Source organism: Glycine soja, chromosome 6 (assembly GCF_004193775.1).
Source record: "Glycine soja cultivar W05 chromosome 6, ASM419377v2, whole genome shotgun sequence".
NCBI classification, from domain to species: domain Eukaryota; kingdom Viridiplantae; phylum Streptophyta; class Magnoliopsida; order Fabales; family Fabaceae; genus Glycine; species Glycine soja.
Window position 1 is genome coordinate 37,094,454 of NC_041007.1, and position 72,089 is coordinate 37,166,542.

The following is a 72,089-nucleotide window of genomic DNA, read 5'->3' on the forward strand; positions in this document are numbered from 1 at the left end:
AAAAAATGCACACACATGACCTCTATTTATAGCCTAAGTGTCACAAAATTGGAGGGAAATTCAAATTTCACTTGAATTTGAAATTGAATTTGTGGAGCCAAACTTTGGAGCCAAAATTTCACTAATTATGATTAGTGAATTTTAGTTATGTTTCAGCCCACTAATCCAAGATCAATTCCAAGATTCTCCACTAAGTGTGCTTAGGTGTCATGAGGCATGAAAAGCATGAAGGACATGCACAAAGTGTGACTATATGATGTGGCAATGGGGTGTAGTAAGCAAATGCTCACCTCCCCATCTAAAATTTAATTGGATTGGGCTTCTACCAATTCAATTAAATTTATTCCCAACCACACACATCAAATATTCACTTAGTGCATGTGAAATTACAAAACTACCCCTAATACAAAAACTAGTCTAGGTGCCCTAAAATACAAGGGTTGAAAAATCCTATATTTCTAGGGTACCCTACCTACATTATGGAGCCCTAAATACAAGACCCAAAATTAATGAAACCTTAATATAATATGTACAAAGATAAGTGGACTCATACTTAGCCCAGGGGCCCAAAATCTACCCTAAGGCTCATGAGAACCCTAGGGCCTTCTCTTGCATCTTTGGCCCAATGTTCTTGGAGTCTTCTATCCAATGCCCTTGGGGGGGGGGGGGGTAGGATTGCATCACATCGCCAATACATGTTCCATCTCCAAATTCCATGTAAAATAACTTCTTGTTTCCTCATTATTTTTTCCTAAAACTTTTCTTTTGCCCATCATTTTTTCATTAGATGACTCCATTGAAGTTAATGTCACTTATTTAACCTGCACATAACAAATATTAGATACAACATACTTTATTCATTTGACTAGTCCACTGCGCAATCATAAAAAATATTTCAAGCAAAGTTTTTATGCAATAGCAAAGTACATAAAAGTCTATCTTCAATGGCAAAGTACAATAGTAACAAAGCACACAAATTTTGTCTGCAATAGCAAATTACATTTAAAAAAGAACTATCCCCAAGCAAAGTTTATTCTAACTTGATAGTTAGCAAACATAGTCATAGCAAATGTATCTCGAAATCTTGTCCATTCCTCAGATGCTTGAATAGTTGTGATATCATCTATGACATTATTTTGAACTTCTTCCCTTGATTGATGGACTAACTCTTCATCAACAACAGATAAGAATTCTAAGTCTTGAACTTCTAAAAGTTGATCAGTTTGTTGTTCGTCTCTTATGAAATTGTGCAACACAAAACGAGCATTAATAATTCTTATTTGTGTCTTTATATCAAAAAATGAAGCAGTTCTTAATATACTCCACCACGTCGACCTCTCCTTCTTCTGCTGCTTCGTCGTCGCCTCTAATGGCTACGACAGCAAAATGCTCGCAACAACAACAACAATGATGTTCCACCTTCCTTTGGTTCTCTCTTTTTGTTCTTTCATAAAGCCTAACATTTTTTTTTCATTCCTTTTTCCGACCAACTCCAATCGTGAACCAAGAAACCACCACCATAAATCACTTCATCTCCATGTCCGCAACAAAACCCCTTTGATTTTAGTCTCTGCCACCGTGAGGCAATTTTCGGCCACCAAGCGCCGCTGTTATCCATCACGAAAATTGATTTGCAGGTTCACAAAGGCTTGGGTAATGGCCTCGAGGAGTGTCTCGACTTGGGTGGGTGACAATTCCATGTGCATGGAATGCTATCGTTTAATCAAGTTCTTAATCGCGTCTAAATCTTCGCGCATGACGACGTCATTGAGGAGGATGGGGCTCACGAAGGCCACTTTTAGTTTGATGTTCAGAGTCTTGAACCCATAGGGGCACGAGGCAAACCACGAGTGCCTTTGTGAAGGAGCTTAAGTTTACTTAACACCCACCCAACATTATTTTTTGTTAATTTCTTTTTAAACTGCAGGAGTTCTGCAAAATCTTGGGAAGGAGCTTTACTTGGATTTGAGTGCCCTTGTGAAACACTTGGAAGAATATTTTAACCGTAAGTTGCCAAGTATTTCATCCCTAAAATATATAATTGATTTTAAATGTAGTTTTATTTTTATAGTGCTTTTGTTTAATTATTTTCACAATTATTGTGTTCAGGTATGTGATTCAGATGTTGCCATTACTTTTGGTTTCGTTCTATGATCAAGTTAATGCAGTCAATGAAGCAGTTGAATGTGTTGCCTGTGCAATGATGTCTCGACTTAGTGCTCAAGGAGTGAAGCTTATCCTTCCGTCTCTCTTAAAGGTTATAAACATGGATTATCATTATGATTGAGGAAACATTTTGTCTGCTTCTGATCAAAGTGGGCTTTGGTATACACTTTTAAATCTGCAATAGTATACGTGGTTTGAGTTGCCAAAATGCATTTGGTTATTGTTTTGTAAAAGTGTAAATTGTCATTGTGATGCTTGGGTGCTTTACTCCTGTCATCAATCTTTTTTTAGATTCAAAATCTTGACTTGATGTAATTGATTGATATTATCGGCGTGAAATGTTTAAATCCCTCCTTTCTCCTTTTTGATTTTAAACTATATAATAATAAGATGCTTGATCATAGCAATACCTTTGGTTTTGCATGTGAATTAAAATACATTCAGTAGGAATCATATATTTGTAGACATTAGGAGACTACACTATCGATATACTTATTGGAAATTCTTGTGCTACTTCAATGACCTCTTGTAAAATCATTGTACGTAGTATGGGTTTTTTCTTATTCTCTTATCAAATTCCTTGCACTCAGGGTTTTGAATATAGAGGTTTCTCTTTAGTTTTTGGTTTCTAAATAAACTTTAATGCATGATGCTACTTGTAATCTGAAGGAGAGTATGGTAGTGATATGTTTCTCAAATCTCAATAGTCCAACCGTGCTTAATGCTGCTTGAGTTATCAATCTGAAGTAGAATTTATGTTTGCTTCCTACTTATAGATATGATAGTTACTATGCTTCTATTACTCATAGAACTATTGCTGCTTGTTCTATGATTTAATATATACTTCTGCATATTGGGAAGTGATGATTGGGCAATCACTAGTAATCCTTTAGATTTGCACAATGCTCGACTTTTGGCTATTGCGGCTGTGGACTACCAAGTTCCAGATACTGATGAGCATGAAGATTGTGCCAATGTTGGCACTGGTGGAACTACATTATGTCAATGCTTTTATGTATGTTGTTAGTTCTTTGGAAATAAGTCCCAATATTTGTAAATCTTATGTATTAAATCTTTTTTCATGGTCAGTTTCCTTAGTATTCATGTTGGGTCTGTCCCAAAATTTGAAGTTAATGGCTCTTTTACTTTTGAGGCACGTTGCTCCCTCTTCAATGCTGATGTGGAGAAAGCTTTAGCATATTTTTATGTAAGTTGTAATCAATGTGATTAGTCATGATGCATTTTATATAGCTGATAGATGGATTGCAAACTACTTAATGTTTTCTAGTTTTTCTTTCTTTGTGTGGCTACTATTATCCTTCCTTGCTATCTTATGGCTTGGATAATTCGCATAATACAACATCAAAGGAAAATTAAAGACAAGTTACCACCCTGTGCTTATTCTAATATTGAAGTATTCGTATTATTTTCATTCCCATTTTTCCTTTTTCATATTTTGATTGATCATATGATGTTGTTTGGTAGGGCATTTAAGATGATAAGATTTAATTGAGGGTACTAATAAGAATGCCAACAACATATGGTACACATGGTGGTGCGCATGGCATGGTTCTCTTATCACTGGTGAAAAACAATGAATGCTGAACTACTTGTCAAAGAATTTTTCAAGCTTAGACATATTCCTTACTTTTTGCAGCCACCATCTGCTCTACGGATTAGGAGTAAGATGGATACCATGATTTTCACATCAGATTCAGTAAAAGCACTACTAGGAAAAGGATATTCTACGACGCACATTCTAAGACGGTTCTATTATAACCGTCTTAGAATTTGACGCGGTGGCATTTCTGTAATTAAGACAATGAAAATTGTTTTAGCAATACACGTTTTAAAACGGTTATCAGGAACCGTCTTAAAATATCACTAGGTGGCAACTTTGTAATTAGGGAAATGAAAAATGATGATAGGTATTAATACAAATCCATCTTGGTTTTTATTCCCAAATATAGTCTCTCTGAAAACCCTAATTTCTCCCCTCAAACTTTCGCACAGTCCCTCCATTATCCCTCGCTCACCCACTTCTCTGCATATTTAGAATGCAGTCCACACTCTTCAACCCCACCCATTCCCTTATCCCCACTTCACCACACTCTATTAGATCCAATTCTCGTCATATAACCTTGTTTCATTCCAAAGTATAGAAACATATAACCTCTAGTGGCTATACTGGTGACATATAACCTTATGGAACCATATGACGGCAAAGATACCTGAGGATGAATCCAATATGTCTCGCCTTTTACATTCTTTCTCTCGCATTTCTTTTAGATCAAACTTGCCTTCATCCTCTTCTTCAATGAATTCACCCAAAACCAATAATTTACTCAATGAATAAGATAACCATACCCATGAGGTCACCCCAAAACACAATCTCTTGGATGAGGAAGTTCGATTCGAAGATATAAACCAAAACATGGATTACTGGAACATTCCAGAAATCCCTCAGGATACCTGTATGTTTCTGAGACAATTAAAGACAAACATAATTTTGATTACATAATCAAAATAGTTGAAAATAATATTCCTCTAGGATAAGATATAGGGGAAGAATTTCATTTACTTTCCAAAAATTCAATTAATGAACACAGTCATAAATACAAATATCTTCACATAGGTTGTGTTCAAGTAGCCATCAAGCCCTTAATAGATATGGGCATAGATGTTGTAGTTTTAATGTGCCTAAGAGATATTAGGCATAATAAATTTGAAGATTCCTTAATAGGGATAGAAGAAACAAGCCTAGGACAAGGTCCAGTCTACTTCAATTGTTATCCAAACAAAACAGTGAGTCTGATGGACAAGAACATTCTTGATTGTTCTCAAACATCCACTTTCATGGCCTTGACATGAAAGAAGGATCAATTCCAGCAGCTTTAATCTATAGGATCCAGTACAAAGTCATGAACACTTGTGCGTCTAGAGTCTTGTTAAAACCTCAAAAAGGAGAGACAACTTTGTTTATCACTGATATGACAAAGGCCAATGTTTCTCTTCCGAGAACAATAAAATGGGATGAGGTAACTCTTCCTGAAAAATAGGTCATGGATAAGCCCACACCGTCTGTCCCCCGACCCGCTCCAACAATAGAACAAATCAAACAAGATAACTCCGGTAAGGTATAAATAACCTTCAATAGGAGAAATTCCTTTTCATCAAGGATAGAAGCCTCTAGGTCTGAATATGAGTCAGCCATAAGGTCTTTTTCAGTTAGAACCCATTCAATCTCAGTAAGATTAACTAGATCTAAGTCACACAATCAGTTCCCTAATGTAAATCTCCAAGGTTTAGATACCACATCTAGTATACCTAGAACAACATACAACCAAGAACAAGAGGACGACCAAAAGTCGATCCAATCCCCAACTTATTCTTCTATGGAACCTTATGATGTTATCTGACAACTTTAGCATTGATAAGGAAACCCTTAGAAAAGAATTTTATTCTCCGTAGAATGAACCTCGAAGGAGATGATTTTTTCAACATTTTAAGGGTTCAAACAGAAAACAAATCCAAGACAAATTCTATGCATTTGTCAAAAAAGTCAAAATTAATGTCTTTTTCTTTGACTGGTTCCATGCTTATACCATCAAAAAGGATATAGATTACCCGTGGAAGCAAGACATCATAGGTGATCCAACAACAAATGTGATAACAAATTGGCAAATTAAGGATGGTGAGTTAATCCAATTGGGATTACCTCCCACAACCCTATACCAACTACACACACACACACACACACACACACACACACACACACACACACACACACACACACACACACACACACACACACACACACACACACACACACACACACACACACACACACACACACATATATATATATAAAAACTGAATGCAACTTTTATATATAAGAAACATCGAATTCGTTACAACAGACATAATGATACCTGTTTAATTTTCAGCCCCAGGACACAATCAATCAACCTCTCCTTCAAATTCCATTGATCTCTTGTTGTAGTGTTGTACACATATGTGTAAGGATGCATGTTTCATTGGGAGATTAATTGCTTCTAGTTATATACTATTAATCCCTCCAATATTTCTGTATATATTGCTTCTATATATATATATATATATATAGTACATTATACTATTTTGTTGAAAATTCAAAGCAGAATAGGTCCAATAAAATTTTAATTAGAAATTTGAACTCTGACAGTCATTCTTATATAGGTAGGTATCTTAGAGTCCAAATTTCTTGTATAAGGAAGACAACACATCCATGCACTGGCTGCACCCAAAGATTTGGATCTTTCAACTCCAAAAAGATCGAATGGCCAAAAATCGTGAGAACGCAGCTACAGGAGCGAATCCCATTCATGCAAAGAGGAAATACACCTGTTGGACTGAAGAGGAACACAAGTATGTTTGTGAAAGAAACACATTTCTTTTTAAGGTTTTATTATATGTTTGTTTCTCTTTTAAATTTCTTAAATGGGGTCTTCTTGGATTTTTACTTCACTCATTACTTCTTTTTTGTTTTAATCATTATTTCTTTCTGTATTTCAAACATTTAATTATCTGGGGGTCAAAGAAAAGTGACCAATGACAAAAATAAACGTAGCAAGTGAATTTATCTTCTTTGTAGAAAAGATTTCAATTGTCTTACATATTTTTGTTCTTCTTCCTGGTTTCAATAAATCCAATTGTTTTCTTGACAAATGAACAAGAAACGCTAGCTTTTGGTGAAGTTGTTTACTGTAATTTAATGCAAAAAAAAGAATGATTTCTTTTTAATCATTAATTAGGCCACAGGCCAGGCCATCCATGCATAACTCTTCCATCCAAAGTGGTAATCATCAGAATGTCTCCATGCCTCCAGCAGCTTCAGACAACAATTTGCATTCAGCTGAAGATGTGCCTGGTTATAGTCTTAATTCTTAATTTCTTCCTTTCAGCTGAAGATGATGTTTCATCAGTGGCTGCAAACATAGAGCATTTTCAATTTGTAAGTGTGTAAATTTTATTTTATAGTCTTAAAACATTTTTGTTTTCAGTATGCATTTTCAAAAAATAATTGTATCTAAAATAAAATAAAAAACTAATTTAACTAAAAATATATGGAAAAAAATCTTTTTCCTAGAGTTTTTTTACCAAAAAAGGAAAGAAATACAATGCCAATATTTTGACTAGTTACTACTGCCACTATTTTTAAAAAATATATATAATGATTCCCTTAATTATTAAATAAAAAATTGAGAGATTCACTTATTTGCCACCTAGCTTAAGAATAAACTCACAATTATACTTGTGAAGATACGATGTTTGTCTCTTTTAATGTGTATTATGCACTTTAAATTAAATGTATCTTTCTTAGAATTTTAGCAGTGAAAATGATGAATTCAATTAAGGCAATACTATCAATCATTTATATTGTCGAAAAAAAAGTCCATGAAAACAACATCTCTTGTTCATATCTTGGAAATGGATATATCTTTAAAAATGGCTAAAAATAAAAATATGACTACCTGTCAACCCATGGAATTGCAAAAGGATGCATGGTAAACTTTTATTTCCCCATCATTAATTTGCAAAATACATACAAAATTAAACAAGTATTAGGAGAGAAAAATATACTAGCTAGTATTGTATATCATATAATGCAAGGCAAAAGAACTAGTCAGAATGTGATGAATTTTAATATAAGAATTTTGGATTTGCTTCATCAAAGGTTTCTTGTTGCATGTAGGACCCCATAAAGTCTATTCACTTCAGTAACTCGAATCCTGTGTGCCAGGCATTTGATCAGGATGCTAAGGATGCGTGTGATTTGCTCATTGGTTTGAACTCTGGTGATGGTAAAAAAGTCTTTGCTAAATTTTAACTTTTCATTTTGTGAGGAAAATTTAAGCATTATGAATTTATTGTTCCTGTTTGTATTATTGTAGTCTACTCAGTGTCATTGAGACAACAATTACAAAATGTTGGTAAAGCCTATCGGTGCTTCATAGTCTATTATAGATTATTTATTGTTCATGTTGTGGTGACTGCCAATAATGCAGTCCTTTATGTGTGATATATTATAAAATATGGGAATTTCATTATCTAATTCTATTCATCTCTGTTCTGTTGATTTCAATAAGAAAGAATTGTAAGTTATTAATATTAACATTGATTATGAATTAGCATTTTTTATGAAAATGATTATGCTTGTTGAGGAATTATCCTTTTTAGATTATGCGATCTCTTATGGATAGGATTATGTTGGGTTGGCTTTTTGGCTAAATAGCTAAACAAAACAAGCATGGCCTTGATCATATCCACCTTAAGTAACTAATCTAACAGTATAAGAATGATGCAAAACTAGGAGCTTAAGAACAGGCATTTTCTCTCACAATTAAGTTCACACTCTCACTGGGACTAAGTAAGTATTCGGTGTACCAAGTATGACCTCGTTCCATCAAGCTAACCTTTTCCTCTGTGTGGTTCATGTTCCATTTCTTGACCTGACTTTTGCTTCCAGAACCAATGTTTCTCCAGTGATCAGTAGCATCTCAAGTGTTGGACTTTTCAGAACAAGCTAAAGAATTATGACTTCTCAAGTTATCATGCAATTATTATTCAGAAAACACATACTGAATTTTAATATTATTACTACTACTTTTTAAGTTCAAGAAAGAATTTAAAATAAGGACATAAACTACATTTGAAAATAAAGACATAAAAACATCAAAAACATGGGAAAAAAAACATAAAGACATAGAAAACTAAGATCATGTGCTGCCTCTGCCCAGATTTGCCCATGGGCCCCAATCTACTGCTGCCAAGTCAACAATAAGGTCTTCATCAACTGTAGCATCCTCTCCGGCTCTAGCTCCAGAAGGCTATCCCCCCTATCAGTAGAGGGTTGGACTCCTGACCATGCAACCTATTGAAGATAGGCCTATGGAGTCATGAGAGGCGGATCCATCTTCAGGTGCAGGGACAACCGATGCAGGTCCTTAATAATGATCTGCTAGCCTTGATACTCAGACCTCAGCATCTGTCCATGCATATCCAGCGGTGCTAAAGTGGATGACGGTGGAAGAATAAGTGTCTGAGAGGAAGGCTGAGAAGGAGGCTATGGAGGAAGATGAGCCTCTGATGTTGATGTTGGGGCTCTGGTGCGTGTGCGACGGACCCCTGGAAATGTGATAGATGGGTCAACGGGGTTCCAGCAATTCTTCCAATATAAGTAAGGTTAATACAGGACTGAGTGACTCAAAAATCAGGGTATCAAAGATGACCCCCTGAATGTCACACAACATTGTGATCAACGTTGGAAACCCAAGCCTGGAATTGCTGGATTGGGTGATCTAACTGATCTGCAGAGAAATGAAGCTGCCTAAGTTCAGGTCCCTCTTCATCACCAAGCCATATATGAGTCGGGCCCTGTCAATATTAATATTAGAAGTGAGAGATGTAGGAGCAAGATTAAAATAAGAAAGGACACTCCATGTCTAAGCAAGTGACGCCAGGTCCTTCCGCAGCAGCTTCCAGGGGTTACCATCAATGTTTAGAACAAAACATCCCCCTGGTGTACACAAGGTAGCAATGATGGCCTCGTGGTCTGGAGGAGTGCGGAGGTACTGGGAGTAAGCTGGGTACTCCTCCCCATCTGCCAGGATGACCGAGGTGTTGACGAAATCATTAATCGTCTCTGCATCGAATCTGACCACTTGTCCTCGAACCCTGCAAAACTTTGGACTTCGGTTCTCTGGATCATATAAGTTGAGTAGAACTCCTTCACCAGAGCGACATCAATCCTCTTCTCTGGAGCCTGGCCAGAACCTAATCCCATCGTCGCCTCTGGAGCTCCTGAAGGAACTCATCGAACATCCCAGGTGCAAGCTCCACATTCCTCTCTGTGAGAATGTTCTGGAGCTGAATGTTGTCCTACTATCTGTTCCATGTTGTCTCTAATGTAAAACGGGAAGAGTGCCAGTTTGACGCTTCCCCGAGTGTGGGCACAGCTCGGCGTTTATGGGGGGTGCAAAAAGAAAAATAGAGGCTGATGGGCTTGGAGGCCCATCCCTACATAGACGCGCTTAGCGCCATCTCCCTGGCTGCTGCTGGCACGTGCTTAGCGCCCTAGCTATGCGCTTAGCATGTTCATTGAAGGTCATGAGCGCGCTTAGCGCGATGGTGTCGACTAAGCATGTTGGATCGAGTGGCATCAGAATAATTAAGAAGGGGGGTTGAATTAATTATTCCTAAACCTTTACTAATTAAAAATTACTCTTCTAAGGCATTTACTAAATTGTTAAGAGAATGAGGAGTAGAAGATAAACTTAACAGAAAGTAAAAGCGGAAATTAACCTGCGGTCCAGTCCCCAAGCAACCTACAGTCCTTGAGATTTCTTTCAACCTTGTAAAAATACTTTTACAAGCAAAGATCCACAAGGGATGTACCCTCCCTTGTTCTCTTTGAACCTAGTGGATGTACCCTCCACTAGAACTGATCCACAAGATATGTACCCTCTCTTGTTCTCAGTCAAACCCAAGTAGATGTACCCTCTACTTGTACCACAAAGGATGTACCCTCCAATGTTTTAAGACAAAGATCTCAGCTTGTTAAACCTTTGATACTTTGTGAATGGGGATACAAAAGAATTCTTAGGCGGTTAGTCCTTTGAACACTTTTGTATAAGGGAATGGGAAGAATCAAAAGAATTCTCAGACTGTGTCGTTTTGAATTCTTTGACAAGGGAGAAGCGAGACACAAAAGAATTCAGGCAATTAGTCCTTTATTCTTTTGGAAAAGGGAGAAGAGAGACACAAAAAGAATTCAGGCGGTTAGTCCTTGGCGAATTCTTTTTGGGAAAGGGAGAAGAGAATGAAAGGATGAAGAGCACAAGTTTTCAAGGTTTGGAAAACCAGAAAACTTCAGAAAGATTTTGGTACAAAGAAGAAGAAGAAGTTCAAAGAGATTCAGGGCTTGTAAAAGATTGATTGAATAAGTGTAAAAGTGTATTGAAAAGCAAATCAAAGTGTTGCTTTTATAAACTCTTCATGTCTAGCCAGGAAGACCATTTAGAAGAGTTATAACTTTTAGAAAAACTTACAACCAATTTGAAAAAGTCAAAAACCTTTTGAAGAGTTACATCTTTTGATTTATTCAAAAACAAACACTGGTAATCGATTACCAAATTAGTGTAATCGATTACACAAAGCTTTTGTGTGGAAGGATGTGACTCTTCACATTTGAATTTGAATTTCAACGTCAAAGGCACTGGTAATCGATTACCAAAACATTGTAATCGATTACAACATTTTGAAATTAATTGGAACATTGTAAATTCAATTTGAAAACTTTTTCAAAACAATTTTGCTACTGGTAATCGATTACCAGAGAGTAAAAACTCTTTGGTAAACATGTTTTTGAGAAAAACCATGTGCTATTCAATTTTTGAGAAAAACCTTTTCATACTTATCTTGATTAAGCCTCCTCTTGATTCTTGAATCTTGATCTTGATTTTGGAGATCTTGAACCTTGAATCTTGATTCTTGACTCTTAACTTTCTTCTTGAATCTTGAATTCTTCTTGATCCTTATCTTGAACTCTTGAATTGTTCTTGATTCACTTGAGTTATTCTTTGATTGATCTTTGATTCACTTGAGTTGTTTTTTGATTGATCTTTGAACTTTTTGTCATCACTTTTCTCATCATCTTTTGTTATCATCATTCTTATCATCAAAACACCTTTGAATCACCTTTGATTCACCATGAAGCTTTGCTTCTACAATCTCCCCCTTTTTGATGATGACAACTTCTGAAATCAAGAAACACAGACACACTTTTTCCTAGTCGATCACTCTCATAAATTCTCCCCCTTTGTTTTTGAATTTGTGCTTATCTTAAAATTAAATTGATTACTCTTGTGAGTTCTTGAATTAATCCCATTGCTCTCCCCCTTTGGCATCAACAAAAAGCCAAAGTGCGTATCAAAATTTAAGTATGCAAATATAACTAAACATTCATACAGCATTCATGAAAAACCATCAATCAAATCATGAAGTAAGAACCATGAAGCAACAATCATAAATAGATTAACTATGAAATCCACATAGTCAAATAACATACTTGTTCAACCATACCATGCAAATAAGGAAATAGTAAATTGTTCAAATACCATAATAATACAGCCAAAATACAAGACTGAAAATCAAAGTACTAATAATATTAAAATATAATTCTAAGATGATGGTGGCGGCGGTGGTGGAAGATCAAAGCTTGACCAGATGTAAGATACATCTTCTTCAACCTTTGTCATTCTTGACTCCATTTCATTGAAGCGCATATCCACTTGCAATTCCAAAGTATCAAACCTCTCACCAACAAAGGTTTGAAGACCATCAAACCTTTCCATAATCTTCGAAAGAAGAGATGAATCTTCTCCTTCATGTCCTTCTTCACCAACATTTCTAGCACCCTTCTTCACCCAAGAGCCATCATGCTCCTTTATATAACCAAAGGATGCTATGACTGAAGCGCCTATAAGGAATGATCTCTTGATTGGAACATAAGGTTCAGAATCAAGAGGGATGTTGAAGTGTTGAAGGAAAAGGGTAACAAGATGAAGATAAGGCAATGGGGCATTCAATTGCAATGCCTTATGCATGCGATATCTAACAAGGTGTGCCCAATCAATTTGTTAACCTTTATGAAAGGCCCACATGACAATGAGATCTTCTTCAGAAACCTGAGCAAGGTTTGAAGATCTAGGGAGTAAGATGCGAACAATAAGGTAATGGAGGATACGGCTCTCAAAAGCCAATGAACCGGCAAGAATCCTTCCGATCATATCCGCTTGGTTGGTGCAAACCAACCGGCGGGCATCATGCACAGAAAAATTGAATTTCCAATCATCAATCAGTGCACCCTCAAAAGGCACACCTTCACTAGGCAATTTTGTTAAATCATAAAATAGGGATTGGTCAATGACCATCTTAATCCCATAGATTTCAGACATTAGGATACCTACATGGATTTCTAAATTAGAATAGAAAGCTTTGACTAATTCAGAATAGACAGGTAATTTCAGAGACATGAATGGAATAAGATTGGAGTTTTCAAATGCTTGGAAGCATTCAAAATTCTCATTTGAGAATAACTCCATATCTATGAATTTTGGGTCTACAATGGAACGAGATGAAAAGAGGTTTGTGTACCGTATACGCTGTTCCTCTGATGAGAACAATGATCCAGAGGGAATGGAGAGAGGAATTGGTGTTTCCTGTGACCCGGAATGTCGTTGACTCCGACTCGTGGATCCTTTCCGCTTCTTCGATGGTTCCGCCATTTGAGGGGTTTTTTCAAGATTTCAATCAGTTCAAATGAAAATGAGTGAAAAAAGATGAAGTTTGGGCTTTGCGAGGAGTGATTTGGACAAGAATTGAGTGAGATATGGCTGGATGAAAAATTGGGGGCGAGGGTTTTCGAGAGAGAGAGAGGAGTTGCAGGTTTCAGAATTTGAAATTTGAATATATAGGTGCAGGGACACATTGTAATCGATTACACAAATATGGTAATCAATTACCAGAGAGCAACTTTGCCAGAAATAACTGCTTGTAATCGATTACACTATTATGGTAATCGATTACCAGTGGTTATTTTAGCCAGAAAACAAAAACAGAAGGCTTTCTAGGAGAGAAGAAGTTTTGAGTTACTATCAAAGTACTTTTTTATGAAAACTATATTTGAAAATACTTTATGAATAATTTTCAATCATGTAATTTACATATCATGTCATGCAAAAATATTTAAAACATGAAGATAATCAATTTTATAAAAAACAAACAAAACACAAGTAAGAAGAATATTGATTTTACTTAAATATATGATTGAATATTTCATGCAAATAAGATGAAATCAATCAAGCAAATATACTCATGAAAACAATAAAAAAAACACACAAATAAAGAATTGTTAGTCATCATAATCAAATTGTTTGAATAAAAATTTCAACTTTAAGAGAAATTTTAATAAGATAATGGTTTTGATATTACCTTTTTCAAGATTGAAGTGTCTAGATCTTCAAAGATGAGGATCATTCTTTTTCTCCTTGTTTTTCATCCTTGAGAGATGTTCTCGTCACTTTCATAATCTTTGGTTAGAAGATTAATCTCCTTTTCTGAACAATCGGATGAATCATTGTCATCCCATGCAATGTATGCTTTCTTAGTTCTTCTTTTGTCAAATCTTTTCTTTTCACTTTTCTCTGACCATTCTTCATTTGACGGACAGTTGGCCTTGATGTGACCAATTTGGTTGCATTTGTAGCACCTAAGGACTTGAGAATCATCTTGTGATTTTCTTCCATTATTGAAATTCTGACGCCTGTCAATTCTTCTTTTCTTGATGAATTTCTGAAATTTCTTAACAAAGAAAGAAAAATCTTCTTCATCATCTGAATCTTCTTCTTCGTTTTCTTCTTGTATTGAAGATGAGGATTTAAGGGCTATGCTTCTCTTCTTTTTGTCATTTTCTTCATTCTGATTGAGGCGTTGAAGTTCCATCTCGTGTTCTTGCAATTTACCAAATAAAGTGGCAAGAGACATGGAAGAGAGATCTTTGCTTTCAGAAATAGCAGTTACCTTGGGCTGTCATTCCCTACTTAAACATCTTAAGACTTTATTAATTAAATCTTCATTAGGAAAGATTTTTCCTAAAGATGCAAGATGGTTTACTATATGTGTAAATCTTTTTTGCAAACTATGGATATTTTCATTTGGGTTCATCCTAAATAATTCATATTCATGGGTAAGGGTATTTATTCTAGACCTTTTTACATATGTGGTTCCTTCATGGGTTAACCGGAGAGTATTCCACATATCCTTGGCATTAGTACAATTTGACACTCTAAAGTACTTATCTATCCCTAGGGCTGAAGTGATGATGTTTTTTGATGGAAGCTTGCTTGTGGAGCTTCTATGGAGACTGGGTCTTTAAGCTTCAATGAGGTCCTTCAATGGTGATTTTACACCATGGAGATGCAGCGGAAGGCAAAGGAGAAGAGGAGAGGGGAGGCACCATCCACTAGGGAATAAGCCAAGGAAGAAGGAGCTTCACCACCAAGAATTGCCTTGGATAAGAAGCTTGAAGAGGATGCTTTAATGGAGGAATAGAAAGAGAGAAGGGGGGAGCACGAAATTGAAGGAATAAAAGAGGGAGAGAAGTTAAACTTTGAGTTGTGTCTCACAAGACTCTCATTCATCAAAGTTACAACAAGTGTTACACATGCTTCTATTTATAGACTATGTAGCTTCCTTGAGAAGCTTTCTTAAGAAAACTTCCTTGAGAAGCTTCTTTGAGAAAACTTCCTTGAGAAGCTAGAGCTTAGCTACACACACCCCTCTAATAACTATGCTCACCTCCTTGAGAAACTTCCTTGAAAAGATTCCTAAAGAAGCTAGAGCTTAGCTACACACACCTCTCTAATAGCTAAGCTCACCTCCTTGAGATGAGAAGCTAGAACTTAGCTACACGCCCCCTATAATAGCTAAGCTCATCCCCATCACAAAATACATGAAAATACAAAAAAAAAGTCCCTACTACAAAGACTACTCAAAATGCCTCGAAATACAAGACTAAAACCCTATACTACTAGATAGCCAAAATACAATGCCTAAACGAAGGAAAAAACCTATTCTAATATTTACAAAGATAAGCAGGCTCATACTTAGCCCATGGGCTCAAAATCTACCCTAAGGCTCATGAGAACCCTAGGGCCTTCTCTTGGATCTCTGGCCTAATCTACTTGGAGTCTTCTATCAAATGCCCTTGTGGGGTAGGATTGCATCATTTTTGGCTTTGAGATCGTACTGGATTTTTCTCCTATCTTCTTCTGTCCACTGATCTCTAGGTTTTTTGGGTTGTAGTGCTTGTGCTTACATCTACTATACTGGGTATATGTGGTCCTAATTCTATTGCATCCCAAATATTTAGATCTATGGCTTCAATGAATAACTGCATGCGGGTTTTCCAATAATAGTAACCCTCACCATTGAAAATGGCTGGTCTGTGAATGGAATTTCCTTCAGGAAACAAGGGATTTGAGGAGGCCATTTATCTTGAAGTGGTTAGACTTTCTACAAGAAACCTGGCTCTGATACCACTTGTTGGATCGAGTGGCCACGTAATAATTAAGAAGGGGGGGTTGAATTAATTATTCCTAAACCTTTACTAATTAAAAATTACTCTTCTAAGGCTTTTACTAAATTGTTAAGAGAATGAGGAGTAGAAGAGAAACTTAACAGAAAGTAAAAGCGGAAATTAAATGCACAACGGAAAGTAAAAGACTAGGGAAGAAGGAAACAAACACACAAGAGTTTTTATACTGGTTCGTCAATAACCCGTGCCTACATCCAATCCCCAAGCGACCTGCGGTCCTTGAGATTTCTTTCAACCTTGTAAAAATTCTTTTACAAGAAAAGATCCACAAGGGATGTACCCTCCCTTGTTCTCTTTGAACCTAGTGGATGTACCCTCCACTAGAACTGATCCACAAGATATGTACCCTCTCTTGTTCTCAGTCAAATCCAAGTAGATGTACCCTCTACTTGTACCACAAAGGATGTACCCTCCAATGTGCTAAGACAAAGATCTCAGGCTATTAAACCTTTGATACTTTGTGAATGGGGATACAAAAGAATTCTTAGGCGGTTAGTCCTTTGAACACTTTTGTATAAGGGAATGGGAAGAATCAAAAGAATTCTCATACTATGTCGTTTTGAATTCTTTGACAAGGGAGAAGCGAGACACAAAAGAATTCAGGCGGTTAGTCCTTTGTTCTTTTGGAAAAGGGAGAAGATAGACACAAAAAGAATTCAGGCGGTTAGTCCTTGGCGAATTCTTTTTGGCAAAGGGAGAAGAGAATGAAAAGATGAATAGCACAAGTTTTCAAGGTTTGGAAAACCAGAAAACTTCAAAAAGCTTTTGGTACAAAGAAGAAGAAGAAGTTCAAAGAGATTCAGGGCTTGTAAAAGATTGATTGAATAAGTGTAAAAGTGTATTGAAAAGCAAATCAAAACCTTGCTTTTATAGACTCTTCATGTCTGGCCAAGAAGACCATTTAGAAGAGTTATAACTTTTAGAAAAACTTAAAACCAATTTGAAAAAGTCAAAAACCTTTTGAAGAGTTACATCTTTTGATTTATTCAGAAACAAACATTGGTAATCGATTACCAAATTAGTGTAATCGATTACACAAAGATTTTGTGTGAAAGGATGTGACTCTTCACATTTGAATTTGAATTTCAACGTTCAAAGGCACTGGTAATCGATTACCAAAACATTGTAATTGATTTCAACATTTTGAAATTAATTGGAATGTTGTAAATTCAATTTGAAAACTTTTTCAAAACAATTTTGCTACTGGTAATCGATTACAACAATCTGGTAATCGATTACCAGAGAGTAAAAACTCTTTGGTAAACATGTTTTTCAGAAAAACCATGTGCTATTCAATTTTTGAGAAAAACCTTTTCATACTTATCTTGATTAAGCCTTCTCTTGATTCTTGAATCTTGAGTCTTGAATCTTGATCTTGATTTTTGAGATCTTGAATTCTTCTTGATTCTTATCTTGAACTCTTGAATTGTTCTTGATTCACTTGAGTTGTTCTTTGATTGGTCTTTGATTCACTTGAGTTGTTCTTTGATTGATCTTTGAGCTTTTTGTCATCACCTTTGTCATCATCTTTTGTTATCATCATTGTTATCATCAAAACGCCTTTGAATCACCTCTGATTCACCATGAAGCTTTGCTTCTACAAAGCACGTGTATCGTTCTTCCCATCTGTGGCCTGGGGCAGGCTTAGTGCGCTGCCCTGTCATCTCCCACCTGTTTTTTCCCGCTAAGCCTCTTGTAGAGCTTAGCATGATAGTACCTACAAATGAGTTTAGCAACAATCCAGACCCAAAGCTTTACCTCTGTTCGTGCAAAACTTCGTGAAAGGACACATGAAAGTGAGTAAGCTTTAGGAAAAATGCAGAGGAAGAGAGTATAGGGAGTGGGAGTGTGCAAAAGAGAAGAAGGGAAAAATGATGCGGCTGAAAATTTAAAATGCATAGGAGGCAGCTGAGGAGTTGGGTAATTTCGAAAACTGCCTAGCAGTTATGGTATGCGCGCTTAGCGCATAGGTGCCGCTAAGTGCACCAAGGGCAGCGCCCTTGGAATTTCCCTCAAGATTTAAATTTTAAAATTTGAAAAATACTTGGGCGCTTAGCGGGTGTACGCGATGAGCGTGGATGACATCATGTGCGCGCTTAGCGCCTAGTTGTGCACTAAGCGTGTGGCTTCGTGTAGCCCACTTTTTCTGTTGTTGCTGACTTCACCTGTTGGGCTTTTACTTTCTACACCTCCTATTTTGCTATTTGCACCTGTTGGGCCCTTTTTTTTCAGAAAAATGACTACATTTGTACAATATATGTTGGGTTGCCTCCCAACCAGCGCTTAGTTTATTGTCTTTAGCTAGACACTAGGCTTTCTTCAAGGGTCATTCAAGTAGATGATGGTCGTCAATCTCTCCAATTGTCCACCATTATAAATCTTTAAGCGCTATCCATTGACGATCCATTTCTTCTCAAAATTCTCTTCTCTAGGGTCTACCAACTCAACTACTCCATGAGGTCTTACTTCTTTGATTATGAACGGCCCTGACCACTTGGATTTCAACTTACCTGGGAATAGCCTTAGCCTTGAGTTAAAGAGTAATACCTGCTGTCCTGGCTGGAATTCTTTCCTCTATAGCTTCTTGTCATGATACGCCTTCATCTTTTGCTTATAGATTCTAGATGACTCGTAGGTGTTTAGTCTCATCTCTTCTAGTTCCAACAACTGTAATTTCCTCTTTTCTCTGCATGCATTATCATCAAAGTTGAGCAATTTGAGAGCCAAATATGCTTTGTGCTCCAACTCCATTGGTAAATGACATGCCTTCCCATATACTATAATCTGATAGGGGTCTTAAATGTTGTCCTGTAGGCCCAGAGAGTATTGTCGAGCTTTAAGGCCCAATCCTTTCTTGATGATGCAACTGTCTTCTCAAGGATTTGCTTGAGCTCTCTATTAGAAATTTTTGCTTGGTCGTTTATCTGAGGGTCATAAGGCATGGCCACCTTATGTCTAACATTATAGTGCTCTAGGACTTTCTTCAACTGATTGTTGCAGAAATGTGTTCCCCCATCACTAATCAAAGATCGTGGGACTCCAAAATAGGAAAAGATGTTCTTCTTTAGAAACTCTATCACTACCCTGGCATCATCTTTTGGAGTGGCTATGGCTTCCACCCATTTGGAGACGTAATCCACAGCTACCAGGATATAGACATTCCCGTATGAAGAAGGAAGAGGCCCCATGAAGTCAATGCCCCAACAATAAAAAATATCTACCTCCATGTTGTTCTATAGAGGCATCTCATTCCTTCGAGAAATCCCCCCTGCTCTCTAGCATTTATCACAACGCACAAACTCGTAAGCATCTTTGAAAATAGAGGGCCAGAAAAAACCTGATTGTAGCATTTTTGTTGTTATGTCCCCACTGTGGTGACCGCCATAGGGTGCATTGTGGTAGTGCCAAAGAATGCTTCGTTTTTCCTCTTTTGTGACGCATCTCCTTAATAGATTATCAACCCCTGCTCTGAAAAAATGAGGATCATCCCACACATAGAAGCGGGCATCATGCAAGAATTTCTTCCTCTGACTCCAATTAAATTCTTCTGGAATGATTCCCGTGGCTTTGTAGTTAGCCATGTACGCAAACCAAAGTCTGGTGGCTACCTGCAAAAGAAACTCATCAGGAAATTCTCCTTTTACCTCTGGTTCTTCCTTGGTGATTTCTTCATTCTTTAACTAGTACAGGTGATCGGCGACCACATTCTCGGATCCTTTCTTGTCCTTGATGATGATGTCAAATTCTTGTATCAGTAGGACCCATCTAATCATCCTCGGCTTAGAGTCTGTCTTGGCAAGCAGGTGCTTAACGGCAACATGATCTATGAAAATGGTGACCCTTGACCCTATCAAATAAGACCTAAATTTCTCCAAGGCAAAGACAATGGCTAGCATCTCCTTTTCTGTGGTGGCATAATTCAGTTGTGCTTCAGTAAGGACCTTGCTAGCATAATAGATGGCGTAAAATACCTTGTCATGCCTCTGTCCCAGAACTGTCCCCACTGCATAATCGCTGGCATCACACATTAATTCAAAATCTTTACTCCAGTCTGGTGCAATCATCACTAGTGCAGTAGTGAGCTTATTCTTCAGTGTCTAAAATGCTGCTGAACATTCTTCATCAAACTTAAAAACCAAGTCCTTATTCAGCAGATTGCTTAAAGGCTTAGCAATCATCGAGAAGTCCTTAATGAACCTCTTGTAAAAACCTGCATGCCCTAGGAAACTTCTGATACCTTTAACATTCAATGGTGGTGGCAACTTCTCAATGACATCTATCTTTGCCTGGTCAACCTCAATCCATCTAGTTGAGATCTTGTGGCCCAGGACTATGCCCTCCCGAACCATGAAATGACACTTTTCCTAGTTTAGCACCAAGTTAGTCTCTACGCACCTTTGTAGTACCATCTCTATGTTCTTCAAAAAACTATGAAATAAGGGTCCAAAAACCGAGAAGTCATCCATGAATACCTCATTGCTTTTCTCCACCATGTCTGAAAAAATGGCAAGCATGCACCTCTGAAATGTGGCTGGTGCATTACATAACCCAAATGGCATCCTTCTGTAAGCAAAGCTGCCAAAAGGGCATGTAAAGGCCGTCTTCTCCTGATCTCTGAGATCCACCATGATCTGGTTGTAACCTGAGTATCCATCCAAGAAGCAGTAATATGTCTGTCCTGCAAGCCTCTCCAGCATCTGATCCATGAAAGGTAAGGGAAAGTGATCCTTCCTTGTGGCTTCATTCAGCTTGCGGTAATCGATGCATATTTGCCAGCCAGTGACCGTTCGTGTAGGTATCAAGTCATTCCTTTCATTTTGTACGAATGTCATTCCGCCTTTCTTAGGAACCACCTGTATTGGGCTTACCCAAGCACTGTCAGAGATGGGGTATATGAGCCCAGCCTCTAGAAGCTTGAGCACCTCTTTTCTTACCTCTTCCTTCATTGTTAGGTCCAATCGTCTCTGGGGTTGTTGGACTGGCCTGTAATCGTCTTCCATCATTATCTTGTGCATGCAGTAAGCAGGGCTAATTCCTTTGAGATCCGATATGTGCCACCTAATTGCTTCCTTGTGTTTCTTCAGAATGTCTACCAACTTGTTTTCTTCTTCTTTTGTGAAGGCATTACTGATCACTACAAGTTTAGCATCATCTTCCTCCAGGAACACATACTTCGGATGATTGGGCAATATCTTTAACTCTACCTTCTTCTTCTCGGATGGAGCCTCCATTTTTAGTGTCTCAAAAGCAGCTTCTCCCTCAAGAATACTTTATTGCCGAACCAAGTCTTCCAAGCAAGCCTTCAGATCTTCTTCCTTTTCACTGGTTAGGCAGTCCAACGCATTTACCATGGCTTTTCCAGCGAAGTCTGTGGTGTCTCGAGAATACTGACGTCTTCTTTATGAATCTCCTCCACTCTGAAGCACTTCCAACCCTCCTGTGGGTAATTCATTGCCTTGAAAAGGTCGAAGGTTATCTTCTGATTGTCAATACTCAACTCTAAGTTTCCATTCCCTATGTCCACCACACAGTTGGCAGTCAACATGAAGGGTCTGCCTAGGATAAGGGGAATCTTTATGTCTTCTTCAGTATTCATGATAACAAAGTCCACTGGAAAAGTGAAGTGGCGTACCTTGACCAGGACATCTTCTACCACTCCGTATGGTCTTGTGATTGAGCGGTCCGCCAGTTGAAGCGTCATTTTGGTGGGATTTATCTTCAAGTTCCCAATTCTTCTGCACATTGATAAGGGCATGAAATTGATACTTGCCCCTAGATCAATGAGGGCCTTGTCTACCACTTCCTTCCTTATGGTACAAGGGATGGTGACACTTCCGGGGTCCTTGAATTTCTTGGGTAGCTTCCTCTAGATTATTGCACTATAATAGCCCCCTACCACAATATTCTCATTGTCAATATACTTCCCCTTCTTGATAAGGATGTCTTTCATAAATTTGGAGTAGAAGGGCATTTGTTGTAAGGCTTCCTTGAATGGCATTGTGATTTCTAGCCCTCTGAATATTTCCAAGAAACGCTTGAAGTAGCGCTCCTTGTTCTTCCTGGTGGGAGCCATAGGATATGGGAGATCCTGTGGGAGGGCTTATGGTTCTTCCTTCTTGGCCTCTCGTGCTATCTGGCTCTTGGTCTTAGGAAGTGAAACCTTCTTCTCTTCTTCCTCTACCTCTTTTTCTTCTTCTTTCTTCTTTGTCCTCCTTTCCTCGAACTGGTCCTCTTCTTCTGCCTTACCCTCTTCCTGTGCTCTTTTCTAGCCTCGGGTTGGCACTGCTTTGCATTCTTCCTTTGGGTTCTTTTCCGTGTTAGCCCCGAAAGTTCTAGTGGGCCGTTCGGCTTTTTCTTGAGCCAATTGGCCCATTTGGACCTCCAGATTCCGAATGGTTGCATCCGTGCTCTTCTAATGTGGCCTTGTCTCCTGGATGAATTGTAGCACCAGTTCCTCTATGTTGACGGATTTTTCTTCTTGATTCGGACCCGGACTGGGATGCTGGTACAGTGGCTGGTTCCTGTGCTCCTTGTATTGATTTCCCTGATTCCTCCAGCTTGAGCCCTGTGTGAAGTTTCTTCCTTGATTGAATCTCGGTGGCCCATGATTAAATCCTATTGCCCCCTGATTGGATCCAAACGGGTTTCCCTAGTTGTAGCCTTGGAATCCGTGGCGATTTGGTATGCCCATGTAATTTACTTCTCGAGAGGGATCATGTTGGACTGCACATTATTCAGGCTCATGTGTCCCTCCACATGTGAGGCATCCTTCTACCTGCATAACAGAAGAGTGGGAAGAACTTAATGCTTGTAATTGTTAAGGCAACTTGTTGAGGGTTTCTGTGAGAGCTTCTATTTGTCTAGTCAGTAGCTTGTTTTGTGCCAGAGTTGCATCCTGTGTGGTGAGCTCTAAGAAGCTTTTTTTTGTCGGGACATAAGTGCAATCACGAAGGATGGCTTGATCACTAGCCTCCATATTCTCGATGAGCTCCATCGCTTCTTCAGGTGTCTTCAGCTTGATCTTACCTCCTGCGGATGCATCTAGTAGTTGCTTCGATTGAGGTCGTAGGCCGTCTATGAAGATGTTTAGCTGTACCGGCTCACTGTATCTGTGTGTTGGTGTTTTTTGTAGTAACCCATGGAAACGGTCTAGTGTTTCACTGAGGGATTCATCTGGAAATTGATGGAAGGAAGAAATCTCGATCTTCCCTTCAGTAGTCTTTGATTCTGGGAAGTACTTCTTTAAGAATTTTTCTACAACCTCTTCCCATGTTCTTAAGTTGTTGCCTTTGAAGGAATGCATCCATCTTTTTGCCTCCCCTGCTAGTGAAAAGGAGAAGAGGTTAAGGCGTACCGCATCTTCTAGAACTCCAGCTATCTTGACGGTGTTGCATATCTCTATGTATGAGGCTAGATGAGTGTATGGGTCTTCATTTGGGAGACCATGAAAGAGGTTCCCCTGAATCAACTGAATAAGAGAGTGAGGGTAGGAGATGTTGGCCGCTTGGACTTTTGACCTTGCAATACTTGTGAAGAACTATGGGGTGGCGGTACTCGAGAAGTCCTCTAATGTGACTCTTCATGCCGACTCCCCGTCCATCTGAGTGTGATCTGGAGAAGGAGGAGGTGAGGTGTAACTGCTTCCTTCTGTGTCCTGCTCCCTTCTTTTTCTTGTAGCATTGTTACATCGGCAAGTACCTTTAATTTCTAAATTAATGGGAACAACGTCTCCAGATGTAGTTCTACCTCGCATAAAACCAAAAGGCACTACCTGTGCAATTTATGGGAGAAGAAAGAAAGTATAAAAGAAGAAGTAAATAATACTAGAAGAATGAGCCAAGAAAGGAAGAAATGAGCTTACAAATTGATATAATATGGCAATCAAGTGCGAGAACAAAATCCCCGGCAACGGCGCCAAAAACTTGTTGAGGACTTTGGCAATTGTACCAATTCGTTCTAAGTAGTAATTCTCGAAAATCCGAGTATCGTTTCCACAGGGATTTTATTGCACTTTCATTGAATACTCTTCAATTTGTAAGTAAGAAATAAATAGTCCAAAGCAAGAATAAAAACAAGAGTAATTTGTAAAATCAAACAATTAAGAAATCAATTAAGATGAGGATGTTAAAACCGGACAAACCTAATTGGCCTACGATGCATGCATTTGTGATGTTTTATTACCAATGCAATTGAACCTGTTCTACCCACATCTGTCAATTTACTTGCCCCTGATGCCTCACGATAACAAGCCTATTTCAATTGCCTATCTCTCAAATGCCTTTGTGAAGACTGAATAATTAAAATGCATTAAGATTGAATTCTAGATGTTTACTAAATGCATGGGCATTAGGCCATCATTCTATGCCTAGCAATGCTGACCCTATGATTCTTTTCTTTATTTGTTCCATTAGGTGTTACCCTTTCCCAAGCGTATAACCCTTAAAACTGATGCATGAATTCCTTCTTAAACCATTATTAGGAAGTACCTTCTCCCGAGCGAATAAAACCCAAAAGACATTTAAGATGTAAATACAAGATACAATGAAAAAAAATTAGAACATAAAAACTAGAAGGAATCCTCATTGCATTGATAACTCTTGAAGTACACCATACATCGTTGGCTTTTTAGGCATGTCTGGTCCTAACTAGGGGATTAGCCACTCATGGCCATTGAGGACTTTACAACTGAGGGGTGAAAGAAAGAATGGATAGTAAATAAAGAATATAGAGAGAAAGGGAGAGCTCAGGCTTAGAATATTGAGAAAAGTGCTCTGAGGCGAAGTGTGTTGTTCCCCCTGGACTGGCTCTCTATTTATAACTACTGAAATGGGCCTCGGGCTTCCGTAGGCACGCTTAGTGCGACACCCCGCGCTAAGCACGTTCAGATCGTGCGCTTAGCACATGTTGCAGGCTTAGCGTGTGCTTCTGTTGAATCGCGCGCTTAGCGCGTGCTCCGCGCTTAGCGTGAGTAACGGATTCTGCGTCTTCGTGCATAACGCCCTGCTTAGGGCTTGTGCTTCCTGGCCCGCTTAGCACGTGACACGCGCTAAGCGTGCGTACTAGACCGGGCATGCTTCCAATTTTCTTCTTTTCTTCAGTTTTTTTCTTGCTTTTTGATGTTACACCTTCAGCCTTCAATTCTGTAGCCAAAATTTAAACTTTATCAATTCTTTAACTTTTAATTACAAATAACTGCTAAATAATTATTTTTAAGCCTATATTTGCCTAATTTTGTGACACCCTCTACCCCTCACATATATACTAATAAGGAATAAAAAAAAATTCAAATATTAATTAAAAGTATTTTTTAAAACATTTTTTTTTAAACAAGTCTTTCAAAGGGGAAAAAGGCTCACATTCATTTTCTTCTACATCATATTCAAACTTGTCCAAATAAATAATAAAGTATTCTCGACTCAACAAGGTCTTCATACAATTAATATAGAACCTATATCCTAATGTCACATCCTATCAGAGCGTTGTGTTCTCGTGTCCTCTAGCATGAGGTTCTTCATAGTCATCCACCTATTCATCTGCTCCCCCGAACACAAAGTTCAAGATCATCACAGGATCCAAACACAAATAGCAAACTGGGAGTGAGTTATCACATTGCTAACTACTAGAGAGAAACAACACAACATATAGTAACCAAATACAATTTACTTAGCATATCTCACATTATTTCATCACTTTGTCATTCATCAATCACACTTTTCATCCATCAATTACACCTTTCAATCATCAATCACTATACACAGAAATCACACACTCCGATCAAGACATAATAACACATCAATTTCATAATAAACAATTAGCAAGCGTATGCGACAGTTATGCTAAGACTCAAGCCTATATGCAATGTGGTACCATGTCAGTGAAAAACCACCCTGGGGCGCTTAGGAGTACATAACAAGACACACCACACAATGGGTTTGTCAGGTCACTCTCACTAAGTAAGATCATAGGGAGACCAGTCAGGGTCACGATGTTTTGCGAGAATGCTCCAACCATATGAGATCAGCATAGGCTTAAAGGAGCACTCAAACCCGGTGACCCCCAAGGCCTACACTCCGAAGAGTCCGTCAGGGCCTCTCCCTCCTGATTCAGGTCCAACCCCTAAAATAATTTTTGCATGCAGACACTGCTCATGAATTATACAATACCCACGACCTTACACTCGTGTTTTAAACACGTTCAACACAATCGCACTATGATTTAACACTGGCTCCTAAATAGGAAACCTACATTTTCTCTTTAACACTGCGCATCAACGCTTTTCTCAAGATAACACTGGTCGGGTTATTGTACAATTCATAGCTTACAACACAAGTAATTTCACATCAAGTGTTAACTACACACTTATCCACAACTAGAACTCATTCACAATTTCACTTCTCATAGTGTAACAATCCACCATCACATGTTTACACGTATCTCACAAATTAACACATGTTCAACTTTACACTTATACTCAATCACAATAACAATATTATAATCTCAAAGCAACATATTCTTCTACAATTCATCACATACTCACAATTTGAATCATCATTTCATATCCTCAATATAACAATTTATATAAAACACTATCACAATATTAGGACTAAAATCCCTTAACTAATATTACACAATTATATCAAAATCATAGGTCGAAATATACAAATATCAAGAGCACAATTTATCAAGCAATTTTCATTAGAACATCAATATTTTATTTATAATCATAAAGGAAAAATTGCAATTTAATAAACATCTCAAAATAAAACCCCAATTTAATCCTCTAAGGATCCCTACACATGTTCTTACTAATCCCCAACTGTGAATAACTCATCCCTTACCTCTAAGCGGGCTCACGTGTCTTCAGCCAGCGATAGCAACATCTCTAGCGGTTCCCGGAAATTCTTTCAATTATTCATCCGACTGCTCCGATAGAATTCCCAAACGTCAGAGAGACGGAGAAGAGATTGAAACCTCCACTTGTGCTGTCTTCATGCGATTCCTTTTTCTCCCTCCACGAATATTATCTCGCAAATCCCAACGGTGGAAGCGTGCAGAATTGAATTTCGAAAAACATATCCAAATTTCACAATAATCCAACGGTTAACGAAACCGGGATCGTAGTTTTACCAAGACAGCTCTGGGTTTCTGCGGGAAAGAAAAAGGCTACAATGCGAAGGGTGTTTCTCTCAGTTCAGACATGATATCGACATTCCCAATGGTGAGAGTGCTCGGAATTGTGTTGTGAACATGATACTCAAATTTCACAACGATCCAACGGTGAACGGGTTCGAGATCGTCGTTTTTCTGAGACTGGTTTGATGGGCTGCGGGAAAAAGAAAGGGTTTTGAGAGGAGAAGGGGAAAAACGAAAATGAGGCCAAAAGGAGGCAGCTGACTTAACATAACTATTTATACCTAGGGTACTCAGCCTATTATTTGCTCTATATTTATTTATTTATTTATTTTTTTCTAAAAAGCTTTTTAAATTTATTTACGAAAAATTGGGATGTTACAATTCCACCCCTCTTAAAAGAAGTTTCGTCCCCGAAACTTGCCGAAAGATCGAGAAAAAGATATCACGCATATGATTCTCAATATCAAGTTGTGTGTCTAGTTGAAACTCTTTTTCCGTTACTTCGATCACAAGACTCCTCTGCACTTAACTACTAAATCCGGTGATCCTCGTTTACTCAATGATAGTATTTCATAAGTAAGTCTTCTCACGAGAGTGACATCTCAACTATAATAGAATGTGAAAGACATACTATTTGGATTAGGGTAATATCATAAGAAACACGAATAACAATTAGAAACAAACAAATATACACAAGAAAACGCGACTAAACACATGGTCGGCCCCTTTTTTTTTTTTTTTAACATGGGACGGTTCAAGAATAGAAGGAAGAAGAAAAGTGTCGAGACTTTCATGCTCCACCAATCCTAGTTCACAATGACTATCGAGAATACATGATTTGCCTACCTTTGAGTCTAAGCCTCTTCCTTCAACATGATCTTTCTCACTTTCGTATACTTGACTAATAACTCTCACTTAGGTCCAAGAATTGTAACGATTCAATTCTAAGGTTGCCTACTTGATACTAACTGGGTGCTAATTAGATAAGCAATACAAATTACTACATACTTCTGTAAGTTTGTTCACCTTATGGTAATCTTCACACATATATACTCATGTCACCCTATAACTTTGCACTTGAACTTGAGGTTTCGATTGTTGTTTACAATATCTAACTCTATAACTAGGACACTAGTCATATCATCGGTTTCCTATTCAAGCTCTAACTACTAAGCTAGTTCTAACGTTTAAAACTAAACTCACAACAAGATTCTTGAGAATTTTATCCATCTCTTTTATTCCGGATTCATCTCCAAAGATCCTTACAATGTATCAAACTAACAGTAATGTCTCCCAAAATATTATGGTGAACACATGGTTATCTATTCTAAATCCCATATAGGATTAATCTTTTCATAAGTCTTAAGTTGTCAAGAAATATTGATCACTATTTGTCCTTCTACAAGCACTCCTCTAAACTTAAAATTATTTCAATTATTTTACTACTCCAATAAGGATCTACGCGGCCAAGATATCACTCAACGGTTTACAGTGACCGACTTTTCTATGGACTTATGACTTACTCCTTACAAGGATCTCATCCGAAAACTTAAACTTACTTGAATCATCTCCAACTAGAATTAAGGTTAATTCAAGGAATGCTAAAATAACTTTTGGTTCGACTACTGGTTAAGGGAATTTTATCTTAATCTTAGGTTTCATTCATCTCAAAACAACTTCTGCCCAAGAAGGATTTAAAGTTATCTCTCACCTAAAAAATAACATACTCTAAGGGTCAACATCATCTAACTAAAATGCATACGAAATTCTTAGTACGAACATGATTCCCAAGGGTCTATAACAACCTTAAGGTATACCCCATAATTCAACTTAACTGGAAACATACTAAATACTATTCATTGAAACCACAACACTCAGGGTAGGAGATCCTGTCACACATTCCACGAACACATAGTGGTCATGACCAGGTACACATAGAGGCCACAATAGGTACTAAGGTATTCCTTGAAGCATCCACAAACTTTTCCAAATTAAGGTAAAAAGAACTAAGATTTATCTTGCTAATCATACAACTATCATCCATAATCCTTTAGGTCACCTACCTTACGCAAGAACACTCACTCTTGAATCCTTCTATGCTTCACTAACTACCTTACTATTTTCTTAAGGTTTCACATTAAACCTCTTAACTATTCTTCATAACTTTTCCAACTACCCTATGTTCTCAAACAACTCTATACTAGATATTTCTCACGAACTACGATTACAAGTTTCTATGGGTACTACACTTATAAGATTCTCAATCTTGCACTTAGGTGGTAACTAAGCATATCCTCAAGGAACACAAATACATGACTTACTAAGTTTGACTTTCGTCTACGGGTAACAAGGATAATGCATACTCAAGTGTTTCCTCTCAAAACATCTTAACGTGATTGTCAAGGACGAAGTCTCTCTTTATTCGTAATAGAAGTAACAACAAGAAAGATTATCAAGTAGTTTAACTAGACATGATTGGAAGATGAGCAACTAATAACAAGATGAACACTCGATTGATTAGGAGATAATAATTTTGAATAAAAAAAAATGATCACTTATTCAGAATCAACAACAATATTTCAATGAATTCTAGAAACAAAAACATGACCACAATGTACACTCATATGAAGACATTAACAATCACTTGATTGTGATAGAAACATCACTAATCCAATTGTTTGATGTAGTCTCATAACACAAAGAATTAATTATACTCAGGCTTTCAAGTGAAATCAATTTATTTGACTTAAGCACGCAACACAAAAAAAATAGGTTGCATTATAATTAGAAGGTATGATCAAAAGAGTATTCCTTATGAAATATAACTTGATATGAGTCATCCAACTATAGAGTATTAGCATCACTAAGAACAAGAAATCACAAACAACCATACTACCTATGCAATTAAGGCAGAACACCATACTACAACTATATATACTTAGAATTATAAGGTTCCTATAACAAGTATATAACGTACATTTAAGAAGTAAGAATTAAACAATTAATAAGGATGTATTGAGGAATCACAAGCTTCAATAACTACATTCACGACTACACACAAAATAAGGGAGTTAAGTAGTCATGCGTTTACACATCAAGAAAGACACACTCATCCAAGATATATATATGGTCCAAAACGTTCTTGCAACACTAATCCACGCATCAAAGGAGAAATAAGCTAACTAACAACATACACACAGGACGATAGAGGTTCGTTAACACATTATCAATCAATATCAAGACTACTTGCATCACCCAATGGTTTGCCATAATGTCCAACCGCACTTCGCAAATTATAGAGATGGCCAGTCTTATAACTTATGACTCAACAGTGGATTTATGGTATAGCAGACATTAAGGATGCAAGGCACATACAAGCATTATTATTAAGTCTTATTTAATCATCTAGGAGAAAATACAAATAAAAATTCAAGCATGCTTAACAAAAGTACTCATAAGTAACCACACAGAGTGCACACCAGAATATGGTAAGCACATAACACACTGGCCGTAAGGTTCGACCTGCTCTGATACCACTAAATGTGACACCCTCTACCCCTCACATATATACTAATAAGGAATAAAAAAAAATTCAAATATTAATTAAAAGTATTTTTTAAAACATTTTTTTTTTCAAGTCTTTCAAAGGGGAAAAAGGCTCACATTCATTTTCTTCTACATCATATTCAAACTTGTCCAAATAAATAATAAAGTATTCTCGACTCAACAAGGTCTTCATACAATTAATATAGAACCTATATCCTAATGTCACATCCTATCAGAGCGTTGTGTTCCCGTGTCCTCTAGCATGAGGTTCTTCATAGTCATCCACCTATTCATCTGCTCCCCCGAACACAAAGTTCAAGATCATCACAGGATCCAAACACAAATAGCAAACTGGGAGTGAGTTATCACATTGCTAACTACTAGAGAGAAACAACACAACATATAGTAACCAAATACAATTTACTTAGCATATCTCACATTATTTCATCACTTTGTCATTCATCAATCACACTTTTCATCCATCAATTACACCTTTCAATCATCAATCACTATACACAGAAATCACACACTCCGATCAAGACATAATAACACATCAATTTCATAATAAACAATTAGCAAGCGTATGCGACAGTTATGCTAAGACTCAAGCCTATATGCAATGTGGTACCATGTCAGTGAAAAACCACCCTGGGGCGCTTAGGAGTACATAACAAGACACACCACACAATGGGTTTGTCAGGTCACTCTCACTAAGTAAGATCATAGGGAGACCAGTCAGGGTCACGATGTTTTGCGAGAATGCTCCAACCATATGAGATCAGCATAGGCTTAAAGGAGCACTCAAACCCGGTGACCCCCAAGGCCTACACTCCGAAGAGTCCGTCAGGGCCTCTCCCTCCTGATTCAGGTCCAACCCCTAAAATAATTTTTGCATGCAGACACTGCTCATGAATTATACAATACCCACGACCTTACACTCGTGTTTTAAACACGTTCAACACAATCGCACTATGATTTAACACTGGCTCCTAAATAGGAAACCTACATTTTCTCTTTAACACTGCGCATCAACGCTTTTCTCAAGATAACACTGGTCGGGTTATTGTACAATTCATAGCTTACAACACAAGTAATTTCACATCAAGTGTTAACTACACACTTATCCACAACTAGAACTCATTCACAATTTCACTTCTCATAGTGTAACAATCCACCATCACATGTTTACACGTATCTCACAAATTAACACATGTTCAACTTTACACTTATACTCAATCACAATAACAATATTATAATCTCAAAGCAACATATTCTTCTACAATTCATCACATACTCACAATTTGAATCATCATTTCATATCCTCAATATAACAATTTATATAAAACACTATCACAATATTAGGACTAAAATCCCTTAACTAATATTACACAATTATATCAAAATCATAGGTCGAAATATACAAATATCAAGAGCACAATTTATCAAGCAATTTTCATTAGAACATCAATATTTTATTTATAATCATAAAGGAAAAATTGCAATTTAATAAACATCTCAAAATAAAATCCCAATTTAATCCTCTAAGGATCCCTACACATGTTCTCACTAATCCCCAACTGTGAATAACTCATCCCTTACCTCTAAGCGGGCTCACGTGTCTTCAGCCAGCGATAGCAACATCTCTAGCGGTTCCCGGAAATTCTTTCAATTATTCATCCGACTGCTCCGATAGAATTCCCAAACGTCAGAGAGACGGAGAAGAGATTGAAACCTCCACTTGTGCTGTCTTCATGCGATTCCTTTTTCTCCCTCCACGAATATTATCTCGCAAATCCCAACGGTGGAAGCGTGCAGAATTGAATTTCAAAAAACATATCCAAATTTCACAATAATCCAACGGTTAACGAAACCGGGATCATAGTTTTACCAAGACAGCTCTGGGTTTCTGCGGGAAAGAAAAAGGCTACAATGCGAAGGGTGTTTCTCTCAGTTCAGACATGATATCGACATTCCCAATGGTGAGAGTGCTCGTTTTTCTGAGACTGGTTTGATGGGCTGCGGGAAAAAGAAAGGGTTTTGAGAGGAGAAGGGGAAAAACGAAAATGAGGCCAAAAGGAGGCAGCTGACTTAACATAACTATTTATACCTAGGGTACTCAGCCTATTATTTGCTCTATATTTATTTATTTATTTATTTTTTTCTAAAAAGCTTTTTAAATTTATTTACGAAAAATTGGGATGTTACAAATTTTCTATTATTAATTTACAATTATTTAGCAGTTATTAGGGTGCCAATCAATCCAGGTTACTTCCATCCTCATTATGTGTTATATCTACTTATTTTCATATTCTTTCAAGGATAACATCTCAAATTATTTTACTTACTACATCCAGGTTATTTACGAGTGTTTCATTACTCAAAAGAACAACTTATATGTGGCAGGAAAAGTTATTATGGTGCTTTGTTATGTTGTGCTTGGAGGTTAGTCTTGTTTGGTTCTAGTCAATTAATTAATGAAATTGGCATTTATGGATCTGTTTCCTTTTTCCCTAGTTCACCTCTTACTCTAGAGCTTATATAAAATAATATATATCTTACTCTAGCTTCTCATTCTTCTATTTCTGGTTAATTAACCGTCTTAGAAACGTCGATTTTTCTATGACGGTTTTTTTGAAACCGTCGTTGATGATGTTGGTTTTCAACAACATTAGCTATAAACACGGTTTGGAATCGTCGTTGAAAGCCATTTTTAATCGTCGTTAAATGGATTTTTTGTAGTTGTGATATAAATATATTCATCTTTATTTATTATCAATCAATTAATGAAATGTCTGAATTTTATCTTATTTTTCTTAATCTCTTTAGCTTTAGTAGTAGTCTTTTAGGTTAATTTCAAGTAGATAAAAAATTGTTTTCTATTAGGGCAACAATTGAGGTCGCAAAGACCCCCAAAACTTTGGAGATGCTTGTGATTGCAAACAATTAATTAAAATCTTGTTAGAGTAACACTTCTTTTAATACTTTATATTATTGGTTAAAATTTATTGAAAATCAAAACATCACCATAAAAACATATTAAATAAGTAGTAAGACTTATACAAAAATTTGTAATTTCTAATAAATTTCAATCAATAATAAAATGCGTAGTATATTAGCATTTCTTGGGTAAAATATATGTATATTCAGTAAATGATATTTTATTCAATCTATATATTTTTTGTAACGGTTAAGGAAAATTTCGTTAGTTGCAATGTACTAACTTCTTGAAACAAGAAGCTAATGCATGCCAAGGTGTTTCTTATTTATGATAGTGCTCTAAGTGCAAATCCACTAACGGGTTTGATCCCAGCAGAGGTAGCAAACATCTCCCCTCTCCAAAGTTTGTGAGTTTATGATTATCCACCATATAATATATTGCTTATAAGTATTTCTCACCTCAAATAGATTTATAAATATTAGTTGTGAAATTTAACTTTAGCTATATGTGAATAGGACCCTGGAATTCAATCAACTGTCTAGAAATCTTCCTCCTGAGCTTGGGAATCTTCCAAATCTTCAAAGATTGTATGACATTTATTTTACTTTCCGTTTACATTTTCTTTAATTAGGAATTTGTTTTGGTCTTTTGCTTTCCATGATTTATTGATTTTTGCCCTAAAAATATCAAATATTGTCAGTGCTTATTGAATAGCAGTTTATTAGTTTAATTAGAATACCTTGGTTTCTCTTCGTGATTTATTTTTGTTTTTAATATGTTTAGGCTACTTACCTCCAACAATTTTACTGGAGAATTACCCACAACCTTTCCAAGACTCACTACCTTGCAAGATGTGTAAGTTTCCCATTTTTGTTGCTTTTTATTACACTTATGTAAGGCAAGACTATCTAAAGTCTAAACAGTAGTTTGGAAGTTAGAAAGCTAGCTAGAAATTGAAAAATAGCTTATTAAGTTATAAGTATTTGATAAAATTAGCGGTTTACGTAGTTAAAAGTGTAAAATAACTCAAAAACAATAAAATCATGATTTATTTTAAAAAAAAAGATAAGGAGAAAATTTGATAAATATATTTAAGATAAAAATCGAAGAAAATATAAAAAAGGTTAAATTACTCATTTGATCTCTATAGTTTCACGATTCTTACATTTTTGGTCCCTATAGTTTGAAAGTGATTTTTTTAGTCCCTATAGTTTACATTTCAATTCTCTTTTAGTCCTTATAGTTTTGAAAGTGGTTTTTTAATCCTTATAATTTGTATTTTAATTCTCTTTTAGTCCCTATAGTTTGAAAGTGGTATTTTTAGTCCTTATACTTTATATTTTAATTCTCTTTTAGTCCTTATTATCAAAATATGAGTAATATTATCAATTACAATTAACTACAAAAATATTAGCATGTAATTCGTAACTAATTTATCATAAGATAATTTGTAATAAAAAAATAATTAATAATTTATAACTAATTTGTAGTTCATTATTTTTTATATTTTTTTGTAGTAAGGACTAAAAGGTAATTAAAATACAAATTATATGGACTAAAAATATCACTTTCAAACTATGTGGACTAAAAGAGAATTAAAATAAAAACTACAAGGACTAAAAAGAACACTTTTAAACTACAGGGACTAAAAGAGAATTAAAATATAAACTATAGGAATTAAAAAAATCATTTTCAAACTATAGGGACTAAAAAGATAAGAATCATGAAACTATAGGAACCAAATGAATAATTTAATATATAAAAAACTAAAGGTTAGATGCTAATGTTTTAAAAAATATTATTTGAAGTAATATTTTAAAAGATGTTATTTTAAGTAGCATTTCAAAAAATGCTAGAAATTACTAAAAAAGATTTGTTAGCAAACAGTCAAACCTGCTTTTCAGTCAATAAAAAAATTTAGAAACTAGCTAAAATATTTTTGCTAAATATAGCCTAAATTATATTTTTATTTTAAGTTCCATCTTTAGCTAGTAATTTTTCTTTGTTTCTTATCATCGAATTATGCTATGCAGTCGATTAGGCCACAACAAATTCTCTGGAAAGATACCTGATTTTGTTCAAAGCTAGACAAGTCTCCAGAAACTGTGAGAGTCCACTTTTTCTTTCTTTTTTATTGGCACCAATTTAACTGTCTACAGTTCTTGAATAACATAATATCTTAATTTGAACGATTTTTTTTTTTTTTGACAGAGTGATTCAAGGAACATAATTAAGTGGGCCAATTCCTTTTGGAATTTCACTACAAGAAAGTTTAACTGACTTGTATGTATGGTATCTTAATTATATAGTTATCTACATTTGAAAATTTAATTTAATTTTATATAGTTGTGTTTATCTATGCTTAAAATTTGACGTGCAAGAGAATTAGTGATCTAAATGGATCTGACTTTTTTCATTTTCCAACACTCAACAATATGACAAATTTGGAAATTTTGTGAGTTTATTGCTCCAACTTCTTAACTTCTTCATTTTGTGAGACAATGCCTCAATAAGGCAATTATTTCAGAACTGCGAAATTAAAAGACTGATTTCCTTTTGCTGTCTGTCTTATTATTTCACAGGATTTTGAGGAGTTGCAACATTAATGGGACAATACCAGAATATCTTGGGACTAATCTAGTATACAAACCTTGTAACTTCTGTTACTCTCCCAATAATATGCTTAACTGCAAGATAATGATGTTCTTGTATTACTTTTAACTTTCCATACTCATTTCGTTTATACCAATGCTCTAAGAAACATATTTACCTCGAGTTTATGACATTCTAGAATATTTTTTCTATGCTCTTTTCTTCAGCTTATTATGGATGTAATTGTTTTTTCAGAGAACTCAGCTTTAACAAATTAAGTGGTCAAATTCCAAGCAGCTTTGAATATGGCCTAAGAAAGACAGATTATATGTAAGTTTGTTATTTTCTTTTCTCTTAATCTAAAACTGGGCTTACATTTCCTGGAAGCCAAGTAGTTCAGTTTCATCTTGCAGCTGCAATATGATTCAATACTACTAGAATTTTTACCATGATACTGGGTTATCAATAAATCACAAGTTTTGCAGATGCATGATAATTTCTTGATATTCTTTTATGACTTAAATATGTTTGAAGTCCCTCATAAATGATTGGATTTTATTTTTAGTCCAATAAAATTTGTTATTGTTTTGAGTCTTTGATATATTACAACTTTTGTTTTGAGTCATTGTTGTCAGGGATGACGTGGTATTATCACAACTGTATCATTGATGATATTTGAAAGATTAGTTTGAACGGTGACAAATCATCATTTAACTGATGACAGTTTTAAAATACAAATTTTCATATATTGGAGATTCAACAAAATTTTTTTTTTATCGAGATCTATAACAAAATTCGGTTATTTATATGAGAACTTCAACATATTTAACCCTTCTTTAATTGTCGATATTTAACTGGAAATCTCCTCACGGGACCAATAACTGCCTGGACAGAGAAAGAAAAAAATGTGTAAGCATTATTTCAAATGCTATTTATATATGATATGTCTCGTTGAATTGAATAGTTGATGAGTTCTAACTATCTAAGTAACTTGGTTTCCTGGAGTATTACCTCTTCATATATCATATTTTCTTCATGAATACTATAATTGTACCTAGGACTACATGCTCAAGGATACTAAGTCCCTTGACTCATACCAACATGTATAGACAAGAATCTTTCAAATCGAACATAATTTTTTAAATAATCTTTTCTAAATCATTTTGGAAATTTTTTTCCTATGGAATTAGATTGTGCATTATTTTTAGTATTGTTTTTAACCAAAATAATTTTGTATTCTGGGGACATTTGAAAGAGCTTATGGGGAGATTATGACTACCATAAACTCCTGTTTTAAATACATTTCTTGGTGTACTTATCATAATAAGCTCTTTTTAGCTTGCTCCAATAAATATCACTATCAAATTTATGTCGTAAGCTCTCATGTGATAAGAGCTTATTAAATGAGTGCTTAATTAAACTATTTACCCAAACACACCCTTTGAGATGACTAATATCCATAGATTTCTTCTAGTTCTCAAAGAATTTCATGAAGTTTCTCTGTTATGCATCATGTTATATTTTCTGAATCAAATTTTATGATTTGAACCAGAGATCTCTCATACAATAACTTTACCATGGAAAACTCAGGGAAGCAGCCATGTCAACTGGGAAATGTGTAAGAATCCTTGCATATGAGAACATTTATTTGCGGCTTAAAGAACCTATCTGAGATGTTTCATGTATCTTTTGACATTTTCCTTTCAAGTGGTTATTTTATGTTTTACATGATGAGATCATGCTAAATAACTTTATCGCTTTCATCATTGTTTCAGAGGATCATTTCATGTCTAAAGAGCGTTGCATGTCCTAAAGGTAGTTTTCTTTTTCTCACAAACTTTCTGAAGACAGTTAAAGTCTCACTAACCTTTATTTGTTTTCCATGCTTGAATATTACACTAAAAATGCTCACCCAGATAAAGTTAAAATATTCTAATAACAGAGATTTCAAATTGTTGGGTTATCGAGGGATAAACACCAGAGAGAGATCTTCATCAATGAAGCATCAACAATCACATAATTAAACTTGATACTATACTTAAATTCAAAACCTCTAGGTTATGGTTCATGGGTCTTTTCATCACATATATGGTGCTCAACCTTTTCATTCTTATATAATGTGGAACTTCACCTCACACTTGTATTCCAACACAAATTTCCATATTTTGCAAGACTATGAGTTAATCATTTGGATTTTGAACCACATAACAAGACACAATAGTACAAAATAAGACTTTGGAGTTTTTATGGTCTATAATCACAACAACTGGCTCGCTATCATCTAATCTTTTGCTTATGATGATAGTTCAAATATATCATATATGTTTAAACTCACTATTTTGCTTGACTCAGTATCATACTCTCTTCATATAAATTGTGGGGGGAAGCAAATAACAGTCAATGGAAATGGAACATATGATGATGATACAGATACAGCAGGACCAGCTAGATTCCACCTTGGTGGAAAAAAATGGGGATCTAGCAGCACTGGTCACTTCATGGATAATGACCGTGCAGAATATTCTATTTGGCTAAATCAATCGAAGCTTTTCATCATTGATGTTGAATTATACATGGATGCACGTGTTTCTCCCATTTCTCTTAATATGGATTTTTCCTGGGAAATGGAAACTACACAGTGAATTTACACTTTGCATAGGTCATGTTCACTTATGATCGAACATATAACAACCTAGGAAGGCGCATATTTGTTGTCTACCTATATTTTCTCTCTGACAAGCAAGTATTTCATATACTTAAAAGGCCGTGGCCATGTTCAAATTTCAGATCTTCATTTTTTAAAAAGAAATTTGATTGGAGGTAGAATTGTTGTTCTTTTAATAATACATGTGAAATCACTAGAATAAACAGAATATCAGATAACAGTTGGGGAAATTTACCCACTTAGATTCTTCATTTATGAAGTCAATTAGTACAATTTATTAAAAAAAGATCTTAACATTGCATGCTTAAAATTGTAGCCATTATGAAGCATTAAGGCTGAGATTGGTTTCATGCAGGGAAATATGGTGCTGAAGGATTTCAATATTGCAGAAGAAGCAGGGGAGTTAATAAAGCAGTCACAAAATCATTCACCATTGTGATTAGTAGTAACACATTGGAAATCCGCTTATATTGGGCTGGAAAAGAGACAATTGGTATTCCATTTAAGTCCGTATATGGTCGTCTTATATCAGCTATACCTGTAAATCCCAGTGAGTTATACTTATCTTTAACTACTAATGGAGTGTTTGTTTCATAGATAACTTTTTTTGTCTTGGAAGTATTATTCCTGAAAATAAAACATGAGAATATTATTCTTAAGTATTTAATAAAAAATGTGTTGGTTAATTATAAAATTAGTTGGGAATATTCTTTATATTCCCAGGAACAATTAAAACATGCCATATAAGCTCGTATAACAATGTCTTCTATAACAATCAAGCAGACTTCATCCTTTCCTCAGAAAATGGAAGTAGCATGTCTGCAGGTTCCGTGGCTGCAATTGTGGCTGGTGTAGTAGTTTTTCTTGTGCTGGTATTTGGTATACTTTAGAGGAGAGGCTGTCTAGGACAGAATTTTTTTAGCAAAAGGTAATAATTACATGCACTTATTGATATAATGAAGATAAGCTTTGTGCTTAAAGTGACTTTTGATGTATAAAAATGAACTCTTGCATGTGATATTAATTTGAGCATGCACCTAAATTTAGGGTATGCAGTTAACCTTCAAAGCTTGTTAATCATCTTGGCAAGAAAAATGAATCAGCACGTGGACGGTTTAATAAAGAGTGACTAAATCCTCACTATATAAAGTGTGTGTATGAAAAATAAACTTCACACTTTATTATTATAAAATTTCAAACCAAAAGATAAAGTGCTTTTAATGCGTGAAAATTGAATTTTTACCACTAAAGTTTAGGTGGTTTAAATGCAAGTGGACAATTGAATTTTACTTGTTAGATGAAAACTATTTGAATGGATACATTGAAAATTATTTTGTTTCAATTTTCAAGAGAACTTATTTATTTTAGTTGGTGAAAATCTTCACTATAAATAGAGAAGAGAATTAGTGGAAAAGATACACATGAAAAGAGTGTGTGTGAGAAGAGAAATTGTAAAATAAAATCACTTTGTTCAGAGAAAAAACATCTTTGTGTGAATGTTATCATTTTAGGGTGGGTTACAATCTTGTAATCATTTTTGTGATAGTGAAATACTTTTGAGATGATTCCATGGACGTAGACAAGAGGTATGGATTATTATTTTTTCTATAGTGTAATCTTTGTTGTGTTCACAAGATCCTTTGTGGGCATAGACAATTTTATTTCAGGGGAGTGTGGATTATCCAACAATTATTAATATATATTTTTTAATATAGATTGCAATCTTCACACATTTTTTTTATCACCAAACAAAATAAACATAATAGGACCACTAGGGATTCCCCAACACATAATGGTGATAAGTAACAAAGTGAATTCATAGATCAGGTAACCAAGAACTACATAGATTTACTAATTAATAACTCTAGATTATTTCAATCATTCACCAAGTACATCAACTTTCCACCTTTGGGAAATGTAGCACTTTATGTAATTAGCCACGGGTGATGATTTTTCTGTGGACAGTTGATCAAGTGTGCCAATGGTGAAAATAGTATTAATAATCTGGAACTTTCTCAACTATTAGAGATCTACAATCTTTCTTTGTTTGAATTTACAGAGCTAAAGGGTTTAAAACTGCAAATGGGTATATTTACCTTACGACAAATCAAAGCAGCAACAAACAACTTCAACAAAGCCAACAAAATTGGAGAAGGAGGGTTTGGTCCTGTGTACAAAGTATTTTGGACAGTATTAGCATATTCTGTCAATTTATCAAGCATCTATTAATTGAAGCTATTACTCTATGAGAAGAAAAAAAATTAAGGTTCCAACCCAGTAACTATGTTCCAATCCCCAATATACAGGGAAATTTATCAGATGGGACAATAATAGCAGTCAAGCAGCTTTCTTCAAAATCAAGGCAAGGGAACCGCGAGTTTCTAAACGAGTTAGGCATGATTTCAGCTTTGCAACACCCTTGTCTTGTTAAACTCTATGGCTGTTGTGTCGAGGGAGATCAGTTATTGTTGGTATATGATGAATATATGGAAAACAATAGCCTTGCTCGGACTTTGTTTGGTAATTCTTTCTTTCATATGTGGCTAGCTGCTTTCAGTTGTCACTTTTATGATATTCTCCATCTTCTAACTAATATACATGGCAACACAAAAATTTTGTGTAATTTCCATTTTTTCACTAATGAAGGTCCAGCAGAATACCACATTAAATTGGATTGGCCAACAAGGCAAAAGATATGTGTTGGTATTGCTAGAGGTTTGACATACCTTCATGAGGAATCGAGATTGAAAATTGTCCATAGAGGGACATCAAGGCCACTAATGTGTTGCTTGATAAAAATCTAAACCCATGGATATCTGATTTTGGTTTAGCCAAGCTAGATGAAGAGGACAATACCCACATAAGCACCCGAATTGCTGGAACTTAGTGAGTTTCAATATTGGGATTTTTTTTCTGTACAAATATTTTGAATGATATGATTAGACTTTGATGAAATAAAGTAGAGATGTTATAAAATTTCATACCTTTCTGAATTGGATTTAGCCAACTAGTTAGAGAATAAAAATATTGAGTTTGAACAAGTCTGAGCATTTACTATGTTTCTACAATTAATGTAGCTGACAATTTGTATTGTGCAGTGGATACATGGCTCCTGAGTATACTATGCATGGATATTTGACAGACAAAGCAGATGTTTATAGCTTCGGAGTTGTTGTTGCCTTGGAAATTGTTAGTGGGCGGAGCAATATGATTCAACGGCAGAAAGAAGAAGCATTCCATCTTCTTGATTGGGTAAATACTTCCATAATGTGTTCACGAAAATGCTATTTTCCTTTAGCCATAGAGTATCTAATAGTGCTAGGGTGGTATATGTTTGGTATGTAAGAATATATAAGTAGTGTATATGAGTAACTATTACATGGTAAGATTTAATTTACTCATAATCTCATTTTATTTCATATGGTGGAAGTTGACCGCTTTAAGAGCACACTTTTCATAGTTACCATAATTATATCAAAATTGACTGCAGAATCGTACTAGTGACAAATGTTACATGGAATTCTATTCCCTTGGAGTGTCAAACTATGTTACTATGACTAGAAATTACACTAGAATCCAGCAGTTTGAATAGCTTCTTACTAAATTATATCGCAGATACGAGTTCTTTCAAACTATTATTATATCATTCTGTTTACCAGGCACATATGTTGAAAGGGTAAGGTAATCTGATCGAGCTAGTTGATAGAAGATTGGGTTTGGACTTCTACAAAAACGAGGTTACAGCGAGGATCAACGTGTCTCTTTTATGCACCAATGTCACAGCCTCCCTCAGGCCAACAATGTCCTTAGTGGTAAGCATGCTTGAAGGTAGATCTGTGGTTCAGGAGGTGTTTTCAGAGTCAAGTGAGGCATTGGATGAGAAGAAGTTGGAGGCGATGTGACAGCGTTACCAAGAGATAATAGAAGAAAATCAGTTAACTGAAAATAAGTTAACTGAGATTCAACGGATGACATATTGGCTGCTTCATCATCTGCAACAGATCTCTATCCTGTAAACATGAATTCTTCTTAATGGGAGAAAAGGGGATGGTGAGAAACTGAGAAAGCAGATATTGCAACAATTTGTGTTATATGAATTACTTTGAATTCTCCTAGCTAATGTAATAATTGAGACTTGGTATTTAGACCCTAACATTTTAGTTCTCCTAGCTAAAGCAATTCACGGCTTTGGCACTCTACTTTGAAATTAATTTTTAAAAGCAATTCCTTAACCCTTGAAATTTGTGTTTTTGATCAATTACAAAAAAATAGACATCTTGAATTAAAACCAATCTTCCTTGATTTACTCATGACGACACTTGGTCATTCTAACACTTGGTTTACAAATCTTAACCAAATTAAATTTTTTCTCATTTTTTTTAAGGTAAGTTTAACGTTGATATACAAGAATCGAACCACAAAATGTTGCAAATAAAGTTTGTTAAAATCAAAATAGCAGGCAACGCATTTAAATCGTTACAAAGTGTCCACCATGTTATAGCAACATAACTCACAACACCCTGTTATCCCAAAACTATAGGCCATGTAATCTTAATTGTTTATCATATCATGCTCGGCCCAGTAATTGTTCTCCAATAAGAATGAGGATGATATACTGGAAATAAACTCAATTCTCCATATACTACATAACAGTCTGCATATATAACAATATAGCTATTTTCTACATTGCTTTACTAAAAAAATTACTTAAAAAAAGCAAACACACTGAATACAAAAGCAAAACATTCGATCAACCGGTATATCTTATACCTTAAAGGGCACATGACTAACAATATCATATGAGAAAAAAGATGAACTACGCATGTAACATGTTGGATAAAGAAAAGGATGGTTGAGAAGCATTGTAGCAGTCCATCTCTGCCTAGGATCCTTCACAAAACACTTGCTCAAGAAATTCTTGCAATCCCAACTCAGTCCATTGGGTATTTCAGGTGCTTCTTGAAGGACAACAAGCTTGAACATTATCTCCTTTTGGGTTCGCAGGTTCTTCCATGCACGGAATCCAGTGATCATCTCGATTACAATGCACCCAAGAGACCATATATCTAACGCTGGTTCAATCTGACCAACGACCGATTCTGGCGACATGTAAAAAGGTGTCCCTCTAAACTTGACCTTCCCATACTCAGCATTTGCATCTTCTCTAGTCTTGGACAACCCAAAATCAGCAATCTTCAGTTGATACCTTGCATGATCATCAGATGAAGGAAAGAGAAGGATGTTGTCCGGTTTGAGATCACAATGGACGACTCCTTTTCGATGAATGCAAGAAAGCCCTTTGAGAAGCATACGAGTGTAGACTCTTACTTCACTATCCGATATTGGCCCCTTCTTGTTTACTAAACCAAGAAGAGAACCATAAGGAGCACACTCCATGAAAAGATTGTATGTCACATAATTTCTCTCAACAGTGAATTGGTCAAAATAGCATTGAAGGATTTCCTTGCAACCCAAGAATGAGTCCAGTATTCTTTTTTCCTTCTGCATTGAAGCAATTGAGAAAGAGAAAGGGCTCGAACTCTTGACCGCTACAACCTTCTCATTGCATTCTTGTGGAAGAGCAACAGTAGCAAGATAAACCGTAGCATAAGAACCCTTCCCTAAAATTGCCAACTTCTTCCACGCAGCCATGGATAGCTTTTTTTCTTTTATTTTATGAGGAATTTGCATGTATAGATGATCAACCTTCTGTTCTTTGAATATATATATAACACTGTAACACAGCTTCCGTTCGTGGTGATCAAATCTGGTAAATCTTAATTTGGATATGATTTTGCAATCATATAAGTATGAGATTAATTACTGATCTGAAAAAGATTGTACATGATTTATACCAAAAATATATGATAAGATATGGTTATCATTAATTGTCTTATCCCAAAAACAGTTAAATCTTAATTTAATCTAATGATCACTTTATTGGTGGGTGAATCTTGTAAATCTTTGGATTCAATTTTGAAATTAGGCAATTAAAAGATTATGCTTGACGCCCTTCTTGTCCTATGATTGATTTTGAATTCTTTTTCCTTCTACTATGTCTGAGTAAGTCCCAGGGAGAGAATTGAAAATAAAAAGCGTGTGTATTATTGTGTACCTGAAATGGAACAAAATTAAAAAATGTATTATATTATTATTTAAAAAATTTGCGTAAAAAGTATTTCATTTTTCTTATTAAAAAATATATTTCATTAGTTGAATAGTATTTTGATTTTAAACATTATATAGAAGAAAGAAAGACTAGTTAAATATAATAAAATGAAACAAATCTCAATAGATTTAATTTAATTTAACATGATCTAAACGACGGTGATTAATATTTTCATTTTATTTTCTCATATTCTATTTTTTTCATCTTTAATGCCGAAAAAACAAAACATGGAATGAATAAGTGTAATTTACTAAATTGTTCTAGATACAGAAGTTTAGGTGAGTTAGATACCGATAAATTGTCAGGTTTAGTAGTTAGAACAAACCTCAAGACTTAAAAAATGGTTAAGTACTTACTGTATTACTCACCAGTAAGGTTTTTACATCGACAACCTTATCAACTGGATTAATATTTGTTGGTCATAAGTGTAATCTTTTTTGTCCCTAAAAAAAGTATAATCTTTTACAATAAACCTGAAAATATCATATAATAATCGAAAATATAACTAAACTCTATAGCTTGCATTAATTGAATTATTGATTTCAAAAAGATATATCTTTTTTTTACCCGAATAGTCTCTATCATTTCTGGAGGAAATATTTTATTGGAATTTATATGAGAGTACAATTAAAAATTATAAAAAAAAAATGTATTTCTTTGCATTTTAATAAAAAAAAAGTTATCTTTTAATTATACTTCCTTAGCCAATGATCTAAGGGTGTTAGGACACTAATTAGCTTTTAATTTTTTTAGGTGAATAAAAAAATGAGAGAACAATCTCTCTTTGAATCATGATATTAATTTACACTTTTCAATCAAACTTTTTATTATTTTTTAACATCTATATATGTTAAAAAATATTGAGAGAAAAAATTATATACTAAAATTTTTACATTATTATCCAATCACAAGTCATCATATATATAATAAGTTTTATTTTATAATAATTATCTTAAAAAATCATACCAACAACTATGTAATAAGTTTTACAATAAGTTTATTGATTTTTATAGTAATTAACTTAAAAATTATATCAATAATTATTTGTGATTGAATTTACACCATGACATTAATGACAATTTTTTATACTAATTAAATTAGGTAAGCATTTCAGATTACATAAGTATATGGTAACAATATATACGCTTAATTATTGTAGTTCACTATGAGATTTATCTGAGCTCAAATCTAATGGATATTTTGATGACCACCTCAATATTATTTTTTGAAATTGAATTTAGTAGATCTGTCATGGAATTTATTAATTATTGGAACAACTGAATATTTATACATAACTCAAAAGATGCCAATTTAAATTACATAAAGATAAATCGTATAATTTTATAAAAACAATATTAAGGAAAATTTACAGCTTGAATTTCTGAAAAGGTAAATTCAAAAACATGTTATCATTATAACAACTATCTTCTACTTTTTTTTTAAAAAAATATTAATAAAATGTAGAAAATATTAACAAGAAATATAAGTAATAGACTCCTATGCGATAAAATTAAATGACAAACAAAACATGATTAATTCAGGTAGATTAAAAAGTATACATTAAAAGAGGAAGAATAATATTCATGTATGACACAAATGAAGAATATCTAAGGTTTAAAAAATAAGCTAAATTTCAACCAAATTTCGAGCTGGCCCCTGCTACCGTGATGCCATTCCTAATTGTATTGCTGAAAGTTTGAATAGTAATATGATACAAGTTCGTTTTCATATAGATAAAAAAAAGAGCTAAATTTACTACAAGAATTTTCCTATATATATTTACGGGCCCTACAAATAAGGCGTTGATTCGAGTAGTATTAAACTTAATCTCCTTAAATAAGATCTTGAGTAACCTTACAAATAAAAAAATGTAATTAGAAAGGAAGACTTCACTTAAGGTGATTGATCAGATTCTTCAACGGACATTAATCATCTGCAAAACTGATATTATTTTGTACGAATGTCATTGATACTTTTAGGACATATTACAATTTTGTTTTTTGGTGAATAAGACATTACAATTTGTGATAGAGGATGAATGGAGAAGGTCAAAAGGATGAAGTGAAAGGAGAAATTGTTCCATTCATTTGGTATGTAAACATAGGAATGAAACATAATACAAGATGATGGATCATGATCCATTTTCCTCCCCCAAATTTTGAGTCTACTTTACCGAACAAAACTTTTATATTTTAAAATGATTATTTTATCTTTATAAATTATACTTGGAGTCAGAAATCTTTGTAAAAAGACCATTTTACCCTTCCTTTGGCTTTGTTTCTGGATCTAACAAACAACCCAAAACCTACAAAATCATGGATGAATCTTTCATATTTAAACAACAACATTAGTAAATGTACAATATATATAGAGCAACTAGATTTAAGGATAGTTTATAAGAAAACTATTATAATTAAAAGATAAGTGCTAACAATTTAATCCCAAAAATAACTGAAATTTGGCACTTATCAACTCCCCCGAACCTAGAATCTTGCTTGTCCTCAATCAAAGTAAAGAAAAATTACAAATAACAATAGTATAATTATAAAATAAATATGCTTAAAAAATTATGAACATGCTTTGTAAAAAATCAATCCCTAAATTGATCAGAACAACATTTTTCAAAATGCAACAATGAGAAATGAAAGCACAATTATGGAATTCACAGAACCAAAGCTGAGATTAAGATCAATTCGCATTTTGTTTCTAAAGAACATCAGAGGAAACACTGGATGCATTCAAACAGAGAAAAACCTTTCAAAGGTGTATAATTCTCACAGAGGCAAGTGTTTCATCTTAATTTCAATCACTGATATGTCATAAATCAATTTTGCAAGTGATTTCTCATCAAATCAAAGATAATTTGCATAATCATCATGAATCAATAGGCCTTTTAAGGTTGGGCCTGGTTTTGAAGAAAATATTAGTTTTTCTAGATATTCAACATACTTTGAGAATAGGAGAATAGACATAAAAATCTAGCTAGTAACTTAAATGAATGATCACTTCCTATCCCTTTTTTCGTTTCAACCAAGTTATCACTTCTTTCTATTCGGATATTTACAACAACTCTGATAAAATGTACATGATTTAGACATTTATTTATCCACAAAGAACTTGATTTACTTTTTCGTTTTCTTTTTCTTTTCTTTTCTTTTCTATTTTTCTTTTCTTTTTTGTTTTCCCTTAATACCCATATTAAAAATAGAGTATTTACATCACATTAGCCACCAAATGATAGAAATCCCCAACAAAACACCTTTGCTCTCCTAACCTAGGGTAAGGTAGGAAACTTTTATCCTAGGTTACTATTCCAAAAATATCAAGTGTTTGGCTCAAAGGGCTTGCAAATGGCAAAAATAATATACATTGGGATAGTTTTTTGGCCAATGGCTTAAAATGTAAAGAAAGAAAGCCTAAAACATATCTATGAATCATATGTTATGACAATTAGAAATTCATGCAAAACCAATTGTTGAGCATATCAATGAGGACACTCAATGTAAAATTTGTGGTTGTATACAGTCACTAAAGCTTAAGGCCTGTTTCCATATTCAAATCAAATCAGTGTTTCGAAAGTTGCTTTTTTTATCAAGTCCATGCAAAAACATATGAATTCATTTGGGTTTTGGGAAAGTCCTTCATTGTTTTTCATTCTCAATGTTTTCAAAACAATTCTTTTGTTGTGTTCTGATTGAAAAATAAGTTTCAAAAATACTGGTTGTTGATTCTTTTCAAAGCATGTTATATTCAAGAAAAAAAAAATTGTTTAAGTCCCAAAAAGATTTATAATCTATAACTATACTAATAGAATATCAAAGCACACGTAAGTTTTTTAAAAAATTCAAAACAATAAATAAGGTAATAAAGTACTGAAATTTAATGCAAAGCGATAAATAAACATAAAGACAACTTCACGAATTTTCGAAGATCATGGTTGAGGAGCTCAATCTCCTTGATGATCATGGTTGAGGAGCTCAGTCTCCTCCAATGAAATAATCAACAGGATCTACCATGTCTTCATCCTCCTATTGAAAAATAGGTCAGTCCCCAGGCCATGCAATGATAGCTCTAACAAAATAGATTAGAAATTCAAAAACATAATTCGTGAATAAAGACTCAAAAGTAAGTTTTAGACATATAAGACATAAGATTAAAGTAACACAAAATGAAGACAAAGTTTAAAAACACTGGATTGCCTCCCAGGAGCGCTTCTTAAACGTCTTTTAAGCTGGATGTTATTGTTGTGGCTGAGGCTTCACTATTTCATCATCCATAATTCTTTTCTTCTTCATAAGCAAATCCTTCATGAATTTAGCATATGTTGGCATATGCTCTAACGCCTCATAAGAAGGAATATTAATCTGTAGTTGTTTAAAAATATCTATAAAACACTTGTACTACCTTTCCTTATCTTTCTATGATGGAGCATGCGGATAAGGAAGATGCTCAATTGGTGGATGGTTTACTATAGCTTTACCTTTATTAGTGGTTTGTTCATTTGATTTCTTCTTCTCTTCTTCACTTACCACTTTTTCACTAGTCATCACTTCATCTTTTTTTCTAGTTTTCTTCTTCAACTCCTTCTTTATTCTTTTTCTCATCATTATCCTTCAAACCAACCACACTCCTCCACCTTGTTGTAATTTAATTACAATGTTCCTTTGGGTTGACTTGTGTGATTGCTGAGAAAAATCCACTTCCATGCTCAGACAACTGTTTTGCCAGTTGTCCAACATGAACTTCTAGAATTTTGATAAAAGCATTAGTTTTCTTCTAGTTTGAGATGGATACCTACATATAATGTGTTAAAGTATCTTCCATTTTGGACATTCTATCTGGCTGAGCTTGTTGTTGTGGACCCTTATTTGAAGAACCTCCATACGAGTTGTTAGAAGGACTTGCAACAGAAGTGTTATTTGGACCAGAATATGCATTATTGTGTGGTCTCCAACCATAAGGCTGACTTGAACCTAAACCACCTCTATAGCCTTGGTATCTTCCTTGAAAGTTTTGTTGAGGTTTGGCTTGGTTCTACAAATAATGGGCCTCCTCTTCTTGTTGTCCATCACTAGTTGTTAAACAGTGGCCATTCTGATGGTTACCACCACAAAAATCACATCTCAAAATTTGTTGAACTTGGTGAGCTTGATGTGTTTTATGTGGTCCACCTTGGTGATATTGCCTAGGAAGTTGGCCTATCTACTTTGTTAAGGCCTTAATTTGTTGTGTCAAGAGTTTGTTTTGAGCTAGAATTGCACTATGAGTGTCCAACTCCATTATACCTTTTCTTTGAGTCGGAGCTCTATCACGATGACTTTGATAATCACTGGTTGCTATGGAGTCAATGATTACAATAGCTTCCTCCAGACTCTACATCATAGTGCTTCCAGTTGAGGCATCAAGAATTATCTTGGTTTGAGGTTTCAAACCACTATAGAAGATATACAACTGTGCAGCATCATCAAAGTTATGGTTTGGCACCTCCACAACAAAGATCTCTCCCACATCTCATAAAGAAGTTCGTCAGATCCTTGGGAAAAATTCGCGATGACGGATTTTGCATTGATAAATCTTGATGGAGGAAAGAACCTTGCTATGAATTTTTCCTCCACCTCTTCCTAAATGTTGAGGCTTTTATTTGAATGTGATTGGAGCCATGTTTTTGCCTTACATGCTAATGAAAATGGAAAAGCTATAAGGTAGACAAATTCAGCATCTTCATCAGAAACTCCCATAGTATTGCATAGTTCCATGAAGGTAGACAAATGTGTGTATGGATCCTCATGATCCATTCCAACAAAGGGCTGTGAGCCAATTAGACTAAGTATTGTTGGCTTTAATTCCACGACCTTGTTGCTGAAAAGAGGAATGACTATGCTGCTGTAATGATTTGGTAATTGTTGATAAGCATAGTCACCAAGAGTCCTCCTTGGTGGACTATTTCCTTCTCCTCCTCGATTAGCCGTGTTATTTTCTACAAGTGGCTTATTAGTTGAAAGATAATCAGAAGAAGAAGACTTACCCAGTGTTTTAGTGGTTGCTTGTTTCTTTTTCTTCCTATTCTTCCTTTCAGTCTTGGTAATTTATGGATCAAATGGCGATTTATTTGCAAGAAATTTACCTCGCAAAAAGGAAAATAAAACACACTACATCAACCTGTAAGCACCAAGGTTAGTGTGTTGAACAAGTGGCCTCAATAACTTAAGAGGGGGTGAATTAAGTTTTAAAATTTTGCCACTAACAAATTTTAAACCCCTTTTAAATGATATATGATAGGCTCAGAATGCAAAAGAAGAAGTAGCAATTATATTAATCAATGTTCTTAATACGTGCAAGACAAAATCAGTTGCAATAAAAAAAAAATAAGATAAGGGAAGAGAGAATTGCAAACTCGATTTATACTGGTTCAACCACTTCCCTTGCCTATGCCCAATCCTCAAGTAACTCACTTGAGATTTTCCACTATCCTTGTAAATCCTTTACAATCTTTGAACACACCTTAGGATCCCTCACCCTTGTGTTCAATTTTCTCACACAGCAAGAGACAAATTGTCTCTTAATTACAACTGAGTTTTATAAGAGATGAACAGATTAATTTCTCTCCTTTAGAGTAGATGATACAATTTGAGGATCCTAGAAGAATTCTCAATAATTTTGCAAGTGTTTGACCAAAGTTGTTTAGAGAGATTTTGATAATTAAGTTCTTTGAAAATGCTCTCTCTATTTTTTTCGAAGTAAGGACACACATATATATAGGCCCATTGTGCCTATTTAAAATAGTTTGAAGAGATGTGTCTTTGCAAAAAGTTTTTCTGAAACTTGTTCATTGGTAATCGATTACACAGACCAAAATTCAAATAAGTTTGTGTTGTTATTCCACTAGTTCAAAATTTCAAAAAGTCATGTTCACAATTTCTCTAGTAATCGATTACAGGAACCTAATAATCGATTACCAGTTCAAAAAGATATTATTTGAACTGATTTAACTTTGATAAAGGAATTTTGATAAAAGACTTTGAGGCCTAACTATAGCAATGAGATTCTTTTAACAAAATGACTAAGTCCTTATCTTAGATTTTCTTGATCTTGTTTGTTGACTTGAATCAATTTGTGCTCATCAAATAAACTTTTTGGCATCATCAAACCTGCATGATATATATTCACATAGTGAAAATAAATTTCAGAGAAAATTTATACAAAATCAAAATAAAAGAAATAATTACAAAGGAAAATAGCCTATAAAACTTAAAGTTTAAATTTGAAAGAACTAGGTGGATGACTTAAGTCCCCGAAAATCGTACCAATCTAAAAGAAACTTGTTAGGGCTTTTGGCAACCGTACTAATTATCGTTGCAGGTTTCACATTTATAAAAGTGTTCGTCTCCACATGGACTTGAGTTTACTTAATTCATTTGAATAAAGGTTATCAATTGAATAGTTATGTACAAATTTAATCGAATGTCATTGGTTTTGGTTCAACTAAATAAAGAGAACTTAAAGTAAAAGAATAGTAAAAATAACGGATTTACGGAAATTATGGGAATAACAAAAATAACATAGTTTAGTGTGTCAGAAATATGTAAATTACAGAAGCAACAATCAGAACTTTAATTAATTCAAGAAAACATAGGATTGGATTTCATCATTTATACCCTTAGTATCCTAATAATATTAACATATATAAATTATTTTCTAACATTATTGATGCATACATAGTTATCCCAAGTCGATCCCTCGCACTTGGAACCTAAGAATATTTACCAAATATCAATCCCTTGCATAAGCAGTAAATACCCCAACATTACAATTATATTCTTGTGCTTTTTGCAATCAAAATGTTATGCTTTATTACTAGAAACATAACATAAAGAGTGAAATCATTCAGTTCAAATTCTAAGATTACTTTCAGTCTCACTTAAAATCCAATTTCATGACACTAGTGATCAAATAGAATCAAGCATTACGAGTAGAATGAAATTACCAATAATGAGTAGAAAAGGCTCATGCATATATAATATCAAAGGGGATACATAAGGGTACAAAGATTACATCCAATCCTTTAAAAAAACTAACCGATCATTGTGCAGAGCACAAGACTAACAAGAGAAATGGCGAAGGAAGTCATCCACAGTCACAACGATGCAGCGCCTCAGCTCCACTTTTGCTTTTCTCCTTCTTCTTCCTCTTTCTCTGTGTTTTTCTTTGTAATTTTCTTCTGCTGGATCCTTTTTTTCCCTTCAACATGCATGGCTATTTATGGAAAAAAACCTAGGAGAGCAGGCAAATTCACCCAGGCAAGTTGTAGCTCACCTAGGGAATTTGTTGCTTACTGTTGAAGGCATCCACTTGCCCAGGTGAGCTGTAGCTCGCCCAGGCAAGTTGCTTGCTTAGGGATGAAGTAAGATCTTTAGCCCAGGCGAGCTGGTTGCTAGCCTGGGAGAAATTGGGGTTAAAAATCTTTGTGAAAAGACCATTTTTCCCTTCCTTTTGGCTTTGTTTCTGGATCTAACAAAAAACCTTCAAAACCTACAAAATCATGGATGAATCTTTCATATATAAACAACAACATTAGTAAATGTACAATAAATACAAAACAACTATATTTAAGGGTAGTTTATAAGAAAACTATTATAATTAAAAGATAAGTGCTAACAATTTAATCCCAAAAATAACTGAAATTTGGCACTTATCAGTACCTCTTTGAGCTTGAACCATAATCGTTGAAGATAAATCTCTCACTCTTGTCATAAAGTTTTGCTCTTCTATCGTCTGGGACATGAACATGAGCTACACTCCCAAAGACCCTCAAGTGATAGATACCAGGCTTTCTTCTACTCCATGCTTCTTGTGGTCTCTTTCCCCATACATTTCTTGTTGAAGATCGGTTGGATAGATAAACTACACATGCCACAACTTCTACCCAAAATTCTTTTGGTATTTTCTTGCTTTTGAGCATGCTTCGAGCCATGTCAAGGATTTATTCTATTTTTTATTTTTGCCACACCATTCGTGAAGGCAAAAAAGACTTCTAATTTTTGCTTTAAGAAATAGACCCATGTTTTTTATTTTGAAAAATGATCTTCGAAAAGGAGGAAATAGTTATTTTTACCTAGTGAGCTTGGCTTGATTGGCCCACAATGTCAGCATGTATTACCTCGAGTGGCTTCTTAGCTATTGAGTTTTACTCCTTCAAAAAACTTATTTTGAATTGCTTTCCAAGTAAACATCCTTCACAAAGTTGATCAGGGTGGTTAATAAAGGGTAGTCCTCTCCCCATCTCCCCCTTTAATAATAAACTTAAGCCTCCAAAATTTAAGTACCCATATCAAAGATGCCATAGCCAGGATGCATCAATGTGGCAAGCTTTAAGAAATTTTGCAACATCGTTTTGGATATTTAACAAGAACATTCTATTTCTTGACATTGGTACCTTGGTAATTATATTATTTCTCCCATCTCTGATGGAAAGACTGGAATCTTTCATGTGAATATCATAGCCTTTTTTGAGTAATTGTCCCAAACTCAAAATATTGTTCTTCATATTTGGGACGTAGTAGACATTTGATATGAATTCATGTCTTGCATCCTTCAAATGGATTATGATCTTACCTTTTTCATTTTATAGGAATATTGGAATTATTACCAAATTAGGCATTGCCACTTACTGACTCATCAAGATCCACGAACATGCTTCTTTTTCCACACATATGGTTGCTTGCACCAGTCTCCAGGTACCATGTGTTTTCTTGGTTACCTTTATTACCTCCATGTGCTAGGAGAATTGTTTCAAACTTCCCATCTTTTTGCTCCATATAGTTAGTCTCCTCCTTAACTCTATTCTTGGCAAATCTTCATTTTGAAGCGTAGTGGCCAATCTTCTGACAATTATAGTATTGGGTTTGAGATTTATCATACCTTGTGCTTCTATAGCCTCTTCCACGTTCTCTTGTTGAGCTTTTTTCTTTCTCGTAATTGCTATTGATGAAATTTGAACCTCATCTTCTATTGCCACATCCAACCTGTCCTCGCTCGCGACCTCAACCTCTACCTCGACCTTGTTGACTTCTCTCATTTCCTTGACTTTCTTCCTTCTCCTTCAGTTGTATCTTGAGGAGTTGCTTGATGATATCTTGCTTCTTCTTATGCTTCTCCTTATAAGCTTGTAGTTATCCTTGAAGTTGTTTTATCGTCATGGTTTCTAAATCTTTGGTTTCCTCGATTGCCATAACAATGTGCTCAAATTTAGGATCTAACGAGCATAGTATCTTCCCCATGATTCTTACATCTTCTAAATTCTCACCATTTCTTTTTAGTTGATTTGAAACAACGAGAATTCTTGAAAAATAATGGGAAATGGACTTGAACTCTTTCATATGTAAGGATTCAAACTCTCCTATTAGAGTTTGGAGAGAAACCTTCTTTACTTTATCTTCTCTGTCGCAACCTACCCTTCGACGGGGGTGCGAAAAGGCTAAGATGATGAGGCCAAAGCGTTTGTCTCCAAGGGAGAAAACGAGCGGAGTCACGACCAACGTTTATTTGAGGAAAACGTTAGAAAAACCAAAAAGGACAAAGGTCTGCGGATTTTGAAAATGAGGATTTGGGAGTTGTTTATGCACGGGGAAGCTATTAGCACCCCACGCGCCCGTCACAAGGGATGACAACCTTTAATCGAGTGTGAAAAACATGACTTTAAAATTGTGTATTTTTTCTTTTTATATTTATTTTCCCTTTTTATATTTTTTTTTACTTTTTTGGAGTTGACAAAGATGTTTCCCTTGCTCCTATGTATCCTAAGGTACGATGATGAATTCAGACTTACATAGTTCTTTAGTCTAAAATTTTGTATATTATGTTGATTTTATCTTTTTAGAAAGATTGATTTTAATTGCGAACAAAATTCGTTTAAGGTGTTGGACCTTGAAACAGTGTTTTAAACTTTTAAAAAGCAAAAAGAATCGTTAAGGCGTTGGACCTTGAAACGATCTTCTCAAGTTTGAAAAGCGAAGAGAATCGTTAAGGCATTGAACCTTGAAACAATCTTTTTATTTTTGATGGAATGAAGAAGTTTATGAGTTGGTTTTATTTTGTTTTTTTTTGTTTATTAACCTTCAATCCCTTAAAGATAAATTGTGATACTAATGATCGGTTAAAACTTACTTTATAAAAGAAAAACGATCACCGATGATAGGAGAAAGAGATGAAGATGCACAAAACAATAAAGAGGACCCTTAAGAGTCCATAGAGTGAATTCAAAACTTAAAAATAAAAACTAACTGGACGAAGAATGAAGAACGACCGAAGAACAATATAGAAATCGATTGCAGTCGTGATTTGGCGGCGACTTAGCTTCTTTTTCTCTTCTTCCTTCTTCTTTTCTCTTCTTTCTTCTTAATTCTAGACCTCTAGACCTTAGAACCTCTTCCTCAGCCTCCCTTCACACCTATTTATAGCAAAACAAGGCATTTAGGATGAAGGCAGCTTACCCAAGCGTGCGATTACTTCATTCTGAAGCAACCTTGCTCGCCCAAGCGAGCTGGTTACTTCACCATGAAGTTATTTTGGTGGTCCAGGCTTGCTAGAGGCTAGCCTGGGCAAGCTAGGGATCTGAAAAAGTGTAAAAATGACCCTTTTGTCCTCCCTTTTGAGTATTTTCCCCATTCTTTTTTAAAACGTCGAAAAACCTTACGGATTGCACGGCAACTGCCATTAAGCAGCTCAATTCGGCTAGCAAGAATCAAAATGTTAGCAAATGAAGGTCCCTGGACGAAATTAGGGTATGACATTCTCCTTTGTGAGACATTTAAAGCTTATCCCATGCCTTCGTAGTGGATGTTGCATCAGAAATCTTTTCTAATGCATCATCATCTAATGCTTGATAGATGAGGAAGAAAGCTTTCTTGTGTCTCTTTCTTGAATCCCTAAAAGTCTCATTTTGTGCTTAGGATAGCAAAGTCTCATCTTGCAGCTCATTATAGCCTTCTTCAACCATTTCCCAAACATCATGTGCTGCAAGAAAGGCCTTCATTTTGGTGCTCAAATTATCATGGTGCTCCCCTTTAGAAGTGGAACTTGGAAGGATGCCACTCCATTGCTTGCCATGACTATATAGGGATTTCTTATCAGAACCTAAGCTCTAATACCACTTTTTTGGAAAGGAGAAGGTTATAGGAAGTATTTAAGAGAAATGCAGGAGGATAGGATATTTGAAAGAAGACTAGTTTTTATTACTTGAGAAATGATTTAGTTTTGGCTTTATTACAAATGACAACCTTTCCCCTTTTTATAGGCTCCAAGGGAGATTTCTAGATACATCAAGAAAAAAATTTCACACACTTCAAGGGAGAGTTCTACACACTTCTCCCAACTACTTAGTTCTACACACTTCTTCCAAATACTTATCAAATATTACTTCTACTTATCTCTACACTTCTCTAGAATTTTCTTTGAAGTAGTAACACAAACTTAAATGAGCCTAACACTTGATTAATTGGCTAAATCAAGTTTATATTATTCAACATATTGGCAATCTCAGAGAATATGTGAAAAAAGATGATGGAACTCACAAACCAAGAGGGGGGGTGAATTGATTCTAAATCCAATCAAATAAAAACAAATAGAGTATTGAATGGCATTCTCTTCCAAGGATTGTATCACAAACTTTTGTTAAAGCCAATATTTAGTCAATCACCCTTAACACAAAATCCTTTTGTTAAAGTTCTTATTTAAAAAGATAGTTTCTTTAAACTTCAGCAAATTGATCAAGAATACAATGAGAAAGAAAGATAAGATCAAGAGAAGATGTATGCCAATTTTTATACTGGTTCACTCTCTATCTCTAGAGAAGCTATTCCAGTTATCTAATCTAAACCGAATTAGATTTTCACTATGCATATAAAATTATGACAAGAAATCACAATCAATCTCAGTTCCTACCCGAGAAAATGAGGCTAAGGCACCCAACCCTAGGGTCCTTGTGAATAAGACCTAAGAGAAACCTACCCTTAGCCTAAACTAGAAAAACCTATTCTAGCATGCCTTCAAAAATTCATGCATATGCTAACAATATGTAAAATACACGAAAAACTGAGTCAAAGAGAGACACAATTTGATCTTCACACAATTTATTTTTCTCAAAATTGAGTTTTGGAATACCAATCACTAAGTCCTTTTTAACTAAATCATTGAGATGATGCATGTTCTTATGTGCAGCCCTACGATGCCACAACCAAGAATCATCAATCTTACTTGCCAAGCAACTAAGTTCATGAAATGATGCATGTTCAATATTCATCATGTAGATGTTATCTATGCTTTTACCTATGAGAACAACCTCACCAGATATAGATTCACAAATGAGACAACAATTCTTGTTGAATTCAATTTTGAAGCCTTTGTCACAAAGTTGACTTATGCTCAAGAGATTGTGCTTAACTCCATTAACATATAGAACATTTTTTATTTGAGTCTTGTGTTGATTTCCAATGTTTCATTCTCCCGTAATTCTTCCCTTATTGTTGTCTCCAAAAGTGACATATCATCCTTCCTTTCACACAAAGTTAGTAAGTTTGGACTTGTCATCCTTCATGTGCCTAGAGCAACTACTATCCAAGTACTATAGTGAGTCTCTTGCTTTTAGGCATACCTACAAGACAAAATAAATTAGAGGGGTGGTACCCAATTGAGGTTGGGTCCAATGGGGTTAATTTCCACAATTAAATCTTTAGGAATCCAAACACATTTACCTCTAGGAACATCAAATCTCCTAACATAGGATTTATAAGGTGTGCGCCCTCTTTTCATGCAATAATGACAAGTCTTTGCTTTAGGCTTATAATGCACTATGTTTTTCTTTTTGGAGACTTTGTTTGGGTTCACCCTTTTTGAGGATGCAAACTTGGTTTTCTTTGAAAAGGTAGTTTGCTTGTTATACCCCTAACCAATCTTATCGGTAGTATGCTTTTGCTCATTGAGCAAGTGACTAAGATCACTCTTTCCTTTGTTCTTTTTCTAAAAAGATCTTTAAGATAGGAAATCTCAGCTTGCATATTAGTCCCTAAGATTGTAACTAGTTTGCATATTAGTCCCTGACTTAAATTTTAATTCAAAATAGTCCCTAACTTTACATAATTTTTGCAAAATAGTCCTTGTCGTTAAATTCCCAGGTGACAGCGTTAGAGAGGTGCATAGGTGGCAATTCAGTGCCATGTAGACTGTCCAACGTGGCACTGAGGTCTGCATTTATAAATCCTCTCTCACGCAAGGTTACTTCTTCTACTTCCCCAAATAAATTAGGGTTTACGAAGCTGCTGGTTTCTCACGCTGAGTCGCTTCTTCTTCTTCTCCTCTGTCGCTCAATCGCTATTGCTTGTTCACTTGATTTCTCCATGTCTGCAAGTGGCAATTGTTGTGCATTTTCTGGTAGTTTCATTCGGCAATGCCACCATGGAAGATGTGCAGCTATTTGAACTACAAGAACAAGGAGGAACCTAGGAAGGCTATTCTATAGTTGTGCATTGCCCCAAACAGACCCAGATAACTGTCAATTTTTTCAATGGGTTGAAGAAGAAAACCAACTTTCTAATTCGTCTTCTATCTTAAGAGAAGCAATGGTAGTGGCTGATTTGAGGCTACAAATTGAAGCTTTGTAGAAGAAAATGAGAAATTTAACAAACACTGTGTTGTTAGGTTTTTCATTTTTAATTGCAATGTTAGTTTTAGGGGGAATGTATTTTAGGTAAAATGTGTAATAACATCTTTTGATATTGTAATTGTTGTTTTGCTGAAGAATTTGTAGTAAGAAGTAATTTGTTGCTACTGTCAATTACCCATTTCAATTAAATATAATTTGTTGGTAAAATTTGTTGCTGATATTTGCAGTTTATTAAATATAATTTGTTGCTGTATAGCTTTTGAAGTTATTGAAGTAGCACTAAACTAGGTGGTCCTACTCCAACTCCAAATCCAACAGAGTGTATAATTTATAAAAGAAAGAGAAGAAACATGACATTAAATCAATTTCACATAATGTTAGACATCCCAAAGCATGGTAGTTAGAAGCAATTGTTCAGCAGGCCATAATGTTTACATCATTTCACATACCAGTGAACCTTTCAAAATATACAACTACACATCCTAATATCAAAATGCAACAAAAAATGGGTCTTCAGTTTTCTTCATCAGCAACCTTTAAAATGCAACAAAAAATGGGTCTTTAGTTTTCTTTATACTGCATCATCTTTATTAGCAACCTTCCTTTGTTTGGCTCTTTTTATGGTTAGCTTATTCCTTGCTATTGGTGGAACAATAGTTGCAGGGACCTACATGCAAATGCCAAACATGAATAATTGTAATATATAAAAATGGAGTGCTACAACAAATTAGGTTAAGATAAAAATACTTTGTTGTGACAAATATTTACCATCAACTCCATGTCACTATCTTGTGACAAATCAGGCTGAGATAAATTAATCTCCACCGGATCTTGTTGAACATGAGTAGCAACTTCTTCAGCCTCATTCAAAGCTTGTTCATCTTGAGATAGTAGGTGGTCATCCTCATTTGAAGTTGGTGGTGCAACATATTTCTTTGGCCTAATAGGAAATCCTATATTTTTACAGCTTCTGATGTTATGATTGGTTTGGCCACACCTTCCACATGTAAAGTCAGCCAATTTTCTCTTTAGCCTATGTCCTGTGACATTGTCCTCATCTACAGATCTCCTTCTATTTTTCTTAGGCCTTCCTCTTTGGACCCTTTTATGTGGTGGAACAGGGTGTGTATACTGTGTCTGGGCCCAATATTGTGCTCCTTGGACTGGTTCAATAAAATGCTGGTATGTCTTATTATAAGCCTCTATTGACAACCACTAATGACACATGTCCTCAGGCTTCCCTCCTTTGTGAGTTATTGTTGCAATGGCATGTCGGCATGGCATCCCTACATCAAAGTTGTAAAATCAGCACACATGTAGGTTAGGAATGAAAAAAAAAACTATAAAAAACATAACTTGTTAGTTGCCATACTCTACAAGTGCATGTCCATTCAGCTAAATTGACCTCAACCTTATTCCCCCACATGTGGACCTCATATCTCAGGCCCATGTTATCACCACACCAAATGGGAGTCCATTGATTAGCAAAATGAATTTCTTTTTCTAGCCTTTTGTACTGCATTGGACATAATGGTCCAGGCTTTCCAGAAAGTTTAACCTTGCGGGCAGCCATGATTCTCATGATATAACTTCTAATTTCTTCAAGCATGGTGATAATAGGCCTTGCATCTATACTGCAGAATCCTGGAATTGAATACCTCACATGTGTTGTTGCATATGTTGTCCACTTTGGGTATTGTATTGAAGTGGGCTTTTGTCCATGCTTGCTTGGGCTATTTATTCAAGTACTCCCAAGCCTGACAATTGATTGTCTTCAAATGGGCCATATGGCCTTCAAACTCAGCAACAGTAGTGGATTTTGCACATTGCCAGACAATTCCTTTAAGTTCCTTGCTTTTCCATTGCTTTGTAAAATTTTTCCAAAGATGCAAGACACAAAATCTATGAGGTGCACCAGGCATGACTTCCTGTAAAGATGGAATAAGTCCCTGAAAAATTGCAGCAATGTAGTAAATACTTCTAGACTAGTCCCTAACTTATGTCATTAACTTCAATTAAATACCTAACTTATGATAATAATTGCAAATCACACCATGTCATACCTTTTGCATGTCTGACATGAAATTCCACCCATTATGTATGTAATCCCCAAGATCTTCATGCAACAAAGTTAAAAACCATTTCCAATTGTCTTTGTTCTCAATGTCCACCACAACATAAGCAATAACAAAGATGTGGTTATTGCCATCAACCCCAACAACAAAGAGCAAGTTTCCTTCAAATGCACTATTTAGGAAACATCCATCTAGACCTATGAATGGTCTACATCCAGCAACAAACCCCTTCTTACCGCCAGCAAGACAAATATATAGCCTCTGAAATTATGGTGGACCTTTTGGACTTGGCACTGTGTTGATCTTAACTGTTGATCCAGGATTGCTTCTCAATAATTCATGTGCATAATCAAATACTTTGGCATATTGTTTCCTCTCATTCCCTTCCACTAGTTGCTTTGCTTCTTTCATGGCTCTCCACATCTTTGTAACTTCAATGTGAACTCCAAATTCTTGCTTGAAATAATCCAAAGCTTCAACACATTTAAGGGTTGGCTGCATTCTGAGTTTGCCCTCAAGTTTACTGACCACCCACTATCTATTTGTTTGTTTGTTGTTCACTTCTCTGCAACAATTATGGTTATGCTTAAATGACTTTATCTGGAAAGAGTTTCTAACTTCATTTCTTTGCACAGTAGATCTCCCAATCACAAGATGCCTTCTTGCATTTTACTCTAGCCCTCTGTTTATCATTCTTCTTCCACTTGAACTCCCTGCCCATCAATATGCTATACTCCCTCAAGGCAGATTTAAATTCATCCAAAGTACCAAACTTCATCCCTAATTCCAACTTCTGTTCACCAACTCCACTACTTTGACTATATTGAGGATAAACTTCAACATCCTCATCTTCATCATCACTATTAATGGGGATTTTAAGCTCCTCTGAATGATAATCATCTGTCTCAACTTCAACTTCAACTTCAACTTCATTCATCATACAAGAGAAATTTGTAAACCACTCATCACTGTCAACTTCCTTTTCCTCCTCACTACCACCAACATCTCTCTCTTCACCACCACACCACTGTCTCTCTGCTCACCAGCATCAGCATCCTTCTGCTCACCACCATCTCTCTGCTCACCAGCATCATCAGCATCCCTCTGCTCACCAGCATCTCTCTGCTCTCCAGCACCAACATGCTCACCAACACCAACCTCTCTCTCTCCACCACCAACATTTGCATCAGTGGTGATCAAGTAAAAATATTAATCATATTAATTAATTATGGTAACCATATTGGACCAAGTACAGATGAATTAAAACTTACCTTCCTCATGGCCAGCAACAAGTACATAATCTAAATCATCCTCATTTTCAACAGCTTCTGGAATTGGATCACATTCCAAGTACAACATCTGTGGGACTTCTTCTAAAATTGGATCTACTTCATGATGAAAATAAACATTTATCTCATTCTCATTTTCTAAAAGCATCCCTAACTAAGCGTAATATATCTCCATTAGTTGTACAACTGCTTAACCCATGATTAAAATCTAAGTCCTTATCAATCAACCAAAAACAATCTCCCATATTGCTATACTTCTTACAAGCTTTCACCAGATCATATAAGATAAATGCATCCAGGAAATATGCAGATATATCCTCCCAAACGTCAAATTCTTCGCCTATATATTCAACCTTTCCATCACTGGCACGTGGAGTGAATCTTCCTCCATGGTGCAATATTAAAGTTATATTGTCATTCATTCTACACAATCAGAAACCACAAACATTGTCATATATTAGGAAATAAAAAACCTAACTTAAACTCAAACATAGGCACATCACACAACAACATCCAATGTCATCTATAAAAACATAGCATCATAAACGAAAATAATAAAGGACCATAAACCTCTCTGCGAAACGCGAAGACAATGCAAATGAAAACCCTTGAACATATAAAACCCCAAATGAATCCACCAAAACAATGCATACGAAATGAACGCAAAAAAACCACCAACCTGACTACCAAGCCCGAATATGAACAATCACCGACAAAGGGAATGTAGTGGAGGGAAGAGCAAACTGCAAACAGTTAAAAAAACCCTACAAGCAGTAAGACAATGAAAGGGAAGATGCGTTTACTTCATTTTTGATCTCTTTTTAACCTAATTTTTCAATTCAGTCCTTGCCACATAGGATTGCTGACTTGGACTCAAACTTGCCACATTGGGATGCTCACGTGGACTGAGGTTTGCCAAATAGACATTTGACTAACAGGGAAATTAGATTTTAACAGCAGAGACTTAGTTGCATAACGGAGGTAAAGTTAGAGACTATTTTGAATTAAAATTTAAGTCAGGGACTAATATAGAAACTGCTTACAATGTCAGGGACTAAATTGCCTATTCACTCATACGATAAGATTAGTTGAGAATGTTTTTATGTTTCTGAGAATAATTAAAATATATGTTTGATTAAATTATCTTTTCCTGGGAATATATATTAAAATTACTATAATATTCTTATTATTTTGTTAAAGATGTTATTTTTTTATAAAACAAATAACTTTATTATAAGACTAATAAATGACAAGCAAATTATATTGAAAATGCTTTATATCTTACATTTTAGGACAAAATTCCTCTAATTATTCCTTTAAAATTCACAAGATTGACGGTAAATAAAAATTGACAGATAAACGAAAACTTTTGAAAATGATAAAAATTATAAAAATTACATGAATGAATCATTAATATGAGTGTGATAGTGAGTATGAAAATGATATTGTTTATTTTTGCTCACAAATAAGATTTTTATTTCATAAAAATAAATATTTTTTATCCTTTTGTCAAAATTAAATATTGCCTAAAAGCAAAATTAATTAGTTATCCAAATAAAAAATATAACTGAAATTAATTAGTTTATTAGTTCATGAGATACGTGAGAATGGATCCCTGATCCCCCAGCCCCCTAAAACAATTTTTCTTGCCTCAAAAAATTCTGTATTGGTGGGACCTTTGAGTTTTGAAGCGGGAAGACCGAAGATGAACGAAGCAGCAACTTACATGTAAGTAACGCTCCTTCTTCTACAAGCTTCTCTCTCTGTCTCTCACTCTCTCTCTCTCTCTGCCTTTTCCACCCATGGCTCGAAACAAGGAACGGTTTTTCCTTCATTTCTCAATACCCTTTTGCATTCCCCAACTTCACTTATCCGGATTTAGGGTTTTACTTCGAATTTAATTATTTTCCCGTGAAACCCCATTTAGAATGTTACCATTGTCATTACTTCTGAAAGCATAAATTTGTGTTTGTTTTTTCGTTACCACAATTAAATTTTATGGTGAAACAACAGGAAGCGTTGCTTTTGCTGCTTGATGTGGGCCCGTCAATGCATCCCGCTCTTTCTGAAATTGAGAAAGTCTGCTCCATGCTTGTGCAGAAGAAGGTACTAGTCATTCCCATACTCTTATCTATTCAAAGTTTCATTTTTTTTTCTTCTTTTTTGTTTTGATTTTTTGTTATTTCAATCTTGTTTGTTTGGTTTCGTTAGTTTCGTTAGTTGATAGTTTCCATAACATGATCCTTTTGTTTTGGTTTTGTTTTTGTTTTATGTGCAGCTGATCTATAGCAAATATGATGAAGTGGGAATAGTCTTATTTGGAACTGAAGGTACTCACTCACTTTAATATTTACTATTCAATGGATGCTGTTGACTTGGTGTTTATTGGTTTCATTATTGTTTTGTTGTAATTTGATTACCAAGTTTTCCTTTCACTGTAAATGGTAGCTATCTGTAATGGAGAAATGGGGAGCAAGAGGATCCTCCTTGATTTTCTTTTGCTTCTGTTGTGTTTCATTCTCATTCTTAATAGAATCTTTGCCCTGTTGACTAAACTGAGTGTTTACCTTCTGATCTTCTGTTGATAGTGTTACTACCTATTCACACTGCTGTGTCACTGGAAGAATCCTGCTTCTAAAATTTGATCAAGGGCCTTCCTCACCTTTGTTTATGTTGACATTTTTCAGACACTAATAATGAACTTACTACGGAAGTGGGTGGGTATCAACATGTTGTGATTTTGAAAAATACTTAAGTTGTGGATGGAGATATTGTTGAGGCTTTACAATAACTGCCTCGAGGTACAACTGATGGTGATTGTATCCATGAAGTTCTTGGTTTTAATACAATAAATTTTTTGGTTTTATATTATGCTAGTTTTTACTTGTTTATTGTTATCTTTTTTTTTGAAACATTTTTCTCAAAATATTACATGATTTTGAGTTTTCCCTGCATTAAAATATTCACATGTTTCCTTCTGACAAAGAGTATTTTCTTTTGCAAGTTCTTTACTTTTAGAGTATGAGATCTCAGACATTTGTGTTTCTGATTACACGGTATTACTTAATGCCATTTATCTTTCATTTGAGTTCTTTTATTTTCCTTTTCAAATAATTAGCTACATATCTCTAAATCTTCACATAAACAAAACCTCTATTTCTGTTGTACAATTTGTTTGCTTTCTTTTTTGAAGAGTAACTATTTTTTTTTTAAATTTTTGTCAACTATTTTTTTTTTGCATGATTTGTATATTTAGATTTTCCTGAAAACCAATATGTTTGTGTTATTAAAATCATGTAATGTAATCAGTAGCAAAACTTTATAAGATTAATTATTAAATTTTCAAGAGGAAGTTGATCCTTTCCTACTGCCATTGATTTGACCTCATCAGCTCACTTTTACCCTTTTTTGTATTCCTTGACTTTGATGTTAGTTCTTGATGCTGTCATTGTTGGCAAGGATAAAAAAAAAACTTCGTACCCCATTGCCCAGAGGCTTTTTGCTATGCGAAGGTATGGGGGAGGGATATTGTACGCAGCCTTACCCTTGCATATGCAAAGAGGCTGTTTCCGGATTCGAACCCATGACCAACAAGTCACCAAGGCACAACTTTACCGCTGCACCAGGGCTCGCCCTCATTGTTGGCAAGGATATGTTAGTAAAAATATTTGGAGTAACAAACAAGGGAAAGAAACGTGTGTCTTATTAGAAATGCAAAATGTCGAATAAAAGAATTTGATGAAGGAACAAAGGAAGAGCAAGTTACCACCATTGCCAAACAAATGACTGCCCATGGTATAAAAATGGAAAGTATAATTATGAGAGGAAAGCTTAGTCAAGATGCAAACAAGGGAATAATGGATGAGAATGATCGCTTGTTAAATATTTTTTCAAAGGAAACATCAACAAGATTGTTGTATGTGGAGAATCCAATTTCTTTATTTGGTGCTCTTCGAACAAGAAATGGAGCTCCAGTTATAGTTCTCGAAGGGCATCTTGAAATCAATCCAACACTGAGCATTAAGGTGATCTATGTATATAAATAACTTTAATTTCCATCCCATGATGAATGCTCTTTTTAAATGTCATTTATATTCATTTATCTGATGTACCAGCATAGTTGATAAATGTTTTCATTTCACTTGTTTTTCCTTTTCATTGTCATTTATTTGATATTTAATGTTACTATGGCATCTTAAGTTTTTTTTTTTTCTACTGTAAATGATTATCAATTATCTAATGCTCTAATTTAGAGTTGTCCATGTACCCTGACTCCATGGACAATTTATTTCTGATTAAAGTTGAATAGCCAATGTTTCTCTTGCATTTGCATCATAATGTTTAACATCACATTTCTTTTAATCTTTTGCTTGAATAATGAATATGAATTGTTTTGGAGTTGACGATTACTTGTTTACCGTGTCTGATAGGAACCAAGAATTGAAATGAAAAAATAAAAGATTTTATTGACTAGTAAAAAAAAGAACATAAAATAGGTGAGAAAACTCTCCTCTAAAGGTTTTTCCTTCACAAAGGATTTCTCCTTTCACAAAGAGCTAATGCTCAATCTACAAATGATAAGATCCCCCTCTCTCCTATCCTTCTTCCTCTACTTATATCTAACAAACCCCTCTAACAAACTAACTAACTCATTAATAGTCTAACTATATTAACTAACTCTTCATTCTCCTTATATCCTAATAGTGTTTTTATTTTTCTTTCTTCTAAGACTAGCATAACAAGTAGGTGCTCCATACAAGTGGGTTATTTATTCAATTTGTCCTTTTAAAAAAATTCTAAATAAAACAAAATAGTATTTTGTTTTCATGAAATTAGAACCTCGCTCGTGCTTCAGCACAGACTAATAGTAATATTTGATATTTGATAATATATATTGATAGTTTAATTATATTAAAAAAATTACAAACAATTTCATTCAAGTAAACATTTGAAGCAAACATGATATCCCATATACATATTGTGATGACATATTATATATGATATTCCATATATGGCTAGCACAAAAATAAGTTTAAATTACAAACAACATAGGTAAATAAACTGGTCTGATTCTCTTATACATTTGGGCCGTAGTAATATCTCACTAAGTGTACCATGACATTTGCTATGTTGTTGCCGTTGGTACCCCACAATGGAGAAACAAAGTTGTTCTTATTTGGTATGAAGTTTTATAGCTAAATTGTTTTGTCGTTATAAATAAATTTTGTTATGTTATGTTTGTAGCAATGTCTGGCAAAGTAAACATGATCTCTGAGTTGCCTACCAAGAAAGGGACTTGGAAGATAGCAATACGAATCACTGATATGTGATACGTTAACAAGCATAATGGTAGACAAACAATAAAAATGGTGTTCATGGACCAAACGTGTATTTGCTGATATTCCATATTGTAATTCACTACATTCATTTCGCTGCTTTCTTGCATTTATTAGTTTCATTCTTGACTTTTACAGGGTGCAAAGATTGGTGCCACTCTTTGGCAAAAATTGTTTCCTGAATATGAGGCAAAGTTGCAATGTGGTTCTGCATATGTCATTCAGAACATTAAGGTTGTTAAGAATCATTCTGAATACAAAGTGAGTACGATTTCATTTTTGGTTTACTTGATGAAAACTACTTTTGTTAAGGAGATCGATCGTCCTGAAATTCCTCCTAATGTTCATGTTATTACTCAATTTGGAGTAGCACCACGTGACACTTTAGTTGGTACGTGCATTACTCAATTTGTTACAATAGACATTATGATAGTTCGTGAAGAATACTTACGATTGCATTGTATTGTAATTTTTAAATAGATGTTGGTGTTGTGGTCGAAGTCATTGAATAAGAATATGCAGTCCTTTCTTACTTTGCACTCACGAAAGTGTTATATTAAGCACTTTGGCACATGTTGAATTGTATTTACCAAATTCAGTATTTTCTCATGGTCAGCTATATGTAGCACTTTCGCGAGTGCAAAGTAAAAAAGGGTTGCATATTTTTATTTATGATAAAGAAGACTCCAAAAAATACTACTATTAATGTAGTATACAAAGAAGTCTTTGTAAACTTATAGAAAATGTATGTTTCCCAAATTCTTATTGCTACATATGCATTACCATTAATGTCATTCATTTTGTATATAAAACTATAACAAACATGCAGAAACACATCCTAGGTTTGGTAGCCATCTAATTGTTTATTGACATCTTTTTCAGCATATTATTTGCCATTTTAGCAAATTATAATGTACTACATATTTAACTTTGTCATCGTTTTTACAGGTTTCAACATGCTCACTTTTTGAACAACTATAAATGCACATCTATCCCCTTTATCAAACATGCAAATCATTACTTATATTGCTTGTAATTCAAACTTATTTTTGTGCTAGCCATATATAATATGTCATCACAATATCTATATGGGATATCATATTTGCTTCAAATGTTTACTTGGATGATATTATTTGTAATTTTTTTAATATAATTAAACTACCAACATATATTATCAAATATTACTATTAGCCCGTGCTTCGGCACTGACGAAGTTCTAGTTAAATATTACAGAAGAAGGCTACCTCAAATGGTAGATATCTAAACATAACTAAAAAAAGAATGGCAGAAACAATACCTATTATCTCTCAACTTGATTGTAACTCATGGAGTTTTCAACTCAATTGCAGCATGACAAAGAAAGAAATGACGAAGTTTGGTTATGCAAAGAAAACGAACCTGTACTCAGGGTTGGTGGTGACTTCTTTCACCTTCGAAGCACTCCATTCTGTCTTCTTTCTCCTGCAAAGAAAAGGAACCTGTACTCAGGGTTGGTGGTGACTTCTTTCAACTTCTCTTAGTCCATTTTGTCTTCTTTTTCCTGCTCTCACCACTATCAATGCACATCTATCCTCTTTATAAAACATGCAAATAATTACCTATGTTGTTTGTAATTCAAACTTATTTTTGTGCTAGTCATATATGGAATACCATATATAATATGTCATCACAATATGTATATAGGATATCATATTTGTTTCAAATGTTTACTTGGATGATATTGTTTGCAATTTTTTTAATATAATTAAACTACCAACATATATTATCAAATATCAAATATTACTATTAGCTCATGCTTCAGCACGGGCGAGGTTCTAGTTTCATGAAAACAAAATACTGTTTTGTTTTATTTAGAATTTTTTTAAAAGGAACATGTACTCAGGGTTGGTGGTGACTTCTTTCACCTTCTCTCAGTCCATTCTGTCTTCTTTCTCCTGCTCTCACCACACGTGCTCTCTGTTCGCGACTCAGCACATTGGAAACAGAAGCGCAAAATAAAAAAATACATATCGTGATGGGGACGTTTTTGGGCAGGAACATAAAGTTTTCATATGTCGACACATCAGCAAAGTATGGGCATTTTGGTTATTTCCTATCATTGTTAGGGCCTTGTTTGTATAAATATAAATGAAATGTGTACTACAGACACCATTACATGAAAGATGTATACGTTTCCCTACCTAAACCTGGAAATACAAGAGCCATGATTGCAGTTTCTGTAGTAGCAAGGGCTATGAAGGAAATGAATAAGGTGGCAATAGTACGTTGTGTTTGGAGACAAAGACATGTGAATGTTGTCATCGGGGTCTTGACACCCAATTTATCTGATAAAGAAAATATTGTAGGTTTTTTCTGTCTTTGTTTCTTGTATTTTATATCGGTTTATCTGTACTAGCTTCAATTTTGCCACTTCATTTTTTATTTATTTCTTAGTTTTCTGATTTTGTTGTGCAGCCTGATTCATTTTACTTAAATGTACTTCCTTTTGCTGAGGATGGGGAGAGTTTCAATTCCCTTCCTTCACTAATTTCCCAGCATCGTGGCAACCAAATGGACAACAGCTAGAGGCTACAGCTAACTTAATAAAAAAGCTTGATCTTGCACCACATGGGCAAGAGGAAGTTTTGCTACCTGACTTTACACCAAATCCAGTGTTAGAGGTACTTATTCTATTCACTCACATGTTTCTAGTTTATGTTCTCATTTCTGCCTTTATTCACTTATATTTCCATGTTTCATTTTTCTTCTGTTTTTTTTCCCTCAGAAGGATTTGAAATTTCATTTTTGACTTGGGATTGTTTTTACTTAAGTTATGATCATTACTTGAGGTGTGAATCTGCATTTAGCATTTCTTGTTGGCTAGAGATAGTACTGGATGCTTTAAGATATGGAGAAGAATGCTTAATAGTTTATTAATAAGATGAACTAATTACAAAGAAAGACATGGGGCGCAGCCAATACCCGTGTTAGTAATGTGTAAACCTATATTGCGGTTCTTGCTATCTTGTGTATTTTAAAAGTTAATCAGCTTATTTACCCTCCCAAAAAATTAGCATTGATATCTAATACAATATCCTCTCTCCCCCCAAAAAGGGTAATCTTAAGATAAAGTTAACAGATATATTTCTTCAATCTTTCAGCGCTTTTATCATTTTCTTGAGCTAAAATCAAAGGATCCTGATGTGGCAGTACCTCCTCTTGATGACACACTCAAGAAAATTACAGAGCCTGATGCTGACTTGCTTTAGCAAAACAAATCTGAAATAGACTCATTTTGTAGGTCTTTTGAGCTAAAGGGAAATCCCTTGGTAAGAATGAGTCCTTTGC

At 35.0% G+C, this 72,089-nt stretch overlaps 3 protein-coding genes and 1 pseudogene across 3 annotated transcripts in view; 3 read left to right on the forward strand and 1 right to left on the reverse strand.

The window, feature by feature from the left end:
• The first annotated feature begins 34,282 nt into the window (after positions 1 to 34,282).
• Positions 34,283 to 43,291, forward strand: LOC114416184 (annotated as a pseudogene).
• A 710-nt stretch (positions 43,292 to 44,001) lies between these two features.
• Positions 44,002 to 44,889, reverse strand: LOC114416185 (mitogen-activated protein kinase kinase kinase 17-like). The gene has a single exon (XM_028381052.1). It carries the CDS (start codon positions 44,887 to 44,889, stop codon positions 44,002 to 44,004), a length of 888 nt encoding a protein of 295 aa, XP_028236853.1.
• A 20,166-nt stretch (positions 44,890 to 65,055) lies between these two features.
• On the forward strand, positions 65,056 to 66,848 carry LOC114416883 (ATP-dependent DNA helicase 2 subunit KU80-like). Its single transcript, XM_028381923.1, has 4 exons — positions 65,056 to 65,243; positions 65,440 to 65,532; positions 65,705 to 65,756; positions 66,114 to 66,848. The coding sequence occupies exons 1-4, from the start codon at positions 65,229 to 65,231 to the stop codon at positions 66,179 to 66,181; spliced, it is 228 nt and encodes a 75-aa protein (XP_028237724.1). The 5' UTR covers positions 65,056 to 65,228; the 3' UTR covers positions 66,182 to 66,848.
• A 227-nt stretch (positions 66,849 to 67,075) lies between these two features.
• Positions 67,076 to 72,089, forward strand: part of LOC114416882 (ATP-dependent DNA helicase 2 subunit KU80-like) — a 5,376-nt gene continuing 362 nt past the window's right edge. Inside the window, exons 1-5 of the mRNA XM_028381922.1 lie at positions 67,076 to 67,451; positions 68,901 to 69,023; positions 70,112 to 70,251; positions 71,217 to 71,422; positions 71,903 to 72,070. Coding sequence (XP_028237723.1) covers positions 67,209 to 67,451; positions 68,901 to 69,023; positions 70,112 to 70,251; positions 71,217 to 71,235 — 525 coding nt within the window. The 5' untranslated portion in view covers positions 67,076 to 67,208 and the 3' untranslated portion in view covers positions 71,236 to 71,422; positions 71,903 to 72,070. The remainder of the gene's footprint in view (positions 67,452 to 68,900; positions 69,024 to 70,111; positions 70,252 to 71,216; positions 71,423 to 71,902; positions 72,071 to 72,089) is intronic.

Excerpts from the sequence above, each read along its gene's own strand:
- LOC114416883 (XM_028381923.1), top strand. Across the intron at positions 65,533-65,704 it reads CCATGCTTGTGCAGAAGAAG|CTGATCTATAGCAAATATGA; the intron begins GTACTAGTCATT and ends TTTTATGTGCAG. Across the intron at positions 65,757-66,113 it reads AGTCTTATTTGGAACTGAAG|ACACTAATAATGAACTTACT; the intron begins GTACTCACTCAC and ends GACATTTTTCAG.
- LOC114416185 (XM_028381052.1), bottom strand. The coding sequence starts at position 44,889 with ATGGCTGCGTGGAAGAAGTTGGCAATTTTAGGGAAGGGTTCTTATGCT.